The sequence below is a fragment of the Falco rusticolus genome, chromosome 1 (genome assembly GCF_015220075.1).
Source record: "Falco rusticolus isolate bFalRus1 chromosome 1, bFalRus1.pri, whole genome shotgun sequence".
In the NCBI taxonomy this organism is placed as follows: Eukaryota; Metazoa; Chordata; class Aves; order Falconiformes; family Falconidae; genus Falco; species Falco rusticolus.
The window spans coordinates 77,885,017-77,957,105 of record NC_051187.1 but is presented as its reverse complement, the minus strand read 5'-3'; positions in this window follow the sequence as shown (position 1 = coordinate 77,957,105).

Below are 72,089 nucleotides of genomic sequence, written 5' to 3'. Positions count from 1 at the left end.
CAATGACTGTGTACATTATGTGTGATGCAGCAACATGGTGAGGCTCTATTAACCAGTGCTTAACTAATGCTAAATAACAATGACATTCACAGGACTACATCATGAATTTATTATGATATGAGCTATTACAGAGAATACAAAATGAAACTGTAATGAAGGGACATATAAGCCTTTATTCTAATTTTTTTACATGCACAAATATTTTTTCTGGAGATCAGCTTCTGCATGGAAGAACAATGTGTTGGCTGGCTGAAACTCTGCTAAAAGAGTCCTTGAAAAACAGATGACAAACAATTGTCCTCTGAGCAGGGATCTGCAGCACACACACTTAGGCTTGAGTTTCAGAAACAAGCCGAGGGATTTTCTTAGTTTCTGCTCAGAAATGAAAGCTGCATGCTGAACAGCCCAGGCAGCGTGACGAGTTTACATAACATCCTGGAAACGCAAGGTCTCTATGATGGCATCATACAGGGAAATCTGGTTGTTTCCAGTTTACAGATTAAAAAAACCCACACCAGTTGAACGTAGACTGTGATCCAGATCTTACAAAAGTAATTGTGCACCCCTTCTTTACATACAAGGAACTTCAGATTAGGCCAGTTATACAGACATGAAAAGTGAGATCCAAGGGGCCAGCTTTGGGATTTCAATGCCTGGAAGTAGGTGTCCAGCTCTAGTTAGACTATTAGGCAAATAGGTCCCTTGCAGAGTGAGGCCTGGCCTGGGACCTTCTCACAGGCTGGGCTGCCATAGCACGTACCAGCTCGGTATAAGCAGAAGATGCGTGTTTTCTGTTGTGACTTACACTGGTATCAGAGGAGAGTAGCCATGGGTGAGAAGAGTAAGACAAGCAGTTATACTAAATTATGGGAGACTTCACAGCTTTGCTTCAGTAAGAATCCAGAGAGGTGGTCAGGTGATGTAGAAGTTCACATTACCTTGGAGTCCTCAGATCTAGGCATGTGTTCCATTGCCATCTCCTCACCAAGGAGAGACCTGACCTTAGATTGGCTGTTCTTGGTACTCTCACTACCATGTGAAGGAGACCAAGACATGCGGCCCAGACTGGAACAGCAATATGATCTGGGAATGGAAAGTCATGGTGTAAGAGACTGGGGCAATCCCCTCGCCACCAGCCAGGGTTGCAGGCTGAATCATCACAACCAATGAAAGAATTAGGGAGAAATTTCAGAATCCAGATGCACTGTGCTCCACTCTGGTCTGAGGAGTTCCCAAGGTGGTATGAGTCTCCCTGGGATTTCTTATGTAATCAATACTTTTTTACTAAAGACAGAAACAGTCTTTTATTAGTTTCAACTTATCAGTTGTTTAAAAGCCGAACAAAACTCCCAAACCAAAATCCAGGCAGTAGATTTGTCTTCTCAGATCATCAAGAGGACAAAGGTAGCAGAAACAGATAAGCTTAAAGACACAACGGGGTTTTCTTTGCTTTGCCCAAATGCAACTGTGTAACAGCAACTAACAGAAAGAGATGAAAGTCCCTGAAAGCAGAAGGAGCAAAATGCTCTCCAGGATAAAGCCACAGTTTGTAAACTGGAGAGGAGGAAATTATCAGTGCAACCAAACTTTAGATCTGCTGTAGGTGACACTTAAAAAGACAAAGGAAATCATTAAAATAAGAGACATATTTGATAACTAAAGAACAGATGTGGTCATGATCTTCAAAGACCATAAAATTACAGGAAAAAAGAAGAGGGAAGAATTTGAATTCAGAATTAATGTATAAAAGACGACAGGCATATTATGTGGGATGGATGAAGGAAGAATAGCAGTGAATGGAGGGATGGAAATAAAACCAATATGAATATCTATAAATATTTCGCTCTCAGTTCATCTATCACGTCTGTCAGTGATCACCCAGGCTTGACAGGGAACAGATTAGGCTCTACTACAGGAAGAAGAGGAGCAAATCCCTTAGTTAAATGATCTTGCCGCTGCTATAGCTACAGCCCCATTCATTTTAACTCAGAAATTAAGTCTTCTAGACAAGAATGAAAATATATTCCTGTGATCCAATTACTATGAATTTTCAGGTGATCAGCCCCCTAAGAATATAAGCTGAAGCAGACCATAAAGCTGTCAGGTGATCTTTGAATTAGGTGCTATGAAGCAAATGCACAACTGCCTCATTTGCTCTTTGAAGTTTGCTCTCCCAGTACAGTCCTCCATGGAGGAAAATGCACTAAATCTAGACTTGAAGTAGTAGTGACACACAGAGCTGTCACCAAGTAGTCTTTTGTAGGAGAACACAGCATCTTATGTCCAAGTAGCTGGGAGAAAGGGCTCCTCAAGCCTTTGTTCGCTGGAAGCCAGGTGCAGCTTCACTTCCTACAAGAGCCTCATGCTGGAAACGTGTGCAACAGATGAGAGAGGGACGCTTTGCAGTTGAGGAGCAGGTGCAGGTGCCTAGAGCTTTGTGGGTGCCCAGAACTTCTGAGTTAAGGCTCTGGGAAATGTCAGTCTTGATCAGCATGGGAAGACAGTATCCATTCATATCCTACCCAGTGATGTATGTGTTATTCTACTGAATAGACCTGTCTGGATGAGAAAACTACATTAAGCTGTTTTTCATCAATACACAGCACAAGCACAGAACCTATTTTTTCCAGCCCCTTAAAACAAAAGCTACAACATTAATTGGTGATTGCTTAGGTAAGTAATACAATGGCAGAAAGGGAAGGCTTGCAAAGTGCTATGACATTTCCTGACTGCTTTATTAATTCCAAGTTAAGCACATGCCCAAGTGCTTCACAGAAGTGGCGTCAATGGCACTGACAATTTGCAACACTAAACCTTGTAGGCACAAGAATCCTTTCCCCCCCTTAAGCTGTGAAGAGCTGCATGCTGGCAATGCTTTCCTCATGGCAGTCCTTCCTCCATCAGTGCTTCTGCTTGGCGGTAAGGATCACTGTTATGTAGGATGTGTTGCTTTTTGGATTACTTGCAAAACAGAGGTCATGACCATGTCTGGTCATTAAGAATCCCCAGGCACTCTTTGCTAGCAGAGTGACAACTTTAGTACCCTGGCTAGAGTCCAATAAAGGATATAAATTCTACCTAGTCTACCTTAAATCCCCTTAGTATTTCAGTTAGACGCTATTCTTTGCTTCTCAGCCTCAGAATGAGATTTAGGATCGCTGCTACAAAATGGCTACAACAGAAATGTCTCCTCTGTGACTCCAGCGTTTGCAGAGCCTCCTGCAAATGGCACTGTATGACTAGAAGGCATTGCTGAATTAATTGATTAATTGGCTTATCACTGCATATTCATATTCTTCACTCTTCACACTTTCTGGAGGATGTTGAGTAATTTTCCTTGTTCTTTTCCAAGGGATTTATTAAAGTACACTCAAGAATATGCCACCAAGGAGAGAGGGAGGGAAAAGATCCTCCCCAGCTATAAGCTATTCTGACTGGTACCAATGTAGCATATAATTGAATGTTATTTCCATACATTCCAGCCAAATGTAGCCATCTATAAGAAATAAGAGCATCTCTTAAGACTTTAGATTGTTATTGAATGTAAAATAATTTATTTCTCATAGATACTTTTCAAACTGGGAGGAATATTATTGCTAAATTATATTTTAATAGCTAGTTTGTTGTTTCTGTTTCTGAAGCCATCATAAAGCATCCATAAAGTGGTATTTCTCTTGCATTTTACATGACTCCAGGGCTTGCTGTTCTCGCCTGTCAGGTCTTTTCAAATCACTTAACGTTTACTGGAACAATTCTACACTGCAAGATTTGCTGCTCATCCAGCGTGGTGTTTGTATCACAGCTGCTACACCATTGCCATCTCAATAAGAGGAAGCATTTCTCACTACTTCGTTAGTATATAGCAGCATGAAAATAATAATTTCCTTTGAAAATATAATCCACAAACCTTTCATCTGGAAAAAATCAAGCAAAGAGTAATCTTGGTTTTATTTAGAAATGTTTGTGGTTGTTAAGGTAAACTTACAACCCGTAGTTAATTTAATAAAAATGTGACATAATTGTCCTGGGCTGTGGTATTGTTGTACTTTTTTTTTTTTTTTTTTTTTTTTTTTCTTCCCTTCAGGAGCAGATTAGAATATTCAGACATACTGAATAATGAAAGAGTTGAGTATTAAGGACATATAATGGAAAGCTTTCAGTGTCATGCTTGGCAGGGCATTATACAACCCATTATAAATAGTGAAGAAAAATATATATAGAGTTCTTTATTATCATTCAATCATAAAAGTAATTCTGACTTATTGACATATTTATTTGTTGTTCATAGTTCACGGACAATTTGCAGACACCAGAATATGCACAAACAAGAGGAAAGGACAATGTTTCACACACGTCTTATGAAAAAAATGTTTAAGGGCAGTCACGTTTCCAGGGTACTATAATGTGGTATTTTATTCACTAGCTTTTTCACTGGAGAATAATAATTTTACAACCTTCATAAACTGACCAGCTTTACTCATGAAGAGTAACATTTCACTCCCAGACCCATCCCCCTTAATTCAATGAAGCGGATGAAGATTCTTTCTTCTTCCCTTTGCTCTAGTAATAAATACCTTGCTTTAGTATTATGAATTAGGAAGAAGACATAGCAGCCATATCTTAAATGTTACACAATCTTCAAGTAGTGTTTTTATGGGATTTGCCAAATTCCTTTTACTTGCTTGGAGATCTATGCAGGGAAACTACTGAAAACCATAATCGTGGAAGCACTTGAAACCCATATTCCTCCCTGATACTTTTCAGTGCAGCTCCCAGGATGTAACGTAATAATGAAGGTGTTCAGTAAATTATGTGCTAATGTCACAGCTCAGAAAAATAAAATGAATGTAGGGGACCCCTGCCTGAGTTTTCCTTCTCAATCCAGTTATCTTCACCTCACCGTATATTTAAGTGCAGATCCAATTAAAAGTTAATACATCATTAAAATGATTTGTAATAAGTATATTCAACTCCATGTGAGCATGATATGCTCATGATCAAGTCCAGACTATAATGGGGATCCTTCACAATGAAGAAAATGATTATTCATAACAACCACCTTTCTGGTGATGTTCACTCTGTACATAAATGTGATCTAAATGTTTGATCTTTTAAAGAATTTTAACATTTACAGGGACTTGCTGCTGAATAATTTTTTTCTTGGATGATATCTGTCATTAAAAGGAGTATTCCTTTAAAAGAGTTCGACTGTGTTTTTTCAAGAGAAGAAAATAAGCCTTCTACAGAATTAATGAAGCTGGCTTTTTAGCCTAGGGTAAAAAGCTGGCTAATGAAGTAATTCATAGTGACAGCTCATGATCTGAATTATATGAATTATTGCTTATTAATGGGATTAATTGCTTCTCATGCTATAATACAAAATTTATGCACTTGTCTAAAATCTAGGTCTATAATCTGAAACAGAAAGAGGGAAGAAAAGCTGTATTAATTACATGTCATGCCCATATCTCTGAATGTACATACTACAATAGAGACTGAATGTAGGTAATTCTGTTAAGAAATGACATAAAATGAAAACTATAAAATGTGGATAAGAAAGTTCTTAATGGTAAGTTCTACTCAGCTGAGGCAGTATATCAGATTGCATTGCTTTGCTAAGGGCTTCCATTATCTTTATGCTCTCTTTCAATATGTAATGAAAAAATAATTTATTTCTTTATACATACCATAATTCTATACTAAGAATATAAAGTGCACCTGAGGAATAGCTAGAAAAACAAAAACATTCAAGATCACAGAAGAACAGGATCAAATTAAAATCATACACAACATAGACATTTTAATTTCTTAAACATGAGGTTCTCTTTGTGTTGTTGTTATAATTTGCATGGCACGTGTGCACCCAGGACTTTGCCTGGAACTAGAAGCCTGACTGCACTGTGCCTTAACCAGATATAGCAAGAAAATGGGCACTTATGCCCAGAATTTCTTATGGGATGAAATGGAGAGGAGGAGCGAGGAAAGTAAAAGATCTGAATTTTGATCATTCAGAAATGCCATGTCAGCTGATTCTGTTTTACTTGATTGTGTGTATCAAAGATATTTATATACATAATATATTTATATTCATATAGTCTTACTTGCCATGGCACCTGGGAGCCATGTTTAAAGATATTTGAGAACCTGATCCTAAACCAGATCAAATCCACGTCTCCCAGTTACTAGGAAAGTCACAACTAGCTAAAATTGCCCAGCCCTTAGGCAGAAAACTGGAAAAATCTCTTCAGACTGAAGAAGCAACCAACCCTAGCTCTCCCATGTCCTTCTTTGGTGCTCTTAGCACTTTGGTTTGTAGAGAAGATTCCTACAAACCAAGGCAGTGCTCCAAAACAGAGTATTTTTTCTTTTTCTAAAGGAAACTTTACAACAGTGGCTGTCTTGTGATCCTGATATGGGAATATCAGGAATATCTAGATCACTGAGACCTTTCTTCCACTTTCCCAGAGCTGCCAGGACTCTGGTAGTTTCTCTCTCTGTATTATGTAATTCTGCTCATGCCCTGCTGTTTGGAGACCACATCAGCAGTGCCAATGGCAACGATATTTTTCTATATATGATCCTGAGGCTTTCTTAATGAAAACAACCTTTGGGCTTGTACCACTACAATCCAGCTTCAAAATGAATCTCCTGGGGATCATAATTTTCTTATTTTCTTTTACTGCTTCTTCCAATCCCTGTGACTGTGAAGGCAATGGGTAGTCCTAGCCACAGACATCCCAGAGAGAGCAGCGGCAATTGCCTTATAGCTTCCCTGGCACACAGCTTAGGTGAGAATAGATCAGTTCTGTCATTAATATTTACGAGAGAGTTATTTTGGTTGGTTTTTTTTTTTCTTCATTTTTGGGTTTTTTTTGATTGCCAGTATTGAAGACTCATTTTGTTTAGCACTGTAGAAATAAACCAAATGAGATTTAAATTTCCAAAGTATTTTTTGTGTAATTACGAAAGACATGAAAAATCCAAGCACAAACTATAATGTACAAGAGCTACACTTGTGATTAAAGGGGGAAATTTTTTACTCTGCATTTTATATTTACTATGTACATTGCATGTCCCATAAGAAGGTGGCAAATGGGAAGAACAGATATGACTGTTTAACAGGATTAGCAAAAGTAAAGTGTTTGAAGGTAAAAGTGGTGGGAAGTTTGGAAAGAAATCGAGTGCATCTTGGTAAGATTGAAGAGCAGAAACAATGAACCTAGCTGCAAATAATGGCAAAGGAAAAAATATTTTATCTCCTTGGGTAGATAAATAAAACAACCCCCTTTTTTTTTTTTACTTATTCTTCTGTCTGATTCTTTAGGAATATTCTAATACCTGCTTGGAAATATTTCTACAGCATGTGCTGGGAGCCTCTCTGCAGAGCACCCTTTCTGTAGCCCAGGAGCCGCAGTCCTTCTTAAAAGCAGTGGACATGCTAGAGTATGACTTCACTACTTCATTTTTCAGATTTAAATATATCAGTAGAGTTTTGGAAGTATTTTATTTCTTCTTAAAATTTTGGAAATATTATTTATAGGTTAAAGAAATTATTTTTTGATGTTGAAGTTAGGGAGGAGTTTTGATTTTTTTTTCTGATGCATCAAAACACTATCTTTTTCTTCCTTTTTTATTCTTAAAATACTTGGGCAACTGAAAAGGTAATAAGAGCACAGAGCTATATTTATAGATATATTTAAAATATTATAGGTATCTGCTGTTTATTTTATATATATCTATTACATATTTTATATATCTACTAGAAATATATATCTATTAGATACATAAGTTGTTTCTAGATTTTCTGTTCAGGTTCTTGCGCCTGTTCCCGAATGCCCATTTGCCTGTGTAGCTGGTTGGCAAAGTCCATGAAAGGGCACTCTTTAACCCTTCATTTAGTTTCATCTCTGTCAGCTACTTGCCGCTTTTTCAGATCCTTACTGCTATTTCGGTTGTGTGTGGGACTAGGAGACACACCACCGGTGCCAACGCATTTCCTCAGCTGCCGGCAGCTGGCAGCGAGAAGGGATTGCGCTAACTGAGGTGCCTTACCAAGGCACAGAGCTTGGCTCCAGGGCTCCGCAGCTTTGCTCTATAGCTTACGGGTGAACAAATATTTCTTGGAAGTACCTTGTGAGCACAGTCAAGAAATCAGCGTGGGGGGTGGGTGGGTAGGAAAGTGTTATAGTCCTTGGTTGTAGTTAATAATATTAATTGACTCTTCATCAAAGACATTTAGTTCATATTTCACATTCTACTTTCAATTCTTATTTTTCTTGCTTCCCTGTTGCTGGGTCTTAAGCACTAGAAGAAAATATACTCTTGGGATTAGGTATATTTTATATAACTACCTGCTTTTAAAAATCATACCATCAGATATAATAACAGGCTTCATACAGTTAAACAAGTACATTTCAGAATAATAACTAACATTTTTTCAGTTTCATTAGTCAAAAATAATTATTTTCAAAGCTTAGGCCACTGTGAAAATCCTCAGTTGACTGCAGCTACTAGTATTTCCATGGAATAGTTCTATTGCTAACACAGTTTTCATTGTCTGGGCAGAGATGACTGCATGAAACACCACTGTGACACACTGCAGGCTGTGGACTGTTTGGGTATGAATGGAGTAAATACAGGTAAATTTAATAAACAGCCTTCTTCCAGCAAACTGGCTTAGATTCCTATGAATTCTTTTTTTTTTATGGACTAAAGCAATCTTGATCAACCTTCTTGGCCCTATAAACTGCCCCCCAAAAATCTTCACTGGGCAGTCATCCATCCAAATACAACGTATTGGCAAATTGTGCTGAAGGGAAATCTTGGGAATGGCTCACAGAGAAGAAAAGTGCTTCTGAGAGTGTCCAGTGTCCACTGAGAAACAACACTGAACTGGGCCTGAAACTTCCAGGACAAACCACTGGTGTTGCCACAGACTTGTGCATCCCATGGGAGGTCTTTGTTACCCATCATCTCAATGTCAATGCAGCCCCCCTTCCACATGTGACACAGGATCTGCCTTCATGCCTAATGTTTTCCAGCCACTTTGAACTTGAATTTAGAAATTAAGGACTTTTTCCTTAAAGAGCAATTGCAAAAATAAATTTGGAATAACCCCACATTCTCATCATTCTGACTTGGGTACACAAGAGACCTTTCAAAACAGTCTTCCAATTATCTTTCAGTTAATGGGTCAAATCCCTCAATCAGAAAAAGTGAGAGGAAATCCCAGCATAAGATAAAGACATGCACATTCCCACCAGCTGACTATCCAAGCACCTTCACGTGAACATCAGGTAGAGGTGGCAGACACCCAACTTCCACCTGCCCCTTTCACATATTCTAGTGGCTGCACATGGAAAAGTTTCCACTTTTTTTGGGAGAAGCTTCCAGAATGTTGTACTGAAAATTTGATTCACCTTGAAGAGAAACTAGAAAACATAACGTCAACACAGCTTCCTTTAAGTACAAGACATCAGGCTGAGTTACTTAGTTTGGTAGAACAATATGTAACAATGCCATTATTAAAGTTTCATAAAAATGTGTTCCTTTAAACACAGGCTTATATCTGGCTTCCAGAGAGCAATTATAATAACTATAATGTGACTCCTGTGGTAAAAAGTGACATGCACAATGCAGTGAGGCTTTTGAATTTTTAAATCAGTAAGAGCAGCAACTGAGAATATACTTCAAATTTCACCATCAAGGCATTCAGAGATGTATGCTGGGAGCAACTTAAACTCTAGTTCATGTTTCACTTGGAGGTTTGAATTTTCTACTGGTTCCTAAGCCTTAGTCCACTACTGCAAAGAAGCTGCTTCAGGCTTAAAATATGGCAATTGTTCACAGGCTGTGTAATTTTCCTTAGCTTGCTTTATGTTACTGTGGAAAAAGTTACCCCACGGTAAAATATAATCCTTCATTAAGCAGTAATCTAATATAATTTTCTTTTTAAGATGTTGATTACTGAGCAAGGAGAAAAAAAAAGCACCCCTCTATGAAGAAACTAAGTGAATTTTCTTTACCCCATACGTTTTCTGTGTTTTGTTAAAATGGATGCTAAACTCATATGGTAATGTGACTAAAAAATACTAAAGAATGAAGGTAGAAACCCCCCAAAAAATTCTCTTCTGTGGTATCAAAAAAAAAAAAAAGACTGAAATTTTTGTTCAGTCTAACAGGAAGCATAAAACCATGACTCTTGCCAACAATTCAGCAACACAGATGAAATTTCAGGTATGAGGTAAATGAAAATTGAAAAATAAAGCTGTGTGAACTAAGTCCAAGGACCAAAGGAACACACGGAAAAAGCCCCCTAGATATTCAACAAAATTATTCAAAGAGTAAAAGAAGCAATATTTGTCACATACCTTGATTATTATAAACTATTCAGCAGAATTTTTTTCAAAGGATTCTGGAAACAAATACATCGGCTTTGCAAACATATTTCTCTTGTTTGTAGGCCAGTGGATAGCTTCATAACTTTGGATTTGGCCAGTGTATTTACAATGGTCTCCAAGTTTTTAATTTGTTTTTTTGGGGCATGTGGTTGGGGATTCAAGGAAAACTACTGTATTCATGGAGAAAATCCAGTTATAAGGATAATATGGCAAAAACTACAAATGCAGCTTTAGGAAGTAGGGTATTGGTGCCTTAAGAGATCTGCGTTCAATTTCTTGTTATGTGGCAATTAACAGAATGGGAGTGGTTAAGGCATATAGGGTGACTTTTAAATAATATTTTAAACAAATAGGTTGTCCAAAGCTCGCTGACAGCCAACTTTTGGGCATGCAAAAGTTACAACTCATATCAGGTTTATGTGAGTTGGGAAAGTCAATGGCTAAGTCTCAAGTGTAAGTGATAGCTGGGAGTTAAATAATGAATGTGGTTGGGTTCTGAACGCTCTGGCTGGCTTTGCCTTCAGAGCTCTCCCCGGCACCTCCCCAGGGCTTGGTACCAGCACCTTGCTTTGGGACTTCGGGGCACCTGAAAGTGCACATGGTGAGTTTGTGACATCACAGTGTTGTGTTGGAAATCCAAACGTTCCAGGTGGATGTGTCAATTCTGCTACATCTTCTGATGGAAAGCAAGCTATTTCGTGATAGGAACCTGCCTGAGAACTTGCTTTTCCACTTTGGCTCCCCAGCCTGTAAAGCCATCCAGGAACAAAACCACTCCAGGCCAGCACCTTGAGTACTCTGGAGTAGCAAAGACTTTTGGAGGTCGTATTTTTTTTGTCCATTGCTTGGTTACCTGTTTCCCCAAAACACCTATAAATGTATGGGCTGATGGGCTTGTGTCATAGATCGTAGGAACCAGCAGCACCTCTTTCACCCCTGGCAAGCTTTTGGGAAGCCCCCTGATGAGCCAGCTCTGTGGCTTAATCTCTCTGAGGTCACCTGTCAGCCCAGAAAAACGCTTTGTAGTTTTCAATACACTGTAGAGTAGGAAACTCAAAAATGGAAACACTTTATTCACAAGAAAAGCTCCTCTCTAGTCATTGCTGAGCATAATAAGGTCTTTTAATAGCTTTTCTGCTTGTAGTGCAAAACAATTGAATTTTCTTAGAAAAACTCCATCTTCCATCAATTAAAAAATTTAAAATAATGAACCTTTGGAAAATGTTACTCTTCACTTCTATCTCATAACTTTATCCATAAGTATTTTACTTGCTTGCCTTTCCAGTGAGGCAAATTCTCTCTCTCTTCCCCACTCCACTCCACCCCACCCCCTGCCCCCCCAGATATATTAAAAAAAATAATTAAATAGTGGAGTCTTTGAAAGCAAAATAAATATCTTCTAGGCCTTAATGGGAACTATGTTTGCTTTAATTATTTTAAAATAAGAGCATTATTTTTGGCAAAATGATGGTTAACCAGCTCCTCATGGTGCAAAGAAAAAAATTAGCTGCTCTGACTAGCAATCAAGTAGGCTTTCAGCTTCCAGCGAGTAGGTATCAGCACAACACCTACCTCATGTGTTTTACCCATGCCTACACACAGCCTCCTGCTCTTCCAAGAGACACGCAACCATAGTGTAAATAGAATTTCAATGACTGGGACCTCCTGCTTCAGGCAACATTGTGATAACTTGTTTTTTTTTTCCCCAAAGCTCTATCAGGACTTTTAGAGTATTGACAGCAGAGTTGAAGTGGCCAAGTTTCTTATCTGCCATCTGCAGCATTTTTTCTATAGCATGATGAAATTTAACAAGTAATTTCATGTGGGGGATTATACCTGGCAGGTATATGCCGCAAGTGGCATTTTGTTTGTGTACCTATAGTGCAGGGTTTTGGGGAGATATTCACAAGAGGGTCTGGATAACCACAGTATTAGTGTCACAATCTTCCTTGGCAAAAATTCGAGCTCTGTCAATGATCTTCTACCCAAGTGTGCTAAAAATTCATGACCACGGGTTGTTCCACTGAAAGATACAAGAGATTAAGGAAGTTGGTTTTATGCTCAGAGGCAAATTTTGGTCAAAATTACCTGAATATTTCCAGCATCTTTTCCAGAAAGTTGAAACCTATAATCCACATCACAATCCGCATGCGCTTGGGATGGACTGCTACCCTCCCAGTGCCACACAACAGAATAATTCTTTTTCGTTGTGCAGGGAAGGAAAAGGCACAGAAAGCATGACATAAGTCTACAACCGGTGCTAAGTACAGGTTAAAGGCACAAAATCAATCTATTTCTCTGATCCTCAAAATACCTGGTTGGGAGTTTCAGCATTCAGTCTGTTGATATCTGAGTTCACAGTAATAGCTCCAGAGTGGTACCTGTGGCAAAGGAAATAGCTAAGAAAAATCATCCTTGCCCTGTCAGGGTCTCAGAAAAAAAGGACTACACAGGGAAAGCTGTTCAGGCTACAGTTCTGCTTATTTAAGAATTTGATTTCAACTAATCTGGTTGCAGGGCACCTGGCAGGTATTAGCTTGGTCCCATTCATTCCAGCTGCCCTGAGCCTTCCTTTCAGCAGGTGCCTTTTGAGGCTGCAAATTGGCCTGAATTAATTTGAGCAGGAAGTTCATGCTGAGGGAAGAGCTGCTTCTCTCCAAGTTCTTTAAAAAAAGCTGTCACTGTCCCCTAATAAAGTGGATTTTTTTTGAGCTGATAAAATGAATAATCACCAGCAGGATGTCATTCCTGTTCTTTCAGCCCCCGGCCAATACAGGGAATCAATACAAATGCAATTCATAAGGTAGCATTATGTGAGGTTTGTTTTTTTTTTTTTTTTTTTTTTCCCAAATAAATTAAATGTGTTTTAAAATCCATGATCTTCCATGAAAATTTTCGTATTTGTAACTTCCAACAACATAGGCCGGTAAAACCACATTTATTTTGATCAGAGAATGTATATTTGGTTTGAATTATTCAGTGCCCTACTTGTGCTGGGATGCTCTGTAGAATCTATGAAGCATGAGATGGTTTTTGCATCTAGGAATATCCTCTGTCTTATAGCGCTGTATATCATGCTCAAAGAGTTGGATATTTTTTTGTCATAATCAGTATTCTGTGCTGGTTTTGTAGATACCCTCTTATGGAGAAGCACCATTCTTTTCACACTTAAATTTTCATTCAACTATTAAAATGTCATGGACACTTGGGCTGGCGAACTGACAATTATTTTTAAATCTGGAGGGAAAATAGTCTGTTTCTATACAACTGAGGAATATATGCCAAATAGTTTTTCTGAGGTACAATAATTTCCCTGGCTTTGTTTTTCTGTCTGATGTATTTCTGGTTTTGCCAGCCCTCTGTTTGGATAAATTACTTCCAGAACATATGTGGTACCAGGGGTGCTTGTAGCTGGGCTGTGGATAAGGAAAAAGCACAACCCATCCGTCCCCTGTAGGTTACATGGTAAATCTGTCCCGCTATGCAATGAAGAAGTCATCTGACTGATTTTCCTTGGGAACTGTTTTGACCTCAGTTCTTTTGCCAAACCCTTCATTCCTGTGCAAAATGTGGATGTGGTTTTGCTCACACTGAGGGCAGTGAGGTGAGGGATAACATGGCAGAATTTTCCAAGAAGGTCCAAAACCTGGACCATCTTGAAACCCTCATGGGCCTGTTCTGAGTTTTATTGGGAAAAAACACAGCAGAAACACCAAATTTTAGAACAAATTTGTAAAGAACATGACATGGGGCAGCAGGAGAAACCTCACTGGAGAATGTCCTTCCCCAGCAACTCCTTTATTTGCTGATAACTCTGAGAAGCAAACCCAGCGCAGCCCCTGGAGCGGTGACCATGAGGATCATTACATCCTTCTTAAGTATCTTGACACCTCATCACTTGGTCCTGTTCTGCAGTCCTCTTGTGTTTAATATTTCTTATTACTCATCAGAAGAGGACAATGTTGTGGGAGGCCTGGGACTCCGCAGTGTATATAACCTTTGCTGAATAAGGAGGCACCTGCTGCCTGCATCAAATAAATTTGATTATCTGTGTCAGAACATCTTTCTGTACTGATGATGTGGTAAATTTATACCAATTATTAAATACTAGACCATTAATACTGATTGCTTTGTTAGTGAAATATTTTTACATTACATTTTTAGAAATGCATGGTTTTCAAATGCAGAATGATTTAGTATGCCTTAGGGCTATGATTTCTATTTAGCATAATTTGAGCAATTTTATAGTTCAAAAACATCAGATGCATGTGTCAATCTAAACATAATATGACTAATACACTTTAATATTTCTGTGGTGCATGGTTCTGTGTCACAGCACTCTCTGAACTATCAAGCTCTAACAAGGTCTTTTACCATCTCATATCAGCATACTCTTCATACAACCCCTCTGCTGCCTTCTCCTCATTTCACCTCATCCAGTAGCCCAGTCTCTCCTCCTCAGCTCCTCTCACTTCATTGGCTCTCAGCCCCTTAACAGAACCAGCCACAGCTGCACCTTATCTACATTGGCCAACCCACCACCCCTGAAGCCAGCCCACAGCTGTATATTATCGATGATAATTAACCCAGCTTCATTCCACTACAACTCTGTACAAATTTTGGCAGACTGAAAATTAAGTTTGCCTATTTGGTGCATCAGGCAAACTCAGTTTAGTATGCAGACATGTATCATTTTAGCTCCACTGAAATCAGACTTGCTAATTTATACTCACACAGGAGAAAGTTTCAGGAAATGTTGATGACAATGAAAGCCAGCTTATTTTCAGTATTTGCATAGTGTTTGGAAAGTTGTATGCTCACTAAATTCCTTTTAATGTGATTTCCTTTTAAAGACGTGAGAAATAAAATCAGTCTTGGAAAACTGCTGTCTTCTTATCCCTACGTGATCAAACATGCTGGTGACAATAGCCCCCATGTGTCCCCAGGATACAGAAGGGAGACAAGCAGTGCCCCATGTTAAAGAGTTGAGAAGATAAAACAGGAACACAGATATGTTTCACCCAGAATCACACAGAGGGTCAGCAGCAAAAATGGAGTCTGAAGTCAGTCTCTTAGCTGCCAGCTCAATACCTTAGGTCAAGGTCCTTCTGAGTCAGTAATGACTTAAAATATTGCCAAGCTGAAGAAATATCTCACAAATATTACAGGGGTGCTACCCCAAGAGGCTTTCTGAGGCCATGGTGGAAGACCTGTGCTGAAGCAGGATAGAGTTATAGAGTAAGACGGATGGATACACATACTGTGGTGCTCCAAAATGGCCGTCCCTTTCCTGCAGTAATGGTCAGCTCTAGGCTTTTCAGTTGTTCTGCTGTCCTGACACTGCACTTGAGAAAGTGTATAGATATACTCAGTATCGTCTAATGAGAACTATAGAGGGACCAAGTAGATTCACTTGGAACACTTGGGATGCCACTGATGGTTGTTGCAATGGAGTGTATCATTCACATTGTGGGCAGAGACTGAGGATCACAGGGGGAGACCTGTTCTGCTTCCTCCCATTTTCATAGGAACTGCATGTGTAAAACTGTAACCAGGGTGGAAGCCTCAGACGTTAAAGTTCTCTGATGTGCACACATTCTGAGACATTAAAAATAGCTCTTAATGATTAAACACATAGATAGCTTTCTATCACTTCAGTGTGTTTTTAGTCAACACACAGATTTAGATGGGTTGTTCACTTCTCAAATTTCTCCACTAATGTTATCCCCAAACACTTCGTTCTCACTCAGCCAACACTACCACTGACAGCAGTGCCAGGTAGGGCTGCAGGGCAAGGACCAATAGCTAAGATCTTAGTACAAGACAAATTCATTAGACAAACTAAATAATTTAGGCACATTTGAAAAACAAATGAATGTAGAGGTGTTCCCTTATGATTATTGCTCCCATAGATTTTTCTTTCAGAGGAAAAACATAAATTAATAAAGGCCAGAATATCTTTAATGGCAATATTAACAGTTGCCCTGTGGCTATTAAGCCATGCACTCATTGTAAACTATATTGATTTTTCCATTGGATAAAATTCTCTGGTTAAATTGCTATTTGCAGCTATAATCCAGACTGGCTATGTTGGTCATTATCATTATAAAATGTGGTCAGAAAGTTTTCCATTGAAGCTCCAACCACATGTTTTCAGAAAGACCCCTTAAAACATCAGGGAGAGCCAGATGCAATCTACAAGTGCAATTGTCACTGCTCTTGTGAAGGTGATGGTGCTATTGATTAATGGAATGGGTTACAGGCTTTTTATAAGATTATACACATACTGTGAATCATCCTACATGTATTCACAACAAAACTAATGGCCTAACTTTTCAAAGCTTATTGTGCCTCTGGATGCCACCATTACCACCGATTTCTGTAGAAAGACTCTAAAAGGTACTTTAGAGACTGTTTACTGAGAACATTTCAAACCTTCACAGTTTAGGATACCTTTATGATGGGCAGGGCAGATGAATTTAAGGGATTTTCAGAGCACTGAGAGACCATTTCAGAGGTTGGTAGCAGCTACCAAATTTCTATCAAAGATCAGTATGAACGAAACTTGTAGATATTTGTGGCCTTCAGTCAGTGGGTTTCCTCTATGTTTCATTAACAAGGAATAATCTTGCCCTAGCAAGACTTGACCAGAAATGATTTTTTGCCACATCACATGACCATGCTCACTTTCCAGCTAGATAAGTCTGGCTTGTTGTGCAGTGAATCTTATTTCAAAGCTCTCTGCACATCTGTTCAGCTAAGGGGTATAACCACAGCCTGGGAATCTCAGCATTTCCCTGGTCATCCTGAGGCTTCCGTCTCCTTTGCAAGATAAGGAACATGATTGTAGCATTCCTATAAAAGAGACTCTTCCCTGACCATCAGATGAAATATTCTATCTTGGAACTACTTTCTTTGCCTCATACACTGTGAGAATCTACTGCATTTGCAAATTAAATGCTTGACCCAGTGAACATTCACATGAGTAGTTTCACAGAGTTCAGCCAAAATCCTTTTACATGTTCATAAAGGGTTTGACCTTCTGTAAGAGGAGAGCTTCAGTCTTGGCAGTCTGTTGCTTTATTTAGGAGGAAATGGTCAGTTAAGACTGATGTTTGCTCTGCCTATCTATGGCCTTGATTTCTCTTGAAAGAGTTATATGAAGGAACATATATTTCTAGAAATCTAAAGGTCATGTATGTATGGCTAGAAAACTGTTCATAGGACATGAGAAAATGAAAGAGAAACAGAAAAATGTGGATGCAAAAAGTCCATATTTGTTCCATAACCAGCCAATACTTCCGATGTTGTACAGGAGCAAGTTTTCTTATGCTATTTTGAGTTAAAACATTATGATTTATAATGATTGCTCTGAAGTGAGCCTAAAATATTGGGTTGAACACCTTTGCATTTTATGTGTCACCATCTGCTACCAACCATCAAGAATCTGACACACAGTTTGCATTTCACTCATCCTGTTTCAAAAACAGACGAAGTCATGTCTAAAGCTTTCTCCCAGTTTGATATTCTCAGAGTGTGTGAGGCCTTCAGACCCTTTTCTTCATTGCTGAAGCAGGAAACAAATCAAAGTCCAGAGCCAGAAAGAATCTGGCCCTAACTGGACTCTGTGCATGTGCAATAAGCTGTTTCCTGAAACAGTATTTTTCCTGTGAGTATTTCACTGCATACCTAACGTTACAACACAGTGGAAGTACATGGTACCCTTTGGGCACAGGGTAGTGCCCTGTGGGACCCAAGACACATCTCACAAAGCAGTGATTTATTCTCTTGCACAGAAACACCAGAAGATGCTAAAGGTACCATTAATTGTATTACACTAAAGTAAAGCCTAGAGCTTTCAGCAGCCATGCAGTAACGGAGGTGGCATGTTCTGTTTGTAAGTTATGTTTTCATACAAATCACATGAAGGAAGGCAGAATGCATCATCAAGTCTTCAGAGAAATTCAGACCCTTCACTAGGAATATGGAGCTCATTTTCTGTTGATCTCTGAGACTCAGTACTGCTTTTCTTCCGCCTCTTTTTTGGTCTTTGCAGGGCTGAGAACCTTCAGGACAGGACTGAGCATTTCAGCTTTTCTGGGGGCAAGCTCCCAGCAGTTTCTATCTCAAGCCACTTCTCAGCTTTCAAGAATATAGCCTAGTATTGCCTAAATTCCAGTTATTCCTGCTTAGAAGCAAAGCAACGTTGGGTGGCTTGGCTTGGGGCCAGGGCACAGAATGAAACAGCAACTAGTGTCTCTACACAAGCTATTCTCTGAAACCATGCTCCAAAGACCCATGCACACAAGACAACCATGAAGACCAAGCATAGTGGCAGAAGAATCCTTCCTTGTGGCTCCAGTCCCTGCTTTCTTATTGCCTTCTTGGATCATTCAGTCATGCAATCAGATTTTTAATAGTATTTAAGTATCTCCCATTTGAGATACAGTCATAGAATGGTTTGGTTTGGAAGGGACCTTCAAGATCACCTAGTTCCAACCTCCCTGCCATGGGCAAGGACACCTTTCGCTAGACCAAGTTGCTCAAAGCTCTGTCCAACTTGGCCTTGAACACTTCCAGGGATGGGGCATCCACAGCTTCTCTGGGCAAACTCTTCCAGTGCCTCACCACTCCCACAGTGAAGAATGTCTTCCTTATAGCTAACCTAAGTCTACCTTTTTCAGTTTAAAGCCGTTCCCCCTTGTCCTATCACTACATGCCCTTGTAAACAGTCTTTCTCCAGCTTTCTTATAGGCCCCCTTTAGGTTCCTTAATCCAAGAGTTGTTGGGAAGGTATATACATGATATTTTGGGAGGCACGCAAATTCTACAGTAATTGAAGTCCTACATGTACTGAAGAGGAAGAGGTACAATGACTTTTAATGCTCTTACAGATCTTGCCTACCAGGACAATAAATAAGAATTAATATATAAAGGAAGTCAATAAGAGCTGTTTAAGAGTTTGCTGAACAGAGATGTCTTTTTCGATAAATTCTTCATGTCAAATGCTGACAAGCTTAAAAAAGGAGAGTCATGTAATTGTGATAACCTGTTCAGGTTACACTGCCCTCAGGGAAACTGCTACTAATGACTGAATTAATTAACAAGAAATTATTTTATGTGCTACAGAATTTAAACTAGCTCCCTTCCCCAATTTCCCTGTCTTCTTATTTTTACACCAGTGTGAACAAAGAAGCCTTTTGCCAATGCTTTTTTAACCTGTTACTCTTGCTAAGCATTTACATGTAACACCATGGAATGCAGGGTTGTGTGCATTACAGCTGGGAGCAATGTCTCCTTGTATCAGGGGCTCTGCAATCATTGTGTAGAAAAGTGTAAAACAAGTACCTTCAGAATCCATGATAGCAGTTTTAGGCATTATAACCACTTCTTTCTAAGCTTGTCTACAAGATTTGTGCTGTGGCACTGTGGAAACAGATAGGAGATAAATTCAGTAATGCAACTTCCCATTTAACTTCATACTTTTAGAACACTTTGGAAATGTGATCACTGGTGCATAATTTATATCAGGATTTTTTTTTGGTTTTTCCCTTAAGTATCTTCTGGGTACACCTCTTGAGCAGATGAATGTCATGGGGGGCAAGTTTTTCCTGTAATCCTTATTCCATTGGGATTATATGATTATCTTTTCATGCTAAAATTGTTTTATCTTCACAACTATTTATGGGTGTGTGCTGCTATTACCTAAACTATAAAAATGGACTGTGCAAAAGTACTAGCTCATTTATGTGTAAGATATTGCTGTTTTGTTGGAAAGGGCTTGAGTTGAATAAGCATCCCTGTTTTTAACCGGATTATGTGACAGATGAGGTAGATATAGATAAGGTCTCACAATGCATCTTCAGTCTTTCTTTAACAAACAGAAAGACAGCTCCTTTTCAGCTCACAATTGCAGGCATATTTTGTTCTATTTGAAAGAATGCAAGAAATATTTTCTTGATTTTTATCTGCTTTTAATTAAGCTTCTTCAACAAAGAAAGCATTTGTTACATTTTTCAAGCAAAACAATAAAAAAAAATGCTCTTCATTCAGATACAGACTTGCCTCCAGTGGGAACAGCTAAAATAATGTGCTTTTTAGTCATCTGCCTCTGATTATGGTAACACTAAGTGTGTTTGCAGTTACGAGATTTTGCATAAAAGAAATTATTAAGTTTTGTTTGCCAATTCTATAGTTCAGGTGATATATTTTAGCTTTCTTCCTCAAAGCTATGTCGTGACATCACAGTATTGCCTCTGTGTTTGTATACAGAGGGATATGTGTAGATATACACCTATGCAGTCACCATGGCTCTGAATTTATTATCTGGCCCACATATGAGGACAAATCCCTAACGTTAACCCTACTTGCTACCACCTCACCTGTCCGAAGGCTGATTTGGATCTGAGGAACATTAATTGCACATTTGCTTTTCAACCATCGCAGCTTTTTCTGCAGTTCCCGGCTCAGAGGTATGCATGCTCCTGTTGTGGACTCAGGGCTACCAATCTCATCAATCAATTCTATGTCTTTGTAACATAGGAAAATATCAACATCCCTCATAGGAAAATGCCAAAAATGCCACAATAGCTATTAGAAAGCAGAAAACAGAGAAAATCTTAAAGTAAAACCTTGCACACACCCCACCCCACCCTGAAATCAATAGTGAGCTAGAATTTCAGCCAAAGTTTCTATAGTTGCATTTCTTTTGGAAGCAGGACATTGGATTAAAGTATATTTACAGAATTTATACTTTAGTAAGATATTTTCCCCTTCCTGCCTATGAATGCAGGTGTTTCTATTACTAGAAGGTTAATGGTACAAGTTCATAAATTGCTACACAGGTGAATTCTGTGAGAACACTCAAAACCTGAGATCTACTATCTTGAGAGAATTTAGTGTTCTGGTATTGAAAGAATACTTCTGGGAAAGATAAAATCTCGTACATAAAATTCCTTCTTCAGTCTTTCAGATGGGTTGGATTGTGTTTTCAAATCCAGAATTTTTTGGGGTTTGGTAGGCTTGGGTGTTTATCTGCCTAGACTGAGTATATCACTTTCATGGAAAAAAATATATTTTGGTTGAAGAAGAAGCATTCCACTTCTGGATTAATGTGTAAAAACATGCTTTTTAAAGCTGCAGGAGTTTTGTAACTTTAACATTATTTGTGTATTGTTGTTTATATGTACAGTTTATACATATTATTCTAATGTAAAAAAAACCCGCTTTTAAAAGGTAGAGTATCTTAGGTCTTAATGTATTTAGTCTAGAATGAACGATGTGTTGTTACAATGCAAATCTGAATTTTAAATTGTGAATTTTAAACAGCTACAAAAATCTGGGTGGACTCTGAGGCACCAGCTTTGCAACCAAATGATGACACTGTGCATCAGCTGAACCCTTGTAAAAATGCGTGTACACACATTAAGCAAGTGCAAGACAAAGGACATTGTCATCTATCTGTTTTCAGTGGTTTAAAAAATTATTGCTCTCCACTGCTAATTTCTACCCTTCAGCTGGAAATTACTATCCCTTAACTGTGATCTGGTATTTCAATGCAAAGTAAAACTAGTTAGCTTATACCATAAAATTTGGTTTATTTGAATTTAAATATTCTACTAGAAGAAGACTGTTTTTTCTGGTATTGATTTAATGAGAGCAGTTTAAGGCCAAGGCTAAAAAGGAGACTAAATTATTGTAGAGTAATTCCCCCTAGGCTTTTGAACACACTGTGATCTGGACTAAAACTCACTTATTCTGGGCTAGAGCATTTATACATGCACACCAGAGAGCTTTCCTGGGACAATCTATTCCACTCGAGTTACTCCAGTTAATTACTTTGTACTGATGAGTCTTGAAAGTCAGTTCTGCCTTTAGCATTGAAACATTCTCAGAAACACTATGAATTTTCCTGAAACAACTTTACCATGAAACAGCACATTAGAAGAAACAGTCGGGATAGTGAAGAACTACTTTGTGTTTTGAAAACCTTCCTTCTCTTGGCTGTTGGCATAATATGTACAGTGCCAGACTGTCCCACAGCCAACCCCAGAAATATGCTGATTTGCAGCAGAGAAGGATTTGATCCCATGTTTGCCATTACAGATGTTTGTCCAAAAAAGGCCCCCATGCTGCTCACAGTGACGTACGTGCTTCTTACCCATAAGCAATGCTATTGAACTCATGGGATCTTGCCTGAGTAAAATGCATATGTAATTTTGCTGATCTGGGGCCAAAGCATGCAAATGCTAATTGAGCATTGCCCTGTACACAATTTACAGTTTGTAGATGCAAAGGGATGTATGTTCTGGTGTCTTACTGGACCATATGCTGCATCCCTCTCTGATGCTTCTCCCATATTGCTGGGGAGTCTCGTTAAATTAATTTTGGGCAGCAGCAATATTAGCAAAACAACAGCTTGATCCAATATGAGTGTGTTTCTTTGCTCATACGGCTTCTGGCTGTGAGCCTCAAGAGTTAATCTAAATTGGCAAAAACGAGTATGTCCCACTAAAGGCAGCTCATGGCATTAAACAATTATGCAAGAATTTTTCCTTGGGATGATGACATTGCTCTTAATATTTGACCTTCCCAGTTTCAACTGCTCAATACCTCTTACTGTATGCAGAAATTGCCAAAATCCCACCTAATGAGCTGAAAAATGATGCATGACAGGTCTGATGGCTAGCTGCAGCTAGAAGAGGAAAGACTGCTACAGAACAAAAATTCCCAATCTCGCTCTTATTTCTTTATTTTTTTTCCCAGTTATATGGAGTGTTTAAATACAATTTGAAGGCACAGATAATTAAACATTTCATTCAAAGCAAACTGAAGACAGGCAAAGTTTTGTTGTTTTTAATGTCTTTTTGGCTCAAATCTGCTGTATGTTCACAAAGTTATTGGGTACTCATAGGATTTCAGGTTTTTTCTTTCTGGGAAAGCTGTTTTGGTCTTATTCCAATGGGTACTGTTTCATTTCCCTTTATTCCCGGGAGATTTACACCCAGTTAACTCTTTTGACTTCAAGGAGAGTGAATGGTTCCTGAATCAAAACTGGAGTAAGACTATTCTTTAGAATAAAAGGCTCATGAGTGCAGCCCAGTGTGCCATTGAGTCAACGTATAAGAATCACAGTGTGTTTCTAAACAATGTCATTGGCTCTTTCATATCCTGCATTATTTACGTTTCAACTTAAAAAGGAATGACTAAAATGGCTATATTTACTCTAGAGGTGGAAAACAGTTTTCAGCGGCTCCAGTCCTGTTTCAGTCAGACAAAACTCATGCCCTACCTTTGATAGGAAAGAGTAGAGGTAAATAAGCGTAGCTTCAAATATTCATTGATTTTTCTATGCAGCCCCATAGCCTCATGTTGCAGAGACCTTGGCATCTCTCACTTCAAATAGCACCGTTCTGAAATAATATGTTGCCGAAGGAATGAAATTGAAGAGTCTTCTGAAGCTGTTTCTATAATGTACCCTCCTATTGTAACCAGTGATTTAGTGTAGGAACATGACTCTGCAAAGTTTCTGTGTCTGCTAAGGGACCTGGATAATCAGTGTCTGATTAGGTTTAGCAAATTAGCGGTATGCATGTAGACCTGGGAAAGAGACTTAGTTTCTCTATTCTTCATCATTTGTGTTCTAAAATGAGTTTAATATGACTTCCCCCCCACCCCCCCCACCCGCCCTCTCCTCCCACTTTCCTACTTACTTGATATATGATATTTTGAGAAGTTTTTTTGTACATTGTCATGTTCTTATGGACACACACACACACACACAGATACTATAACTTCTACTGTCACTGTATGGTAAATTTTTATTAGCTTAATGGGATTTTTATAAAGGAATGAAAGTACTGTGTGTGTCTTTGAGGCAAGGGTAGACATATGATGTTTTATCCTACAACATCTGAAGTCAAAGACTTGGCCGAACAGGACCACAGAGTATGTCATCTTCAGCAGTCCAAGTACAGTGTGCTATCAAAAGGATCTATCTGTCCCCTTTCCTGTCAGGTCAGCAATTTTGAAGGGACCTAATTAAATTTCTGCATTATCTCTTTCAAAAGGAATTTCAAAATCTCTTTTCAAAAGGAGATTCCAGATGAATCAGGAAGAGTTGGTCTTGATCCTGACTTTTGAAACAGAAATATTTTCAAGTATGCAGAACAAAAATGTCCAGACTTACAAGACTGATGTTTTTTTAGTACTGTTAAGCTGCATCCAAATAGGCTTTGGATTCCTACACAAGAAATAAAATGTTTTAAAATGATATACTGGTTGAGTCAAATTTAGAGATGAGATTAAATCTCTTCATGACTTCGTGATCTTTTAGGTTTTCTTACAGAATGTATGATTGAGATTTAAAATCTCTGAACTGGCATGACATATGTAGGGAGGGGCTGAGAAGGTTTCAAAGTATTTTGAATAATATCTTTGATAATTTGAATAAATACATCTGAATTTAAATAGGCTACTTCAAGTTGCTGAAGTTAAAGATGAGAAAGGCTTAAAGTTCAAGCTCTGATATCCAGCTAAAGGCAAAACATGTTTAAATCCACATGCAAACCAATATTTAGACGTCTTTAAAACCTTATAGCTCAGTACACGTAAGTAAAAAGTCTGAGTTATTTATGGGCCAGTTTATGCTAGATGAGCATAGGATATGAGCCTCACACAAATTTTTTGGTAGATCTTTCAGTTTCTATAACTCTACTTTCACTGTAGGTAAATCATAAAATAGAGCCATTTGGAAAAACACCTGGGTATTTCATGTGGAGTTTTCAGAATGGAGCTGATGGCTGTACTAGCAAACAGTACAGAGAGCACCATGAAGTGTTGTTCCAATGCAGATGAAAAGGGCTCTAAAATCAGAGATGTATGTTGTGCAGTGTTCACGCACACATACACACACATGCACACACAAGTGCACATGTACAAGCTTACACTAAATTTTTACTGGTTTGGGAGGGAAATCTGCTTTCAAATTGATGGAGAGGTCATGCCTAATGAGAAACATTTATCACATGTACAGTTACAATTGCTTTATTCTTTTTGCTTTTCATTTGAAATTGTGTAAATCACAGGAAAATAAGTATCTCATATCCAGAATGCCCATCTCTTTGTTCTTTTTTATTTGATTGCAGTCAGATGAAAAGCACTGCTTTGAAATAGAGGCAATGGCCAGAGGCCCATTGATTGCCTGTAAACAGAAACAAAAAAGGGGCACTGGTAACATTTAGAATGGTTTATCAGTGATCAAAGCACAGGAGGTGCTGTCTAGACAGCCTAGGTGTGGACTAGCAAATGGCTTTCATTAAGGGTCCTCTACTCTGGTGCCATTGTTTCAGCTCTGCTCTTCTTCAGGCCAATCTGTGATTGATTTCCAGAGAGGTGCCCAAGTGCCTGTGGCAATGGGATAAAGCTTACAGGACTTTGCTTGTTCTGACAAGGCAGAGTAGCTGCCTATCACATTAGCGCAAAATGACACTTCCATTTTCTTCCACAGTGCTTTGAAACAAATACTTTCAGCTATAACAATTGCTCTTTGCAGCTTGAGCTCTGGAGTCAACTTCTTGTGTTCCAGACAGTAAAAGCTTGGGAAACAATTTCTGAAGTATCCTGTAGCTAAAAAGGATCATATTCTGACCTCTCTGACAGCACTGTATTTTCCTCTTCTTACATAGTCACAGCTTTTGCTTTATGGACATATTTTAAAGTTGCTGAAGATGTTTTTTAGGATTGGGGAGAACAGCTTCTTTTTTTCCTATACAAATCCCTGTACGCATCCCACATGTGCTGTGTCTGTCTCTAAGGATACTTGGCACTCATGAACTGGTGTACTAAATCATGGGACTCAAATTATTCAAATGGTTTTGCTATAACCCCTGATGTGAAAATGCCGGACTAAGTTAACTTAAAAAAAAGCCCTCACGTTCAGCTGGTGCAAATTACCAAATTACTGTAAACTACCAAATTACTAATGCACAAGAGCTGCAGATGTGGTCCATATTGTCTCAGCCTCTCCACTTTGTGCTTGCTTTGTTTCATAGGTGACCCAATTCCACTGCTTACCTGCAGCTGTCCCTAGATAAACCCACAGGGCAGAGATATGAGGCAATCCTGTCTGTGTTGATGTCTTCTATCTTATTTCCTCAGGGTCGTTTCTTTATCTTGCAGATCCCACAAGTTCCATTGAGGTTGTGGACCTCTTGATAGTGACTATAAGGCAAGTCTCAGAAAGTTCTTGTTACTGCTAATAAAAGAAATATACAGACATCTAAGGCAGAAATCCCCAGTGCTCCGTCCCCAGTGCTGAGATGTCAGAAGACCTTGTGACCTCTAACCCAGAAATGGTGGTCCAGTGTGCTTGGCTAGGGAACCTGGAGCAGGATCACCCCCTCCAAGGCCTTCACAGGCTCCTTAGGTTACTTGGAAGAAGTCAGAAAATACTGAGCTTTGGAAAGCCAAAATGCAGAGGCAGGCAGTGAAATTACTTGGGCAGCTGCTGAATGAATTAAACATCTTGTTTTGTTTCCTGTTTTATTCTTTTTTGGTGTTATGGAGCTATTAATGTGACTATTGCCATACAACAAAAGTCTTTGTGAGGCTACATGTACTACTGCTATTAAGATCACTATTAACACCCTCCAGACTAGTGATAATAGAAGGCATTTACTTTACAGATAAAATTTTGACCAGTGCTTTGGCTTCAAGTGCAAAAGCCATTCTCTCAGACTTCTTGAGGGGGATCCTGAAAAACAGACTGGTGGCAGCAGGAGTCAGAGAGGACCGTGAAGAGAAATGGACTGTAGCTTGAGTAAGATGCAAAAGGGCTTCAACAGCTCCATATTCTGGCTCAGCCAAGCCAAGAACTGTTTTCAGGATGGTGATTTTCCTAAGGGCTCTCTGTCTATGCAGTATTAAGGGAAGAGCGGGGCAGTGTTAAAGGCATCTGCACAGTCTGTGTGCCATGTGTGTGCCTGTCATGTAGCTCCTGAAGAGCTAAGCTATAAACCAAAAGACTCATACCATCAGCCCTGGGAACAGGGGATTTTAAGTCCCAGGCTCATAGCTAACCCAGGCTAGGTGTAGAGCCAGTGTCCACATGTCACCTCTCAGGACAGCAGACTGACCACAAGCTCAGGTGAGGCTGCACTTTCCTTGGACTCCAGAGGCTTTGAGGACTCATTGGATTCAGTAGATAAAGTCATATTATGTCATTCAAATCAGTGCAGTTCAATTAAAGGAAATCAACCAATGATTTTTTTTCCCCCTAAAATTTGACGTTATTTTTTAATTTGCATTTTTTATTACAAAAGGCAGAGGCAAAGTTGAAGAGGAAAATCTTTTGCAAATATCTGAGTTCTGCTCATCATTTTCACGATGGCTTGTGTTTGCTCACACCAAATGTGTGGGTCATTTGCACTTGGGATATAAATGTATACACCCAAACCCAGTGTTTACAAACCTCAAACTGCTGGGAAGTTTTGCACAGACTTATGTTACTGAAATTTCTTGATATATTATTGCTACTGTCTCTCTGGTAAATGTTTAATATTATGACTAGCATTGTTGAAGGCTGAGGGTAAATAAAAGGTTAAACCAAAAGTTTTGCAATCCTAACAAAATGGCTGAACTGAGAAGACTGTTAAAGTTTCTAACAATGCATTCCTCTCCTCACTCCCACTCATTCTGTTTTAACCCATTTGATTTCCAGTCCACTGCAGATATGGATTCACTTCTGGTTGAGAACTAATCAAAGAAGACTCTTTAGATGATGGTTGAAAAAGCAAGGGTTGAAGACTGTGGGGCATAGAAAAATTAGTAAAATGTTTATACAAGTCTGAGTCTGGGTCAATGATGCAGAGGAAGGAAAACTCATGCTGAAGCAAGTCTACACATCCTTTTCCTTAAATTTAGTGATCAGAAATGGTCATTTCTTTGGTCTGATTTATTGGTTTCCTCAGCACTTTGGTGATGAAGTGAGTGTAAGCTGAACTGGGAAACTCTTCAAATAATTTTGAGTAATTATCTGCTGTTTACTGGAAGATCTTTCCCAAATAAATTCGTCAGAATTCACACATTCACCTATTAGTTTTGCGCATCATTTCCTCACCATCATAAAAGAAATGGTGGTGATACCACAGAAGCAGTCAGTGAATTAATTTGTAACAGACTTTCACTGGCCCAGTGGAAAAGTGTAAAGATAGCTTTCTTAGAAAAGATCTTTCTAGCTTTCTTAGAAAATGTTTCTAACTTTCTTAAAAGTTATCTTTACACTCCAGTTTTTGAAAAAAAAAATGTTGATGTAAATATCGCTTCTTACTGAGAGAAGACAAGTGCTTTTCCAAGGAATTATTCTTTTGAATCATAAAATTATGTGAATAGCAAAACTGTATGAATGCCCCCTAAAAAGGCACGTTTGTAACATTTTGGTTACAGTTACCGTTCCCTACCACCAGTGTTGTGCCTTCTCTAGATTTAGACTGAATGTTTCTAAGTGTTCCTGTGCTCAAGTCAACTTTGCCACAACTTAGACAGATCTCATGAAAGTCAAAGCTTCGTACTTACTACAATAGATTATGCCTGTCTATATGGACCTTTCCAAACATTTCAGATACAGCCTTTTAGCAAACACATCCTAATGAAATGCTGTAGCCCTTATCCAGTCAAATTCTCTGTGACAGCAGTTTGCCAGGCATTTGCTTGGAAATGTCCAACTATGTTTTGCAACAGCAGACTGCGTGCCTGCAACTGAGGTTTTGCCAGTGGTGTGAGTTCTGAGAGCAGAGCTCTTCATGCCATTGCCAAGAGCTGTCTTTCCATCATATCTGGTGCGGTTTTCCGCTGACTTTGGGCAGGTCTCTGACAGCATTCTATTAGCCTCTTCCTACTTCGATGAGCAGTGTGGTGGCTACCGCATTAACAGACCTGCCCTATTTCTGAGCTGTGTCTTATTTGGATCAATCTTTACCTCTTTCCTTCTCTCATTACCTCTTTTCCTTTGCTTCTTTTGACCAGAAAAAATATTGAGATACTCCATCACCCGCTCTGGATTACTCAAAATATACTCCCCCCCTTCCCTCTGTCTGACCTGTTCAGGCTGAACTGCCTCATATTGTGTGTAGCCCCTAAACAAATTTGAAACTTAAATAACCTTGATAAACCTCATACCTTGTTCTGGCATCTGGGTTTCTTGGGAGCCCTGTAATGAGATGTTCAGGGTCTCAGCTGCTGTGAGATTCTTTTTGCTGCCTGCATCTCTTGCATCTCTCCCAGTCAGCTGGGAAGGGATGATTTAATCGTTTAACAAATGCTAAGTGAACAGGTGTGTCATTTTCTCACTTCTGTGCTCACTTTTCAGTGCCACTATTCAAAGGGCAGTTCCTGGCCCCAAGATATTACTTACTTTTTAATACAAAGTAGCATTTCCAAATGTATGTTTTTCCTGGGTATGGCCTCTGCTTTCTGACTGTCTGGAATTTTTCTTTTAGAAAAACAATGTCACATTGAATCAGAAAGGTCTATTTGAAGTAATCTCCAGCCTCACCCAGTTCCTCTTTCTCTTGGCTTCTTTCTCAGAAAGTAAATCTTTCCTTCTTATATGAGATGTATTTCTTTATCTCTCTGTGGAGTGCAACTTTCCTTTATAGGTTTAACAAAACAATGTCAATCTCATTCTTTGCATTCCAGAACTTTGGATTAGTTGCTTTAACAGTGATTAATTGTGCTAAATTCTACCAAATATTGATCTTCATATAAAAAAGTCAAATGTTCTACAATGTGGACCAATGAAAAAGTTGTAATATCAGAAATCTTATTAAAAAACCCAACCTCAAATATAAATCTATGGCTATTAATGACAAAAATAATACACTATATATTTTAAAACACCAGTTATTCACTGCTTGTTGATATAATAAAGCTTTATTCCAACCACCTTTTCTGTAAAATAAGTGACAGCTATTGAGAAACAAAGTAGTCTTACTCTGATATAAGCCAGATCCTTCAGTGATGTAAATGGAGACAATTAACATTAGCTAGGGATCTGATTCTTTCTTATTAGTTAGGATTCATTTAAATTCACCTGGAAAATTCTTTAATAACCCTTTCTTCCTAACAAAGAAGCATGCAGTGGAATTCTAATGGCTACATTATGTTAACAAAACACAATGTGATTATAGTGATGATGGGAATTTGGCTGTACTGCTTGAATAACATCTGGTTTAAAATAAATATGCAAATTTCTTCATATATGTGTTAATCTGTCAAGTCCAAAGGATGCCAGAGTTTAGTGAGACCAAACACTAAGGAGTAATAATCAAATACAAGTGGTTGGCAGCAACTTAGGGTTACATCATATAGATTTAGTCATTCACATTCACCTTGTATGCTGTTGAAAAAGGCACTGTAGGCTATACGCTTTGCGCTGGCTGTATATACCAGCACATCACTAACAGAGACCTTGATGATCATTCTGATGTCATTTAAACCAGGTTAATCTTTGTGTAATGTAGTTGGTGAAAGTCAGTGCCATGTAATCAAAGCCAAGACAGCTATACTGATTAATCTTGTCTCGCATACAGAAGACTGATTGACTTCAATGATATTGATTCTATTAATCAAAGCAATGAGTCTGAAATCAACCTTCATATTATTAATTCCTTTGTTAGGGGAACCTTTATTATCATATGTCATTAGAGTCCCTTCCACTCTCAAAAAATTCCTGAAACATCAGTCATACTATTTTTATGTGGCTCTAAATCAGGGAAAAGTTCTTTTTTGCAAATTTGGAGGACTTATTCTACAGCTCCCCAAAATGCAGGCAAAAAAATTATGTTTTTTCTATTGATTTAACAAATCCATAGTGAAGTGTCTTCTCTCAAAATGCTGAGCTGCCAGTGGTGACTGCTATGACCATTGTTTGGCTTCTTTCTTGCCATTTATTTCATGATGGGCATATTACTTTATAGAGAGTTATACAGAGATTAGTTTACAGAGAGTGTTGGAAAATAACTTATTTTTAAAAAGCCCTTTCATGGGAAATCATAGAATCATAGAATGTTTTGGGTTGGAAGTGATCTTCAAGTTCCAACTCCCCTGCCATGGGCAGGGACACCTTCCATTAGACCAGGTTGCTCCAAGCCCCATCCACCTTGGCCTTAAACACTTCCAGGAAGGGCCATCCACAGCTTCTCGGGGTAGCCTGTTCCAGTGCCTCACCATGCTCAGATTGAAGAACATCTTCCCTGTATCTAATCTAAATCTACCCTCCTTTAGTGTAAAGCCATTCCCCCTTGTCCTGTCACTACATGCCCTTGTAAAAAGTCCCTCCTCAGCTTTTTGTAGGCCCCCTTTAGGTACTGGAAGGCTGCTGTGAGGTCTCCCTGGAGCCTTCTCTTCTCCAGAGAAGAAATTATGTTGGGGCTGCCAGAAAACAGTGTAGTATCCTTCTTGGCTTCCTCTCCACACTTGTAGTGGTCCAGCTGAATGTCCTGGGAAACTGATCACTGTTGCTGTGAATCGTGCTCAGTGAGATCTGCCAGGTGAACCTCTCTGACCTCTGACAGGGTTGGTACTGAAGTCCTGGTTCATCATGCTGACTAGATTCTGGGAAGGTAATCAGAGATCAGCAAGTCAGTGACCTTTGGGTGACAGATGTCCCACAATACAACAAAAAGTGGACAAGAGGCATGTATATAATGATGGGCCTTTGTCAGCCCTGAAGTAGGTGGGCCACTTCCCACTTTCATTCTGGAAACTCTTGCTTACTATGAACCTGCAGATGATATCCTTGGTTTGTGTCATTCCCAGTAACAGTCAAAACCCAAAACTATATCAAGAGATGGTCTGAGGTAGAGGAAGGCATTACATAATTTTCTGAGGTTATCCCTAGGAATTGAAAAACATCTCAGAACCCAGGTTTCTTCTTTGGTCACACATGTATTGACATTTTTAGTTTGATTGCCTCAAATTAGGTGTCTTCATGAGATGCCTGTTTTTCAGTAGGTTGAATATCTAGTTTTTCTCTAGGCTATATTAACAGAAAGATGCTGCTTGCCTTTAAAGAGCATGAGATAAGGCTGGTTCTTAAAAAAAAGAAAAAGACAAGTAGAAATATTAATTTCCACACTTAATTCAGGAAAATTTTATTGTGCTGGGCTTGAACTATACTTCAACTGGATCTCTCAGATCCCCAAAGAGAACTGAAAGAGGTCAGTTTCCTTAACACTGTCCATGCTAGCATGCAAGCATGTGGTTATGTTACATCCTATGAAGAGTCATTAGATCTATTCAGAAAACCCCATGAGTGAGTCAAAATATCTCCAGATGGGAAGTGCAGCTCTGTCTAGCCTACAGCACCATGCTGTGATTTAAAACCATGATGAAGCCCCTTGTGAGTGGGAGCCTATACACTCAGTTTAGCCTGTGTACTTAATTTTCAGGATGTTTGCAGTCCCAATGAAATTAAGTTTTCAAGGTCTGAGCTTGTCTTCATTTTTATGTAATGGTTATCAGCTGGCTTCTTTAGGTACTTGACATGATTTACATTATCAGTACTTAGTTCAATGAAGTATTTCTGAAGGTTTTCTGTAAACAGAGTTCATTAAAAGAACTAAAATTTGTTCTATTGACAGACACACATAAAGTTGAAAGGTTAGCATAAAGATACTTCACAAGTGTAAATTGACATAAAACCATTCATACTAGTGTATACATTATTTGTATGGTGGTCTACAATGTTTTTAGCAATTCGCTGTAGTGAGGTTGAACTGGCTTTTTCTTCAAAGGTGTAACGGTGCTGTCTTCGGTGGAATTATCCCGGGAAAGAGAAACAGTCATTGAATAATTACGTAATGTTAACAGTAAAGTTAATTTCAAATGTACATTTTCTGGTAAAAACCATGAATTGGTTGTCTTGAAAGGTAGACAAATGTTAAGTATTAAAGCACCTTCAGATATGGGAGAATGAGTATGTTATGATTTATGTTTCCTTCATTCCTATCATCTTAAATGGGAAAAATGTTATTTCTCAATTGCCAAATAGCTGTATCTGGTATTTGTTAGATTATGATTAACAATAACCATTGACAGCTAGCACCTCAGAGCAAGCCAGCTCTTCTCGTTTTACAACTGGTACTTCAGACAAGATTTAATCAAACAATGAAAATATACAATGTTTATCTTAGCTACTATGCAGGTCTTCACAGACTGAGGGTTGGTTGTGCAGATGGGCAACAAAACATAAGAAACTTTTCAGGTCACCCCCAGAAAACAGGTGCAAACCTAGCTTTAATGGGAACCCGTAATTTGGCTTGCAGTAGCCTCATAGAGGACCCCTTTGCCTGCTTGGGTTTGTTTGTTTGTTTTTTCTGCCAAGAGTGGGAATAATTTGTGCAGATGGAAAGGCTGATAAAAGTATTGTTTCTAGGGCCATGTTTCTAAGTGGGATCTCTTTCCAAGCCAATCGCAGAGCAACTTCTGCAAACCCCACCTAAAGCAGCCAGCCGGAGAGAAGGAATAACTTCACCCCCTTACTATTGTCCTTATCCTTTTGTATTTTGGCTGACACGTGCAATGTATTAATCAGTCAGAATCTGGCCTGCAACACAATGTGCGAGAAAGCGACTTACATTCTATTGAGTGGCCATAATGTCTCACTGCACTAAACATGCTCATCAAAAACAGGCAAACCCATTAAGTTTATATTAAGAACCGTTCCAAATACTTAAAACTGGAATTGCAGCCAAAATTCCCACAAAATTGGAAATGATTAAATTATAGTCTGTTTTTAGTACATACGAACACATGTGTGAATGCAAACACATTCACACACAAGGAAATGTACATGCAGTTTGGAAGCACAGCCTGTGCTTCCCAGTTGCAAAGGGCTAGGGAGCGTTGCTATCACAGGGAAAGCTGTTCTGTGATGTTTCTGGTCCTATGGAAGCCCTGACCTAAGAAATCAGTGTTTTTACGTTTTGGCTCCACTCTTCCCTGTTGTTCCTTGTACCACAGAAAACAATAAAAACCCAAGAATATGGAAAGGGGGTTTCTGTCTTCTAAGAAAGGAAAGTATAGTGTCCAGGATGAGTGACAGCAAAAGTAAGACCACTACTAATGAGTTAAAGGAATGAGTCTTTGAATTAGTCTTAGCAGTAAAAGACACTAAAAGACACAAATGCTTATGAAATGAGCAAGTGCCCTGAGCAAATATTCCACTGCCCACATTAGACTTACAATGATGGAAAACACTAAATGATAACCTCATTTTATGATCTCTGAGTGTAGATACATTTCTGCTGCATTTACTCCAAATTTCAGAGTGCTTCCGGTGGGTCATCCACTGAATGCAGAGGAAGAACCTCATCCGAAGCCTGATCAAAGCATCTAAGGGAGTCAGTTGGAAAAATTTTGACTTTAATAGTTAGTAGGAGGCAATAGCAACACTAACCTATAGAAGCATCACAGAAGATCTGTATTTAAATATAGAGCCACACCTCATAAATGCTAACAGCTTATATATTCACTTAATATAACCTTTCTGAATCACTCCTGAGGGAGACTCTTGTGACCCTTGTCCAGAGCCATAGTGCTCCCCAGATGAAGAGTTACAGAAATATGTTCCTGTGGACATTGGTAATTATAAATAGCCTGCAGAATAAACATTAAAGAGATTTAAGGACCAAGGCCATGAAGAAGTAAATCACCTGTGAATGTACTAAAGTATTAACGACATGCAAGTTGAAAATCCCCAAGCTGCTCTGAGTATCTTCAGGCAGTGTACAAAGGCTTGGCCGTGGTTATAGCTAGGCAACAAACCTCACTTGTGCATTGCAATTGTAAGTGGGGTGTCCCACAGGAACCTGTGCACCAAACTGGAAGGAATTATGCCAGTTAACCCTCTCAAAGCAATAGAAGTTCAAGATTTCAGGTTCTAGAAATGCTTAGGAGCCCCCAGGCTTACTCCCTCAGCAAGAGGAGTAAAGGGCTTGCCTGTCCTCCAGAATCAGTGCTTTCTTGGCCTTTCTTCAGCTGTATCATGGAGCTCAGCTCTGAGCAAGCTTTCTGCAGCTACATACTTTGCCACCAGCTCTGTACAACAAAACAACAGTGGGGATTTTAAAGGGATAATTAATACAAAAAAGTAATTCTGATTAAAGCAATATCAGTCTTTACAAGTTTTACAAAGAAACCAACAACTCAATTTTATTAGGAACATGAGTTAAAGCTATATTTTATCTTCCAGAAAAGAGCTACCTGCTGATGTTGGGCTGAGGAAAAAAAAGGCAAGAAGGCTAAATGGGAAACTGGAGTCTGTAGTATGACGAGGTCAGAACTTTTGCTGACTTGTAAATAACCCAGCCAAAGACTGGGATGAAGTGTGCTGGGGTCATACAAAGTATTCATGACAAATGCCAGAATTGCACAATCTCATAACTGTAATAATACTTGCTTTCACCCTTTCATTTATCAATTGCAGTATTGCTTGTGCCAAGTCTGTAGTTTAACTGCACATTCTCTGGGAAGCAAATGTGTTGTCTTTGTATTCAAGGAGGTGCCTGTAACACTTTTGGGAGCCACAATTATTGTAGTATAGTTCTATACATTGCTAGCATTCATCTACTGAAAAGCCTTTCTGATACAACAGTTCCACTCTACAGTATTCTCCTCCCCTCCCCTCCCCTCCCCTCCCCTCCCCTCCCCTCCCCTCCCCTCCCCTCCTCTTTTTTCCCCCTTTTCTTTCTTTTTCTTTTCCAAGCAAAAAGAGAAGAGCATAATGCCAGATGTATCAAACTGCTGGGTTTACAGTCTGCTTAGCAACACCAGCAGCCTTACTGACAATGATCCCAGTGACAGGAAACATTTCACAATAAAGCCGTTAGCCATGATGTGGTTTGCAGATCCAGATGCATGTCTCTAAGAGTTGACTTTTTTTTTTTCCTTACCTGATTTTATATTAAAATCCCTGGGAAGTCTGTGCTGCTAAATGCACATATACCATTTCTATTGGCCCATGTATATTGGGAATGATATGCCTATATCTGGTGCCTGTGAAAGTACTCCTGAACACTTTGAAAGGCATGTGGAGCTCATTTGCATTTCTCTCTTAAAGCTGGGAGAAAAATATCTATTTTGTGAAAACAGACATTTCCTTGTGAGAAGTATGTAATTTTTGGTTTCCCTCACAGTAATCTAGAGAGAAGAAAAACATACAGCCTTTCCCGCTTCCCAGTTCTCTTTATTAACTTTACATATCTGGCAGAAGAAACGTTCCTCAAAATGTCTTCCATATGATCCATTTCAGCTAATCTTATTCTGAATATCCAATTAATCTGAATCATATCTACTGAGATATTTAAAGGCCTGATTACATTAGAGATATCTACATCTGTCTAATATTACATCATTGATGAGATGATACCAAATGATGATCCATGTCAGTAAGTAGCTGTGAATTACAAGCACACATACAATCAAGTATTTAATTTACAGGCTATGTATTAATGTCCACACAGCTAACATACATGTACTCTTGAAGGTGCCATTATTTAAATATTGTGAATCCTGATTTGAGTTCTGTATTTCACAACAGTTCTTTGAGTCAGCGAGTATTGTAATACATGATTTTAGGGAAATAAAATTGAAAAAACCCTCTAAGTCACCGAAGCAGTTCAACAGATGCCTCATTTAGGAGGGTTGCAGCGTGTTTCCCTGGCTTCCAAACAAAACTGAGTTCTACAGTGGAAGACCTAATGCTGTAGTGATACTGTGATTGAGGAAGAGAGCATAAGAGATGAAGGACCATGTCTGTGTCTTGGGACCCAGCAACAGCAAGAACCTTTATTACTTAAGGATGCCACTGCGTGAGGGGAATTATTTGCAGAATAAGCTCTCCTCAGCATGAGTAAGTCAGGGTGAATTGTTCAATAGGCAACAGTTTTGTTAGAAAACAAAATCCTAGGAGGACTGCATCTCATTTTTTCCCAATTAGTCTAAGAAAAGATGACCTAAACTAAGACCAGACTACAACAGTTCTTTGAGATTTTATTGAGAGATAAAGAATGAAACTAATTTTAAATCTTTCAAAACTGATTACAAATATGAATCCATTTCAGGAATGAGATAGTTTTAATGGAATAGGTATTTTAGCAATATTTAGTATTTATGACAGACAGTTTTCTAAACAAAGCTGCCAAATAATAATAAAATTTTACTTGGCAATTTTAAGCTATGTTTTGTTTCAAAACATAAAGTGTAGAAATTTGAAAAACTTACTTCATGATGCTTGAATTCTCTCCTTAACTTGCCTTTACCATTGTGTCAGCTTGGAGGTACACAGCGTATTTCACCTGAATCTACCAGCTGTTTGCCACAATCCCAACTCTGCTACTTCTTCTCAGACCATTCTTGTCTCCTGGTGCCTTTATGAAGAATCTTTAGTAGATAAAAGCTACCATGAATTTTTCTCTTTACCTTCTTTTCTCTTCCATTTAGCTTCTTTAACTACTCTTCTCTCAGTATTATTTTGTGTCTATTTTTCCCTAACCTGCTGCAATTTACCAATATCCAACCTTTTCTGCCTCCCATCTTGGATTCCGCAAATGTAATTCCCCCAGCTGAGGAATTGTTAGAAAACTGACAGAAGAAATGCCATTACTTTCTTTACAGAAACTAGGCTGAATGTCAAAGTGGGATTACTTCAAACTCTAGTATAAGTACAGTTTTTCTTCATTTAGGGTGAAATACTTTCTTCTGGAAAAACCTTGAAGAAACCCCTACATGCTTCTATGTCATTCCTTGAAACCCAGCAGTGCACAGACCTACCAATATCATTGTGGAGCTCAGGGAATATTTTTTTAATGGGGAGGAAATTTACCTCCATTTTGTCTTCATCTCATATCCTTCAGTAATCAGGTGATGGTTGACAGCTGTTTACATTTTCTAACATCATTGCCTACTGTTAATACTAGTTTTTATTGCCATGCTTCAAACTGGCATATAGTCGAGCTCTTTGTGCTCTATATTGTTATATGCTGTAATTTAATTTTGCTATATTCTATGAATATCACTTTACAGAGGTCAGAAAAACTCAAGAGCTAGAAATGTCCTTGTTGCTTCCTTATGCAAGAGATTAGCTTGTTTGCCAAATCAACAGTGCATCATTTAATTCCTGTTTGTATTTATTTTATTCTATCATCTGTGAAACTATGTATAATATATGGGTTATCAGAAGCAATACATATTGAAATATGCTTTATAAATCTTAATCAATTCCTCAGGTTTTCTTATGTTCACAGTACATTAAAAAATCTGGAGTTAAAATTATTTTTTCCTGAGCAATAGATATTAGCTCTAGTCCTGGTATTAACCACATGGAATTTTTTAAATAAGTAAGCGTTTATTGTCGTTGTCTTTTACCTAATTCAGCAGAAGCTTGGTAACCGCTAGACTCCATCAGTGGTGGTATCCTGGTATGACTTGAAGCCTTCACATAAGGTCCTTTTGTGACCACTAAGTACCAGTGGCTAGTGATGAAGGGTGTCCAGGTAACTAGGTTATGTCTTGGGTGTAGCCATTTACTGTCCAGATATTTCTAGTTACCAGATGGTTTGTTGGGAATTTGTTTTGAGAAAGAGCACTGCTGCTTAACCATCTTTTATTTTTGCTACAATTTCTTATGAATAATGCCACAGCTTTATTTTTTCTCTCAAGTGATTAAACCTGGTTTTGCTCCCTTAGAAATTAACCAAAATGTCAACATCTTCTGGCCTCCAACAAATTATAATTTCTCTTTGTCCATTTAATATTGCAAGAGATAGTGTCGTGATTCAGTAATGCATTGTTGCATTTCCCTGCTGTTTGTCATGCCCAGGTGTTGGTTATCTCTTGTCTTTCACTTCCATTGCAAATTATTTTGGGCAAGGGCCAGGTGCTTATTATTTGCTCATTGCCCAGCACAGTGTAGTGGCAGAAGACTGGTAAAAACAATTCTGGTGTATATTTTTGTGCAAATATCAAATCTGGACAGTTTTTATTCCTGGTAAACATATTTCTGGAATTATTATTTATCCTCCTGTTTGTATATACTTTGCAGAGGTGGGACATGACACTGCTGACATGGGTAAGCATGCTACAGACATTAATCTACAATGTACAATGAGGAAAAGAATCTGTTTGGCCAAGATGAACATGTTTATTACAAATTTAATTGATTAAAAGGGTGTAAATCCATAAGCTATTCAGAGAAGGGAGATATGAGTAACATGTTCAGTCACTTTTAAAGAACAAAATCTGTATACTCATGAAATCCTTGTATCATACTGTATTTGGCTACAAAGCTCCCATTTTCAGTAATATTATGGTTTCACTATATGCTTTTGTCCTTACTGTAATGAAATAATTTATTTATTGTTAAGTAATGAAAGCAGAAAACAAAAGAAAATCAACTACATAATATGTTTCTGCAAAGAAAAGGAACCAAAGCTGTTTAGGCAAACTGGCCTTTATGTTATATTGGGAGAATAATGAAGTATGAAGTCAAGTTTGCCATTAGAAATATTTTTGTGTATGTGTGTGTGTGCATTTGCAGCCACATTCAGACACAAAGCCTCATCTGAATTCTGCAGAGGCTATGGGGATTTTTGCTATTTAAAGATGAAGTTCCCAGCAAAGAAAGCTTGAGGGTGGAAGCTGCACATTTAAGGTTCCTTGGTTTTGTATGGGGACGTACGTACCAGAGTGTAAATATAAATTATTCCTTTATGCTCCTGATTTAACATTTTCTATTTGTTTATTTTGTTTTTCTTTTGCTTAGCAAAATCCCCAGTTTTTCAAGTTCTGTCCAAGCGAGAAGCCAGGGAGCTTTTACATACCTAATGTTTATTAGTGAACTAATTGACTAGTTCCCCTCTTCAGTCCTTAAGTGTTCTCACATTTTAGGCAATCACTCTGTGTCTAATTTGTCCACTTTCCAAATCACTTTCCCAACTTTCACTGATGAAGTCAATAGGTTGTAAGACCACCATGACTGCCTCTGCCGAGAGCTCTGCATTAGGGGAGTGCTGTGTGTTTCAGCCCTGATAGCCTGGAGTAACTATTAGTTCTAATTGTTGAATGGTTGAACGCTTTGAAGGACAAACGTATGTCCTAAGGCTGTGGCCCTGATGAATGCAGGGGTTTCTTTCACTTGTCATTAGTAATTGAGGGTAAATTAATATTTACTAAGCAGAGTTTCACAGAAAATGGAATGCATGACAAATCTAAGGAAAAAATGCCACAGGAGAAAATGTTCGTTCCTTTAACACTTTGAACTCAGTTGACAGCAATTAAAAAACAGCTAGTGGAAACTTGGGATAAGTTAATAATTTTATTACTTTTCTCCCCTTATAATAACAATCATTTTCTCTCCCTTGGAATATAAATATTATAAACATTCTAGATGCATAATATATGTAATCAATGGGTGATACCCTCTAGCTAGAACTGAAGAACTGCTGATGTTTTATACAAAATGGATTTTATTCACAATATGTGGTAATCCATTGTGTCTGTATGTGTATTTACAGAGACGCTACATAGACACCCGCTCCTATGTAGCACTGTATTTATTTTATAAATCTGAAAATTTTACACAGATATAGCTTGTCGGACCAAACTGTGACCTTTAAACATGAGAGGTTTTTGTCATATGTGTATACATACACATTCACACTTTTGTTTGATGTTTCTTTAAAGCATCATTAAAGCCTTGAAGTGATACATATGTAGACTGAATACTTAACGCTGATAGAATTAAATATGGAGTAGGCACTACTCAGTGCAAGTCTTCCTAGTCAGCTCCATAAGAGGACTTTTTCCAGTGTTCAGCTATTTAGCAACACCAAATGGAAGCACAGAACTAAAACTGGCAGGTTGTCCACCCCAACAGAGCAATACACAGAAAACTGTGTGAAACAGTAAAGGGGCACCCTTGAATGGGATCAAATCCTAGAGTGTTCAGTTGACTCAAGGTCTTGACTCTACTACTGAGCCTCTGCCGCTCAGCTTTGCTGACTGAGCTGGGGCAGACACCACTTGTGTGACACACTGTGTAGGAGCAGTTTGCTGCCAGTGGAATGACCTCTCCTCCAGCCAGACACCACCTTGGACACTTTTTTTGCTAGGGCCCCATCACACCAGGAGCTGGGCTGAAGAGTGATAAAAGGGGATTTTCCATGCTCAGGCACAGCTGTTTTAGATGAGATTCAGAGCACAGACCTGGTGTAAAACAAGGTGGGCTGCAGTCTTGAGAAAAGAGGAAAGGAAACTTTCTGTAACCAGTATGTTCCCTCAGTCCTTGCAATGCGAGCAGCTAGTATGCCCCCGGCATCACAGATAAACCATAGGCTCCTCTGTCTTAACTGACGTGTCAAAGACATGGGGACATTCTGGCTCCTGCCAATCCATGCATTTAAATGTCTTTATGGTGACATCCTAATATCCCTTGACAAATGAACAGGAGTTAGGATTGCAACTTTATGCAAGTAAAAGATGTTTTCAGATGAAAGAAATCTAGCCCGGCCAGTTAAACCAGATTTAAGTCTGCTATTGCTAAGAAAGCCACATGAAACATCCTTACTGGAATTTAAAAGCTCCAAATTAAATGTCATTATACAGCACATACATTGGATTCGTCTGTCTAAAGTCCTTTGGAATAAAGCAAAAACATTTTTTTGGGTATATATAGTTGAGAAGAAAATTTTTTTACAAAGCTGGCTCTTTAATGTGGAAACAGCAAAAGTCACTGCTAAGACTGTGTGAAATCTCAGCTTAATCTTCATTAGTCATACAAATCTGTTCCTCATTTCTAGACATTTCTGCTTTTAAGTAAAATGCTTTCACAGGTAGCCCTGATAGAACTTCACTTCCAAACACGTGAAACTACAAAATACTCATCTCTTTCCTGGAATATATGACTCCTCGTGGAAGATACTCCCTAGGTTTCTGCAGATTAGAAAGAACAAAACAAAACCACTTTCTAAAGTCCCAGTGGAAACTCATTAGACACCAATGCATCCTGCTCTTTAAGAAAACAAATGTTATATGGGAAGCAGTGAAATTTACACCTGGGCAGCTGCCTGCTGCCGTGCTGCCCTGCCTGCAGCAGTCTGAGCTGGCTTCCTCACCCTGCAAAAAGCCACATTTGATTGCCAGTTTGGTGTAAGTCTTCCTGCTCAGAACAACTGATCTGCTTTTTTCTTTCTGAGATTGTAAATCTTTTTCTTTAAAAGGGGAAATATTTCCAAGAGCTTAATTAATTTAGTATAACAAGGAATTAGTCCAAAATGAGGGGAAAAAAAACCCCAACCAAAAACCCTTCTCACGTTAACTCCTGACACTGCGCTATACAATTTCAAAGAAAGCATGTCTTACTAGGGGCTTTAAGAGCTCAACTTCCCATTAACACCACTAATAAAAATGTAATTAGAAATGTAGTTTCATTTTCTCCCTCCAGCAGAGCATTACTGCATTCCTCCCCTACACAGGCTCAGCGTTTTGGAGGTTGTAGTTAGCAGCCAACAAGATGTGTCCTTTTGGCGGAACTTACCACTTTATGAAAGATGTGGTCAAGATCCCAAAGAACTGTATTGATACCAGATGTAGTCTTGTCACTAAGTCTTAAACCAAGGCTCTCATGAATCTTAAGTTTCCATTTTCTCTTTCTGCTCTGTTACAAGGAAAAGAGTCTAAGTGAATTACTGTCGATGTCGCTAGCAGAAGCAGTTTTTATTTGAAAATAGACGTCATCAAGGGAAAATGTTATACAAGAAACTATGTCGAAACACATTTTTACTAAATTAGGCAAGCTGAAGTTGTCATGTCTTAATTAAATGAATGCTTGCATAAATATGTTAGTATCTCTAGTCAGAATCGGTAGTCCTCAAAGTCAACGCTGCATTGCTGGTTTAGTTTCTAGAAAATAAAGGCACTGGCTTTTTAATGTTAGTACTGTATGTGTTGCAAAACAAAACAGAAACAATTCTCATTGGTGAAAGATTTCAATAAACTTTAATAATATCCACATGTACAATAAATATTTCTGGGCCCTCAAGCACTTGTATTTCCTTTTGAACTTGTGAACAAAAATTGATTCAAGGTGACAAATTTGTAATCCATTATGATGGATGGAGCTGCCTTTTAAAAAAAGATAATGGTATATCATTTATATTTTCTCCGTGAGTAGATCTGGGAAAAAAAAATATCTAAAAGGAAGCCCGCTGTAATGCAATAAAGTAAAAAGAGTCAACTGCAGTATTAGTTTTTATTGAAGCAAGTACTACTTAATTGGGAGTTCAAACAAAGGCAAATGATACAAATATTGCTTTTGGCTACCACAACTGTCCTTGCAGCCACCTGGATTAAACCAATATATTAATTACATATTTAACATTAATTAAGTAAACTATGATTTTTGAATTAAATTTTCAAGCTGGAAAAACAAGTGTCATAAGATTAAACAGAAACTTGTGTGAATATTTCTAAACATATTTGCAAAGTACAGCTTTGCCATTAAAAGCTCATATGCTACAGTTTTGCAGTACATAACAGAAAACAACTGTTGCACGTGCGGTATAATAGCAAAAGTTGATTTCTTAATGGTATTTAGTGTATTTACATATTTATTCCCCACTACCTTGTAGTTTTATTAAACCTGCTTCCATTTAAATTCAAAACATCATATTAAAGATTCTGAAGGCAAAGAAGATTGTACTCAGAGCTCATGGTCAGGGTGCACACAACACGGTGTTGAAAGCCTTGCAAGGAAAAAAGGACATACTAAAGATACCTGCAGAGTGACAGGGGAATAGTAACTCAGCCCACCTCTCCTTTTTACCCTGCAGTGACATCGAGTGTGTGCCGTGTTGGAGTAAAGAGAGACAGAGTTTGGCCACAGATGGGAGGGTAGGCAGGTTCTGCCCTGTGCTTATTTGTTTATAAGAGAATAATAATGAACCTGTGCTAAGGTGACTAAAATGGGTATCTGTCAACACAGCATATTTTTGCTTAAAAAAGAGAGGAGGCTTTATGGGAAAAGTCACATGAATTAAAGGGTGTTTGCCAGATAAATGCCACTGGCTTGCTGCACCGGCTGGCTCTATGTGTAGATCAGATACAAAATGGGCTTTTCCTTTATCTGCTTTCCATAAGGTAATATCAAAAATAAAAAAAGAGAAGATAATCGTAGACTGTGCTTTTAACTAAATTATGAGAGGTGCCACACAGTGGTGATCTGCAGGAAATGTATACTTCCCCATTCTGCAAAGCTTTTAGAGGCCTTACGTGAAATACAAGAGAAAGATGTAAAACCAACAATAATGTGTAGCTAGTAAGAGCTAAGAAAAGCATAGCAAAAGTATGCAATAAATAATCAGTGATATAAACCATTACAATGAGCCCTTCTTATATATCTGAAGCCAGATGCTGTTCCAAATTACATCACTGTAAATCCAGAATAGTTCCACTGGAACCAATGAATCTACTCCAGATGAGAGAAGAATTTTGTCTGTGATCTATTCACTTCAAATCAGTTCATATCCATATGTCCATCGTTTACTGTAGCATTTTTTTAAATGAAGAAAATACTTAAAATGATCCAGTGATCTCCAGCATAGTGGTTGTCTGAAAAAAGAATCTTTTCTAACAGGTGAGCTTCTGCCTACCACATTACTTTATTCAGTTTATTAACAGAAATCAACAGATTAAGTTCATGTTGAAGGAGAAAGAATACTAAGCCATCTCTTACTTCTAATTTCACATATATAGTGGCTTGAAACCAGATGGACTACTTAAAAGGCCTGCCTGTTACACATAGTTGTCAAAGCACAGCAGAAATTAGAGAAGTTTACAGCAAGTTGCAGCCCTCTGCCTTGCATGTGCAGTGTATTTAGATCTACAAAGCAAGTGCAATTGCAGCAGATCTGCTCTTCAAGTGCATGCACATGAATGATGGTAGATGCCAGGGCTCCCTGCCACATCACTTTTGTGACACAGCAGAAATTCATCATTACAGAAGGTTGTAGACTTTATTTCCTCTAGAGAAAATGGTAAGAAATAGGGTACAGATTACAGAAAATCCTCTGCTTTTCAAGTATACCTGCAGCATACCTGATGGTGAGTGATGGCACGTTATGTGTATGTTAACAAAATTATTTTCCTCTTGATTTGCTCATCATCATAGATGGACATTGTGTTACAGAAAGTAATTTGCTTTGCATTAACCAAGCAGATGAGACAGTATAGTAGGAGCAGAGATATAGTAGGGGGATTTAGAGTGCTTACATTAGGTACCTTTCTCTCCTGCATGATTGATTAATAGTCAGATGTCTCCAAAGGGCTAAAGGCTTGTCAACAGAAAGCAAAAATTGCAGGGGTGTTTCTCATCTCTTCCTTGAGGGAGTTCAGACTTCTGATTCAAGACTGTAAATGTGTAGCTTTTATCTACTGAAAACATCAGCTTATGTTGTGAATATAGCTGCCTCATTGAGCAAGAATCACCATTTCCAAGAGCCACTCAGATTAGTAACAAGTTGCTCTTTGCCTAAGAATGCATGTATTTGAATATAGGTGTTTGAATATGTTTCTGGGAAATGGAAAACATGGGTAAGATTCCTTACAGCTCCAGAGGTAATTTGAATTCACAAAGACGACTGGCCATGCCACCTCCTGTTCATCCTCCCACCCCTGTTTAACCATGAGGGTTGAAGGCCTCTGCCTCTTTCACAGACAGTGGTTTTCCTCCCCACCCTTGAAGGTACTCCTCACCAAACTGGGAGAAGAGTAAGTGGGAAGCAATCTGTTTCTACAATACAGCATCAGGGACCTAATGTGGAAGAGCAATGCCAGATCTTTTGTCCTGTTTGCCCTTCATCTTTGGTAATTTGGTGGGTTTTCAGCTGCTTTGAGATGCTGGCTACATTATAGAGCTGCATAATGGGAATGGGAATAGTTCTGGGAGCAGAGCCCTGCTCCATCTCTCCAGATGAGTACCAGAACCATGAGGCTGTGCAGCGCAACCCCCTTTATCTTGCCCTCCTGCTGATGCTTTGACTTTTGGACACCAGAGGAAACAATGGTTTGACGTCTGCAGGAGGGCTAACAGTCCCCGTCCCACTGCCCAGCCCAGCCTTTGGGTTTGCCTCTTTCTGTCAAAAAGTAGGCTTAGATTTCCTCAGGGTGAGAAGGTTATTGACCCTTAATTTGTTACTCCATGGATTAGAGCTGTTTGGCAAAGCTGAGTTTTTCTAGAGATGTTTCTGAAGGAATGTGTCCATAGCTGTTGCCTTTGGTGCTGATCTTAGTACTGGCCGTGCGTGAACTTGCTCAGGATATGCCAAACCTTGGACGCCTTCCAGGGCATAGGTTGTTATACAACAAGGTCCTATACCATAGGTTCTATACCATGAAATCCTAAGTGCCTCCTGTCTCGGATCTCCTGGCACCTGCCTACACAGACTGAAACATGTGTTTCCACACAAGCCTGAGCAGCTGAGGTACTTGCCAGTCTGAGCAAAGGTAAGCATTTCTGGGATTAAAGGTTGCTTCAGACTGTGGTTTCAGTTACTCTCTGAAGACCTGTGTGGCACAGAAATGGTGCTGTGGTTGTCCCCAGGGTGTGCATTCAGACGTGCTCCTGACTCACGAGTTGCAGGTGCAGATTCCAAGTACTTCTAGCTGACAGTCCACCTGAGCAAGCACTGACCGCTTCCTCTTCCTGGTTTCCATGGGGAGGAAACTGATAACTACAGCCTAGTGGGAGTTTTGGTGCACTTTGGTAGTTAAGTGTCAAGGAAGGAAGACTCCCGTTCCAGCTGACTTCTGAGCATTTAAACAGGAGTTAAAGAGTTACTCATTCCACTTTCCCAGTGGTATTAAGTAGAGGTTGTTCCTCTGATCTCTGAACTCCAAGATGATTGTCTAAGCTGAATTTTATACAAGAGATCCATCTTTATTATAGTATTATAATACAAGATGGAATTCACAGAGCTTTGGCACAGCTGCAGACACTATCTTAAGCATGGGTTATTGCTTTTCCTTTCCACTGTTTCATGGTTTGCAAGGCTCACAGCAAGCTTATCTCCCTGCAGAGCACAGAAAATTCCCTTTGATTTGAGGGGAGTTAGGGGAGTTACCTGTAACATATACAGGAGAATAGGACCTTCAATCTTCTTTTAAAAGTGCCCAAATAAATGCTGAACAGGGGTTTCAATTTTACATTGAAAATAACTGAGTCGTGGAGTTGTTCAGCAAAGAATGAGAGAACACTTCTGAATCTGTCATAAACCCTTTTGTAGTGGCTCTACTATTAGACTCAAAATTGCAGGATTCTTAAAAATTCACATACAAAACACAGCTTATGCACGTCTCTGCTTTGGTCTGCAAATTTGTGCTGTTGAGCGTCATATTTTTGGCAACACATGGCAACAACAACTTACAGTGGTAGAAAATAGTCTTGAATGCTGCTGTTGAAACAGAATCCATTCATGGTGTTGTCTCCGGCTGGAATTCTGCTGGAGCCCTACAACATTGCCACTGAGAATCACCTCTGTGCATTGATTTTCATCAGTTTTATATGCTCTAAAATTCAGCTTGCAACTGATCCACATCTCCGTCAGAACAGTGATTTTTTTTTTCTTACTATGCTATTAACTAGAGGGAGTAAAGGTAAAGGTAAGTGAAATTACCTCCTTAAAACTCTGTAAATGTCTTTTTAGAATAAATACAAAAAATGAACATAATGCATGAGTCTTAAATCACATACAGCCTGATGTAACTACTACTGGTAGCTGAAATGCGTATGCTGTATTATATGATGCTATTAAATAGAAGGAGAAAGTTCCAAATTTTTAAGAGTTATGAAAGTTAGAGAAGCCAGAAAGTCCTTCAGGGAAGAATTTCTAAAGGGTGTATTAGAAATAAGAATGGTGAAGGAGAAAGTAGACATAGGAGCGCAGAACATTTTTGCAGCACATTGAAAATTCTCTTTCTTCTAGAAGATATTTTTATCTTTCTTTTAAACAGCATTTTTTATTCTTAAGTAATGTAGGATTACCATTCCTTACGTATTACCTGCCTGATGAAAAAAACAACCATTGACCTTGTGCCTGGAGGCAAGGGTGAAAAAACGACTATATGTAGATTAAAAATATTTTTCTGACGTCCACTGAGGCCATGCATTGTAAGTAACTTATTTCACATTTCAGAGTAAAATCTGTTTTATTTTCTCCCAGAGTTTTGTGCAGAATATCTACATATTGGTAAACTCTAACCTAAATTACATTGGCTTGAAGTTAGCAGCTTGGCTATCCAACTAATGTGACCACAGTGCAGTAAAGTATTTGATGGTAACATAAGGTCTTTTACCTGATCCTTGGTGTCATGGTTTAACCCCGGCCAGCCACCAAGCCCCACGCAGCCGCTTGCTCACTCCCCACACACTGGGATGAAGGAGAGAATTAGGAGGGTAAAAGTAAGAAAACTTGTGGGTTGAGATAAAGACACTTTAATTAGTAAACCAAAAGCCACAAACACAAGCAAAGCAAGGAATTCATTTACCACTTCCCATGGGCAGGCAGGTGTTCGGCCGTCCCCAGGAGAGCAGGGCTCCATCACGCATAACAGGTACTTGGGAAGACAAAAGCTATAATGCCAAATGTCCCCCCCTTCCTTTCTCTTCTCCCAGCTTATATAGTCAGCATGACATTCCATGGTATGGAATACCCCTTGGGCTAGTTCAGGTCAGCTGTCCTGGTTGTGTCCCCTCCCAGTTTGTTGTGCCCCTCCAGCCCTTTCACTGACAGGGCCTGAGAAACTGAAAAGTCCTTGACTTAGTATAAGCATTACCCAGCAACAACCAAAAACATCCATGTGCTATCAGCATTGTTCTCACACCAAAACAAAACACAGCACTGCACCAGCTACGAAGAAGAAAATGAACTCTGTCCCACCTGAAATCAGGACATTTGGCCATTTTTACTTCTGTATGCTTTAACTTTTGTAGCTGAAAGATGTCTGTGATGCTTATGTTAACTTCAATTTAAAGTCAAACACACTCATTTGCTTCATTAAAGATCATAGAACTATCTTTTTTTTCCTGATGGAAATTTGTATAGATGAAGTCATCTGGATGACAATCTTGGCTTTAGGTCTGATTGATGAGGTGTATAACTCATGTGCACAGCTATGTGCATTCATTTCATGTTTTGAGTTTTAAATATCTTTGGAGAGCATTGTGCCTGTTGCCTGTGAGTGCTCATTCTCTCACTTTTTCTCAGCACATATGTGAATTATTAATAAATCTGCTGATAAATTGTGCTCAGCAATATGCAGAATATATCCATGCCTGGCAAGATCAGTCAAACTTTTGGAGGTGAACTGACAAATTTGAGGCGCCTTTATTTCAGGTGGGGTATGCGGGCTGCCCTCTAGAAGGACACATGTCCTAGATAACACAAAGCAACCACCAATGTTGTGGATGCATATGCTTGGTAAGTCCTACACTTAATCAGCATCACTATCACTACATCAGCCCTTACTTAGACTAAGACACTGTCATGAAAAGTGGGGGCAGATGGTGATACAGACCCCTTGTGTGGGATCCCTTGACTTGGGTCAACAGATACCTATGCAAAAGGTCCTTCCTTCTTTTCCATCCTTGTTGGAAAGTGACTGAGGAGCTGATTTTGTCTTCTTGTAAGTATCTATGGATACTGCATGAAGCATTCAACAGAATAGAATAGACTAGACTATTTTCATTGACAGTGATCTACAATGATCATCTAATCCAAATGTCTGACCAGTTCAGGGCTGACCAAAAGTTAAGCTTGTTGTTAAGGACATTATCCAAATGCCTTTTACACACTGACAGGCTTTTGGGGCACCAACCATTTCCCTGAGGAGCCTGTTCTCATGTTTGACCACCCTTTCAGTAAAGAAATGCTTCCCACTGCCTGGTCTAAACCTCACCTGGCCCAGCTTTGAACCACTCCCATGCGTCCTATTACTGATACCAGGGAGAAGAGCTCAGCACCTCCTTCTCTGCTTCCCCTTCTCGGGGAGCTGTAGAGAGCAATGAAGTAACCCTCGAGATGATCAGAGGTTCCCTGGTGTTTTACCTGGTGAAACATACCAGTGCAAAGAATCTGCCTCAGTCTTTTTCTTACTAAAGATCTCCAAAATGCATTGTATTGTATTTGGAATTTTTCAACAAAGGCATTTCAAGTAAGAGAATGTAAACAGAATTTATCATGTGATGATAACACCAAAGGGAATAGCTGTGAACAGACTGGAAGAGAATTTATGTATGTGACATTGTCTGCTCATATCTGACGCATATTGTAATCATCATTATTTGAATTATTCTTTTCCTTTCTACTCGACAGGCCTATCCATTATGAAAATTGTTATTGTTTCAATGAGAATACAAGTTGTTCTGAGTTTTGGGAAGCAGATTATAGCTATTGTTGTCAGTTCCTAAAATGCCTGTTGGGCATTACTATTTTATTCAGTAAATAAAGAGTTTAAAACAATAATTGTTATTTGTTAGAACGAACATATTTGAATCCCTTCTTCTTGCCCCTAAAGTGCAGGGCATTTCAGTCAGCATTTTCTATTTCTAGCTACTACCAGCATTTGCAAGCTGAAAGTGCTTTAGGATTCAGGAACTGAAAATAAGGGATGCCATAAGTTAGTGATGAAAAAATAGTTAATTTTGAACTACTATTATTTTTACCATCTGTAAGGAACAAATGTGGGATTTGTAAGAGCCAAAACCACCAGTACTGAATTTAAAGGCCAAACTCTTTAAAGTAGGAATGGGAGCAGCCATCTTTGCAGATCAAGCATACTGGATTGTTGGTAATGGATACTATTGAAGATGGTATTGGTAGCAGTATCACCTGTCTTAGCCTAGATTATAAATCCTGTGTGTACCCAGCTCTCCTTGATACTAGTGGGAACTAGGTACCATAATATCTGTGAGTATTCCTGTACTTAGAGATTTCCACTCAAGCCTGTAAGCCCTCTGGGCAGAGCTGTTGCCACAGTCTGAAGAAGTTCCTTACATAGGAAGTGTGACTTGCAAGACATTTGAAGACGTTTTTTTTTTAAACACAGCAAAACTTTTCTTCTTTGCAGTCATTCAAGGGATCTTCTCTCTTCTCTCTTCTCTTCTCTTCTCTTCTCTTCTCTTCTCTTCTCTTCTCTTCTCTTCTCTTCTCTTCTCTTCTCTTCTCTTCTCTTCTCTTCTCTTCTCTTCTCTTCTCTTCTTTTCTCTTCTCTTCTCTTTTCTCTTCTCTTCTCTTCTCTTCTCTTCTCTTCTCTTCTCTTCTCTTCTCTTCTCTTCTCTTCTCTTCTCTTCTCTTCTCTTCTCTTCTCTTCTCTTCTCTTCTCTTCTCTTCTCTTCTCTTCTCTTCTCTTCTCTTCTCTTCTCTTTTTTCTTCTCTTTTCTTCTCTCTTGTCTTTTCTCTTTTCTTCTTTCATGAATAAGTGAGCTGTTCAAACAGAATTAGAGGAAATTAATTGCACATGGTGTTAAACTGCAGGAGGCCAGCTCAAAGAATTTCCATTCTTAGTTTAAAAAAGCCAGACGCCCAGTCACTGTAGCTCACTGCACTTGAAGTCCAGTTTCATAACTATCTGATAACACTCAATCTGAAAAACTGCTGTCATATCTGTTGTATTGTGGGAGTAATTTATGAGTCTTTCCAAACACAAGGTTAATCTACAGAACCTTGCTGTCTTTAACTGTACTACAGTAAATAGTAATATGGCTTTAAAATTAAGTTGTTCATCAGGGCACCATTGACTGTGATGCTACTAACTACATAATACTGATTATTTGCTTTCATTGTTAGCAGAATAATTCAGAAAAATAGAATGATAAAAAGTAAGCAAAATAAACCCAGAACCAGTCTCTGACAAAATAAGTAAGTAAAGACTATCTTCCCTGGACCTGAAAGCTAGTTTCTGTTACATTACACCACTTCTATGTGTCTGAGCTCGTTAGTTGTGATTCACAGTGAGCCATTGTTCTCAGATGGGATTGTGAAAGGGAAGGTTGGAGATTCCTCTTGGCAGAGGGGAACCCCCATTACTTCCAGACTGTGTATAAACACTGTTTCATAGAGCTTCAGCTCCAAGCATCATGTGTGCCCTGGCATCTATGCGTCATCTCTACTCCCCTGAGATCTCCAGTCTTGCCCTTTGGCTCAGCATGTCTGGTTCCATGAAGGCTTCATCCAAAGAAACAGCACAGGATGACCATACTCTTAATTTCAGGATAGAGGCATAGATAACTGCAAAGTGGCCTGGGCATCTTCATTTATCTGGGTAGCTGAAGGAGAAAAGATTGACTTCCAAGGAGTGATTCCACTCTGGGAAATAACCCCACATGCCTGCACAGGCTGGGAGCCAACTGGATGCCAAGTGGCTTTGGAGAAGGCCCTGGAGACAAAGGTGGCCCACAGGCACCTGGGCTGCTAAGGCAGATCATTGCCAGAAGGTAAAGGAAGGTATTCCTTCCCCTCTGCTCAGCACTGGTGAGACACATCTGGAGTGCTGGGTCCAGTTTTGGGCTCCCCAGGACCAGAGAGACGGACATACGGGAGCAAATCTGGTGAAAGGCCACAAAGATGATCAAAGGGCTTGCACATCTGTCAATAAGGAGGGACTGAGAGAGCTGGGACTGTTTAGGCTGGGGAAGAGTCATGGGAGATCTTATCCATGCATGTAAATACCCAATGGAAAGACTTACAGAAGAGGAAAACAGACTTTTCTCAGAGGCAGCTAGTGAAGCGAAGGCCACAAATGGAAACACAGGAAAGGTCATTTAAACATAAGAAAAAAAATGGTCCAACACTGGCACAGGTTGCCCAGAGAGGTTGTGGAGTCACTCTCCTTGGAGATACTCAAAACCTGTCTTGACATGGCCCAGGGCAACATGCCCTAGTCAGCCTTGCTTTGAGGAGGGGGCTTGAACTAGAGGGGGCCTGCAAGAAAGCTGGAGAGGGACTGTTCACAAGGGCATGTAGTGACAAGGGGGAATGGTTTTAAACTGAAAGAGGGTAGATTTGGGTTAGATATAAGGAAGAAATTCTTTACTATGAGAGTGATGAGACACCGGTACAGGCTGCCCAAAGAAGTTGTCGATGTCTGTTGTGGTTTAATGCCAGTCAGAAACTACATACCATGAGGCAGCTTACTCACTGCCTCCCCCGAGCCCCACAGTGCGATGGGGAGAAGAATCAGGAAAAGGTAAAACTCATGGGTTAATATAAGAACAATTTAGTAATTGAAATAAAGAAAAACACAATTAAAATATAATTAGAATAGTAACAACAACAATAACTGCAACAATTAACAACAACAATTGTAATGAAGAGAGAGAGAGAGAGAGAGAGGAGAGAGGAATTAAACCCAAGGGAAAAAACCCTAGAAAACACCCCAAGCAGTGCACAATGCAGTTGCTCACCACCTGCTGACCGATGCCCAGCCGGTCCCCGAGCAGTGATCGGTGGCTCCTGGCCACCTCCCCCCAGTTTCTACACTGAGCGTGGCGCTCTATGGTATGGAATATCCCTTTGGCCAGTTTGGGTCACCTGTCCTGGCTCTGACCCCTCCTGGCTTCTTGTGCACCTGCTCACTGGCAGAGCACGGGGAACTGAAAAGTCCTTCATTTAGAGTAAGCACTACATGGCAACATCTAAAACATCGGTGTGTTATCATCATAATTCTCATACTAATCCAAAACACAGCACTGTACCAGCTAGTAAAAAGAAAATTAATGTTATCCCAGCTGAAACCAGGACAATGTCCCATCCCTGGAAGCGTTCAAGGCCAGGCTGAATGGAGCTTTAGTGGAAGGTGTCCCTGCCCATGGCAGCGGGGTTGGAACTAGATGATCTTTAGGGTCCCTTCCAACCCAAACCACTCTATGATTCTATGATCTCCAGAGGTCCCTGACAATCTCAGCCATTCTGTGATTCAGGATGCCATGGGACAGTTTTGAACTCCAGCCTGGGAAAAACTTAATCTTCTGTATGTATGATCCTATTTATCTCACTTTCCTTTATGCAAGTGGGACTAGCAAAATAGCTGTCCTTCGTGTCAACTGGGATGAATCTTTGGGATGCAAAATGGATTTCTGGTCTCATTGGAAATCTCCTAGGTGGAGGACAAAGCAAAGGCTGTTCTGCAGAAGAACACTACTTCTGATGTGGTGTGCCTATGCATGAAAAGAAATATTTTACTGTATTTGTAGCTCTCATGTTCACAGAAGCATTTTAAGGAATAAGAATACCATTTCTAAGAGACTTTTCTTTTAATACAGCGAACATCATCTCGAATATCTCTGTATGCATATGGACACAATTTTTCTACCCATTCACACTCAGTAGCCCTCTACTTCATAAATGCTCCTTCTATCTAATTAAAGAACAGTGAAATACTGTTTGTCAAGGGTAGGGTAATACCTTCCAACAGGTATAACCACTGCTCAGACCACAATATTTCCTTGTAAGTGTGTACTTGTATTCCATTTTTTGTTTCTTTTTTTGGGGGTGAGGGTGGGAGCTTGTTTGTCTTAGAAGTGCTTTTCATACACTGTATTTTCAATGCAAATGTTTTCCACAATCTAGTTTAAATATTTTGTCCTGTACTGAATATGTATGAAGTATCTTTTACCTCAAAATATTTTATTAGTTACCAGTTAAGTGTATTGACAACAAAAAGTAAATACAGGGCATGCCATTAAGCTACTTTGAAGCAGAAATTTGAAAATGAATGTATTTATCAATTTCTTTAAAGGAAGACTTTAACAGTGCTTCTACCTCAAGACAAGTTTACTTCCATTTACTTTGAAGTCACAAAACTGCAGCTGTTAAAAACTGAAGCATCAGAAAATTATATTAGGAAAAATCTTTTCCATACAAAAAAGGTTGCTTATATTTTTCAGATCAGCTGGGTGAAAGAAACCAAGCAGGGATTTATGAAGTCTGGTATCACCATTCTATTTGCTGTGTTTCTTCTACTGAAAAGATGACATACATACTTCATAAGTTGCATTTAATTCCAGTGTACAGTATCCCTCTTAAAGCTTCTCACAGATTGCAGTGAAGCAGGAACAGGGATAGAATATGTCAGGAAAATATCAGGGGAAATACATTTCTCTTTTTTTTTATCGGTATCAGCTGTTGGCAGCGTGAAATTCTCAGGGGATGATGTACCCTCAAGGTCTCATTCTGTGTTATTACACACAACATACAGGTACATTAGTTACACTGTCTTTCTTCAACACACACCGTGTGGTATTCGAATACCAATTAGCATTCTACATTAAGCAGAGAGCATCCTGGGGCTGCCTGTATGCAATTATTTCAGTGTGCCATTCTGTCTGATTATACATCTAGCTGTTCAATTTACCTTGTGACATATTCTGTATGAATTGGTTAGTGAAGGTGATCTTCAAATTAGACACCATCCCTGTGGGTAACAGTACCATCACGTGAATGACAGAAGCAGATACCATAATCTCCTACACCAATCTACTCTTTCAGCAGGAGTGAGAATACTCACTTTCCCTGCTCACATCTCCTCACTGGGTATTTGTTCATTTGGAGTCTTCTGGTTTTACTTTTCCTGCTTTCAAAACCCAAACTGCATGTAGTAACAGAGCCTTGTATGGGCACACGTTCTCCATTACCTCTCCCCAGACAGATACACAAGGATCAGTTCAGTACCTCCGAAGCTTTGTTACAGGCTTCAGCTTTAGCAGGATCAGGTTCATTACAGATGTACCAGGCTACAGTGACCTGTTTTTGCCCTTGTGCTGGGAGTGTAGTAACTGTGACACACTACCAGCTCATTTGAGCTACTGCTGCAAGTGGGCATATTGAGAAAATAATGCTGAGAAAGTAAATGAGGAAAGGTTTACAGAACAATACCACAGAGAGGATGACGAATTAGACTCCTCTTGCTTAGAAGAAAGAAATGCAATCCTTAATTAGAGATTGTCTCCACATTAACCTGGAAAATACCTTTCTCTAAAGGAATTTTCCATGTAGCTTGGAAAAATTCTCAACAGCTGGCAGGGGAAAATGCCAGTACTCAGTAGCACCTCTGAAAGATGGTCCTTAAGGGCATGTCTTCACTGATGTCAGTCTTACCGAGTCTGTGCCCAGAGCAAGCTGGACATGGTGCAGCTGCAGCTCAGATGCCAGCACCACCGATCCACGCTGCAGTAGGGGATGAAAGGCACCACAGAAGATGGGTCCATGTCCTCTGAGCCACCCAGCCTCGTCTCCACAGTCCCAGGGATGCTTTCCCATTGGAACTGTTCTCCAGTTCTTCCAGATTTGTTGGAACATTGTTATTCCAACAAAACTTGCCTTGGTTCCTTTCTGCCACCTTCCTCAGAACCAGCTATCCTCTCCCTTCCCTGGGAGGCTAGTTATAGAGCTTGGGGTCCCAGAGTTCCAAGTTTCTGGCACCAGGAGTGTCAGTAAATACATGCTATATTCCTCGAGGAATGCAACCAGAACTGTCACTGTGTAGATCACATATTCTTGGGGGAATTTCTGGAGCCTGGAGAATAACTTTTAGTTCAACACTGAAACACATTCCAAGGGAGAATATTTTGCTTTCTTTTTTTAATAGAATGATACAGAAAGTCACTTCCATAATAGAAATAAGGTTTTTATTCCCTTCACCTCTCCCTCACATACACACACACAAAGTTTGAAAAGAGAATTGTTTCAAATTCTTAAAGACATTTATAGTGGTAAAATTACCTTCCCTAACCTCAAAATGGAGAAACAAGTCTCAATACTGGGCCCCTGGGGCTGATTCGATGTTTATAATGATTCCATCACTGGAGGTGACATGAAAGCACCTCTTAATGAGGCAGAAGTGGGGCATGCAGCAATTTTACAGCGTTGAATACATGGCCTGAGAAAGAGTTCTGGAAGACTGAGAATCAGGTGTTGACTCAGGTCTGCTCTTTTCTTCTGGCAAAACCATTCCCTTACAACCAAAGCAGACAATGAACAAACCAATTACGCTATAGAGAATAATGCTTAGGTTGAATTTACTTCTGTTGTAAATCTAGAGTTCTTATCGTTAAAGAGAAGATACTAGTTACACCATTAGTCAGCACTATGAAAAAAGAATGAAGCACTGAAAAGTGTTCATGGACTAATCTCTCTAGGGTAATTTTTGGCTTCCATTTCTTACAGAAATAAACCCCTATTATTTAAAAATTGGCAATATCATCAAAACATCCCTTTTTCCCAAATTTTCCCAAGTTGTTTTATTCACTTTGAATTTTTAATGTTATTTCATAAAAGTGCATTTTTAGTGCTAATTAAAAGAAACCTAAAAGGTCTTTGAATGAAGGTTTTGGCTCAAAATGTTAGAAAAGGTAATGAAAAGATAAAATCACACAAAACAAACTGAATTCACTTTAATTTTTGCAAAACATTAATGCTTTAAAATCTTATTGCAAAATATTTTCCATACTTTGGCCTCTTTTAGTGATGATGGTAGTCAGCTCTGTATCAGCTCTTTATTTAACTCAGAGTAAACCATCCCTGTAGATTTCCTTGTACTGTCTCCTTTTTTGTACTCTGGTAGAAAAACAGTAATGCAGGAATGGAAACAGCTGTAGGAAATCCAGTATAGCTACAAACACTTGTTGGCAAACTGCTTGAGATAGCTCTGATCAGACACGTGAAAGCTGGTACAGGATGGCAGCCCTGTTCAGCTGGTAGCAGGTACTTGTCCTGCCAGGATTCATTTAGGGATCAGGTGATTCACCCTCAGCTTTGACAGCCTGAATTTTTTGGAAGTGTTTCTAGCTGAACTTGGAAGATTACTAAAAATTTAAGTTGCATTGTACAGTTTCTGTCTTTAATTTCTCATTAGCAGTTTTCTTTACTCCCATTCCTCTCCTTTGCTCACAGTCTGTCTACATTTGTTTCTACTTTTGAGCCATTTTCTGCATGTTCACCCCAGAAAAACAAGCTCAATATTATTTTAGCTGAACACAAAAAATGGCATAGTTTCAGGAGACTTGAAACTGGGACCCTGCTTCCCCAGCTACATGAGCTGTGCTAGAACCGAGAGCTGCAAGAGAAGAAATTCAGCAACAGAGCTTTGAGCAAGACACAATGTTCTTTTTCACCTTTTTGACTCTAAGCTTTTCTATCACCCTCAGTGCTTTCCCCAGCTTGCCAGGGCATTTATATTTTACAGGTTTTCCCACAGAGTTATTTACTGAGTAATGTCTTCACTAAGGACATTTTAACTTCAAGTCATAAATGGAGACTTGTTATTTTTATTATTCTGTAAAAGCCTTTTGTCCACTTTGTTTAGCATCACGAGCCTTTGCCTACAGTGAATTCTGCTCGCACTACAACCAAAGTATCACAGCCAACAACTCACATTATACATGAGCCTTGAATAAGGCTGTGGACTAAGCCATGCAAAGAATCAGCGAGTGGTGTTCTCCCCTCCGTTGCTTGCCAGCATTATTTAAAAGCAGTGCCAGAGCATTTTTCACTTAAATCCTATAAATATAGCTCTTTGAACATGTTCTGTTGTTGATTTGAAATTTAAACATTTCATTTAGCTTCCCATTAAAACAAAATCTCACAGGCTCCTCTGAAATGTAACATGCTCTGAGGCAGCTTTCCATTGTGAGGGAGAGTAACAACTAAAACAGAAGATTTTTTTTCTAAATTGAGATTTGGAAATTATTTTAAATGGCATTGTGTACTGTAGTGCATAAGTAAGAGCACTAAGAGAATGGTTCTGCATTCAATATATGCTGGCAATTTCTGCTTTAAGTTTTTTTCTTTTTTTCTGAATTACTGAAATGAAATACAGAATTGCTACTGATTGAAAAATGAGTGGTACCATGCGCTAAGAGCCTGTCTCAGAGCCTGCTGAGGCCGTTGGAAAGCTGTACACCAGCAGTGATGGCAAAAGAGACGTGTCTCCACTGCATTAATGTGGAAATACATCTGGAGAAGGGCACTGAAATCTGCTGGGAAGGTCCTTGAAGGGGATGAAGGTCTGCTCATCTCAAAATAGCACAGGAGGAGCCAGGACAGTAAGGAAATTTGGATTGAGGCCATGAGGCAGAACAAAGACCTCTGCCAGGTTTGCCTTCCTCCTATGGTGCTCTCTTGTTGCCTGTTCCAGAGCACTCACATTCTTCTTCATAAAATATAAACAAGCTGCATTGAATGTATTGAGTTGGTTTCGTACTGAAACAATTCCAAATCCTGCATTTCATCTTTTCCCCTTCAAAACAGAGCCATCACAATTTGAAAATCCTCAACCTTAAAGAGCAGACAAGAATTTCTTAGATATAGTAGCCTCCTTTTCAAAAAGGTTGTTTACTTATGACTGCTATTATTTGCCTAATTTCCATATTCCCAGAACAATTTATATATCCATCTCGTGTGCCAAGATACAGTGAATGAGCAACTGTTTATGCTTTAATGAGAACAAACAAAATTAAAAACCTACATGCTGCATCTTGTTTCAAATTATATCATGAGCAGAGACCGTGTCTTTCTGTATTGGAAGTCCCTGTGCCAATGCAAACCCAGCTTCTAGTGAATTTGAAGTTGCGGTGATAGGAACTCAAGCAAGAAATTGTGTAGCAAAATTACTATTTGAAATACAAGAATCTGAGACTGTACAACTCACTAAGTAAGACTGTTTTCCTTGGTAAGTAGCTCGCTAGCAAGTACTATGAGGCCATGTATCTATGTTTTATGTTGAAAAAAAATGAGGATATTTCTCTTGTATCTAGGGTCTGATTTTCAGAATTTCATTGCTTCCAGAATGGAACTTGTTAAGATGAATTCAACTAAATTTGAGACACCTAAAAGGCCTCTGTGGCAATCTCCATTTCTCACACAAACGCTTCTTCCGTCTGTCCTTCAGAAACTGGTCTTGGAATGACAGAAAAATCCTTATAGTTTTTTGCTAATATGTAGAACTGTGTGGCAGGTATTTTATACAGCCTTGTTATGTAGCTTGCCCCTGGAGAAATACTAGGAAGACTTTTGACAATATTTCCCACAAAAATGGGTCAGAAAAATGACCACAGTAACACTAGCTGATATGGAGAAAGAAAGTTCATCCACCCCAAAATGGATGGAAAGCATTCATTGCAAAGAAGGGGTTAACTTGCTTTGAAATTCAGCTGTAGGTTCAAGAAGGCCTACACCTAACTGCTCCTACACATAGCTGTAAAAATAAATAAAAATATTTTCTGTTTGTAATTGTTACAATGAGTTCAGGATCTCTTGGCAATTGCCAGGTCTTGCAGCTGCACCATTGGCATGAACATACCTGCTCAGGGTCCTGAGAAGCCCTGCTCAGCCCGCACAGTTAGACCCAGTGCTAGAAGTTTCTTGGCCCTGTTTAATTTAGAAGTCAAAGTATTTTCAACTCTGATTGTTGAGTTGAAGTTGAGCAGAAGAGGGAGGAGGGAGGGAGGGAGAAACATGAATGGGAATTGGTGGCAGATGCCTCTTGTGTTTTACAATTTTTTCTTCTAATACAGACCAGGTTAGTGGTTTCAGAAACATGAGTTCTTGAGAATTACTGCTTTGCATACATATTACTTAACAAATTGCTCAGATGGACTAAATGCATACAAACATTTTAAAATATGTATGTGCTTCTGGTGTGTAAGACCAAACATATTTAATCCCAAATATTTTGGAGCATGTGGCGGCTGTCATTAGCAGTGACATTTCTATTCATGCAAAATAATATGTAATTATCCAGTCAAATCTAACCTGCTCACCCTCATGTACAGTTTTCTTCCGCCAAAGAGCTAAAAACTAAATGATAGCTCCCCTATGCTGCAGAGCTGGAAACACACTGTGTTTTTAAACAGCCAGCCATGGCTGCCCTGGTGAATCCAACGGTTCAAATTAACAGAGCACATGACTCGCTGACTTGAATATAAGCAGCCGTCGGAGAAAGTCCTCATTTGAGAGCAAGTCATGGGCTGAGAAATCCCCTCGGTGCAGGGTCGCCTGCGTGACTCCCTGGCGGGGTCACATGTGGGAGGCGGCGGCGGCGTGGGGCGGTGGGCACACCTTTCTCTGCTCCCCCCGCAGCAGCTGTCATGGGAATGATCAGCTGCCTATTACATGCATGCATGCACTTCCCTGCCTCACAGCACACAGCCGTAATGTGCTCTGCTCACAGGGAAAAATTTATATCCCTAGCTTGGCGCAGAAGGGCAGTACCCCCTTGCCAGGCAGCCCCTGCAACCGCCAGGCAATTAATTGAGTAATTTTCCCTGCTTTGTTGAGGGCAATGGGGAGGGAAGGACAAAGTCTGCACCATCAGTAGCAAATTTATTGCAGGATGAATTAAGAAGCACAACCAGCCCTCGGGGATTACCATGTTCACATGAGCGTCAGCAAACCAGGGTCCACCAGGCTCCCTAGTCATCCCAAGCAGTGGTGAAAAGCATTTGCTCCACGAGCTACTTCCTCAGAGTAGCAAAAGGCCTCCTATCCCCCTTCTTTTTTTCCCCCTGTGACCTCCTTAGCAGTAATTCATGCCATATAAAAAAGAGGGGGCCTTTTAGGGGTAGCGTGTTTTTTGCAGTAACCTTATGAGACAGAGCTGTTAAGAGGATGCAGCGCCCGCGGAGGCCCCCGATAATGAATTACAACTGAGAAAAAATGGCTTGAGTGGGAACTTGTTTGGAAAGCAGTGAAAGGGGGATATTCCTTTCCTCCATGAACTGAGATGTCCTGGGGGCCTAAGAAACTTTGAAAAATAATCCCTTTTCATAAAGCAATGCTGCCTAACTCAAATCGAAAACAGATATAGGTGTACAGTAACACAGATCTGCCCTCCAAAGGACATGGCCTGAATGCAAAAAATGGAGATCAAAGAAATCAGCTGGGCATCTCCAGTGGCAGGCACACACCCTGCCAGGTAGCTGCTGTCATGAAGTGTACTGGATGGTGACCATACAGCATGGGTTAAGGCCCATAAACTATCTTTACTGTAGGAAATTGAGCAGAACATGTTTAAACTGCAAAACCAGATGACATTTATGCTACTACAAGCTCTGTTTGCATAGTCTAACTATTTTTTTTTTTAAAGCAGAATCATCTTGTTGGTCTTTTAGGTATTGGAAAAATATGGCTAGGTGTGTACCTTGCATTTACTGAATGGAAGGACTTTGACCATTCCAGGAATGGGTAATCATTTGATTTACCATCCTTTATTTACCATTTTATTTAAACACTAGCAGCCTCCATGATCCGCCTTCTCTTTCCATACATAGTTTTAAAATCAAACAAACCTTCCTGAGCCCTGTTCACATATTTCTATTGACTTCAGGGGAACAGTCATCATTTTCCTTACCAGAGAACTGGCTTTCATGTAATTCTGTAGCTTCAGAAAGCTGTGAGGCAAAGCCAAGGCAAAAAATCATACCAGTCCTACACTGTCCTCACAGTTCACTTCCACAAGAGTGCATGCAGCTTTATTACAACCTGCTTTTCCAGAGAAAATGAGGGTCACAGGTATGTGTGTTACATGACAGTGTGAAGTACAGCTGAAATTCCTAAGTTTAAAAAAGAACATGTTTGTGTTTTGGGGATGAAGTGCGTAAACTGAGTGCCTGGCAATTTCTGCATACACTTTTCTTGATGTTCAGAGTCCCAGCTCTGCAAGATTACAGTGATCTCCAAGAGCTCTGAGTTAGCAAAACAGCATACTGCCCCACTAGAAGGGCTAAACTCTGGTGAGAAAAGAAAATTTGTGATCTTGGCTTCCCTCAATTTTTTTTGCTGTTAGTCCAGAGCTGGAAGAACAAGCAGAGCAGCAATCTCAGCCCAGAGAAACATGTGGTTTCTGTCTACCACGATAAGTGACAGACCAGTCAGGGCCTGTTCTTATCACCTTTGAAATCTGAAGGTTTTGACTTTGCTTTAAATGAATCTCTGTTTTTTGTAGGAAGGTTTTTTCTTGTATTTTTTCCCCCACCAGTTGCTCAAAAGAAGTTGGCAAATCCTGCTGTTACAGCAAAGCAATATGGGACCACATGTTTTGGGGTCTGATCCTGGAGTCAGGGACTTAGCCAGGTGCTTGAAGTTATCATTTGTGTAATAGGCACTGCTTATGTGTATGGTTGATTTTGATAAAACCTCAGACCTGTTGAATTTTTTCTCAAGAATTAGGTAGAGCTTTTGCTTATGGGGCATCTGGAAACTCTGGCCAGGTGGAGGTTTCCTCTGGTCCCCCAGTTCTATGGAACAGTCCCAGAACCATGGCAGGACACTCTCAAACAGATCAGTGGCCACTGATAAATGACCAGCCCACTCCTGGCTGATTCCTGGTTCATACCTCTTTGGTCTGCAGAGTCTGGCAGCTGTGTGCAGTCTGGCAGGCCAGTCTGCTGCAACACCCTCCTGCCCAGCTAAGAACAGGTAGCACAGAAAACAGCAAGAGAGACGTTTCTGGGGATGAAGTTTCTCGGTGCTCCCAGAACTTTTCTGCTCCAGTTCAGGAAAGGCAAACCAAGCAAACCCCCAAACCCTTCCGGGGCATTTCAGGGAGGGACAGCACCTCAGCATCCGCAAGCTGCTTCATTGCACAGTGATCTTTAGGCAGAAAAATAAGAGATGTACCATAGCTGTTTCTTGCTGGGTTCCCAACTTTTGCCCTCTCATGCACTGTGGCACAGACATTAGTGCATCAGAACATTTCCACTGCTATTCCTGGTCTTGAAGAAATCATAGGTTCCCTTGAAGAAATAATTGCTTCCATGGAAAATCCCCACATGCAGACCAATTGCCCGATGTTATCAAGGCACAGAAAAACTTCAAATACGTACAACCTAAGCTCAGTCTTTATTCAGCAAACACACTGGAAAATACTGATACAAATATTAACGATTACTCTTTGAAGGCTGTTTGGCAGGGAAAAAACGTATCTTATATATATATTTTTTTCCAAAACCAGTTTTACTGAAGTGTGGAGAAAGATCTATGTCAGTTCTATTTTATCTAAAAAGATTCTTACCTAGCCCCAACACCAAACAACCTCACGTGGCTACATTTATCCAGAGAAGTATTTGCTACATTTATCCAGAGAGGTTTTGGCTAAATTTATGCATACTTTTCAATTCTGCTAATGTGTCTAAACAAGATATTTTTAGCGGTCCCTAGCCTCACATCCAGAGCTGCAGGTTTTAGGTCTTATGAATTGATCTCAGGCTGCAAAATTTAATTTGCGGCTTGGAGTCTGTGATATTAGAAAAGTAACTTACAGAATTTGCACCTGGACCTACAATCAGACTTTGAAAGTCACCTATCTCTCTATCATTTCTAAAATTTTGAAGAAAAGCGGGGTTTTAGCTTACAACGTAGTTTAGGAAGATTTGACCCCAGGTGACCTTTGCCAGATACTGTTAAAGAGCAAACGGGGCAGAAAGGCAGAAATGGTTTGTTGCACAAAAATGGTGAGTCTGTGCTAAGCTTCATAGGTTGGAAGCAGCGTTTTGGAAGTCCAGGCAAAAATGTGACAAGAAGCCAGTTTAAATATGAGCACATAGGTGTGATATGTTCTGAGGGCCAGGTGTGACTTGGGAGCCTGGCAGCTTTGTGCACATAGTTACTTTGACATCGCAGATGAAGAGAGACAGGCTAACAAAGATTACTGATAATAAAGTCATGAAAAGGTATGGCTCACAGTGTTATTGCTCCTATGAGACACAGCAAACAAATGCACGATGAAGGGTTACTTGTGTAAAAGGCAAGTGCATTATTTGTAGCATAGCCATGAGCAGTTTACAAATGCACTTATTTTGTCTTGGTACATCTTTATTTGCAAGCATTTATCTTGTAATAACCAGCTCTGAACAGTGCTCCATCCTCTTTTGTGTATAAGGAAGAGGTTAAAAGACAGAAAACAATAACCATCTTTCTCTTCCTCTTCTGCAGTTGGCTGCTGCTCTTACAATTTGCTTTAAAAAAGTCTCTAAGCACAAACACAACCTTAAGGATCATGAAGAAAAATACTCTTGTGTGAAGGTGTATGTGGGCAGGCATTAATTTTTAAAATCCAGATCTGTGGCTTATAACCAGACCAAGTAGTACTGACATCGGCAGGGCTCCCCAGGCAGAAAGCTCATGCAAATTCAGCTGTACAAATCCTCATTTTCTTTGCCAGTCATAGAAAAATTATGTACTATCCACCTTTGTTACTTCCCTAAAAAAAATCCCTGATGGGAGAAGGGCATGAAAAGTTGAAGGCATATCTGAGAGGAACATCTGTTTCTTATGGTTATATTTCCCATGAAAAGCATTATAAAAAAAAAAAAATTGCGGCATATACACGTGTGTGCAGTGTGTGCATTTTCACTTTCCCCCCTACTAGCCCTCCTCTGCTCTTGGCTGTGTTTAAATAGGTCCTTACAGCAAGGGATGGCTTTGTCTCGTGTAGCCAAAGATTTGGAAAAGTTAGGTGTCAAACCTAAGGTAGCTATTTAGGCTCTTTTCATAGTCAGTGGACCACAAATAAGTGCCTAGAAGACGCTGGAAGAATTGTCCTCTGCAGGTGATTTCACTGACTGCAGAGGGAGCTTAGATAACCTGTGAGAGGAGGAACGTATGTAGCAGTCAGCCAAAGACAGCAAAGTCTGTTCAGAGAGCCTTGGCTGGTGTTCTGGTTATACGTACAAATAACCAGGTACATACATACGACTAGAAGAGCTTTTTGCTGCAACAGTTGTCTGTGCATAGAGCTTAGATTTGAAAAAGAACTAAAAATTACGTGAATACATTAAAATCTTTGACCATACTGTATCTTAATTTTAATGTCTGCAGAAGAAAAACCCAAACCCTTCAAATTTAGAAGTGTCATTTAATGAAAAGCTATTTAAAATTGGACACACAAGAAAAGAGTCATTTTAATAAAAACTGCAGTGATTTTAATATAGTACATAGTCCAAAATCTAGAATGCTAGTGTTAAACTAAGAATATCCAGCTCTACCGCTGCATATAATTTCCAGTGCTTTTTAAGTATGCGTTAAACATTTGTAAATCAACAAAGCATTAAACATATACATTTACTGAATATGTAATATCCATTTATATGGATATATCCATATCCAACTGCAAACAGTAGATTGGTCAAGCAGTATGGCCAGCATGAGAAAATGAATTCCAGAAGATTAATATGTGGTGAATTTCTAAAAAGACTATGCTAAAGTAAAACCATGAGAGTTGCAAAATACCGAGACGTTCCTCCCTTGTCCCAGTCTGTGCACCCTGTGCAAGGCCACCAGGCACATGGCAGTGTGACTGCACACAGGTCAGGCAGCAGGATTATAAATGTGCAGCACTGGGTTGCTTGGGCTGGGTCACTCAGGCATCCCTGGGTAAGCAGCACCTGGGTGTGCAGAAGAGGGCTCTAAGGTCTGCTTTCAGTGCTATAGTTGGAGTGGTACTATTCATTGCAGTGTGCAAGGAACTGGAGTCCAGGATTTCACAGGGAAGGCAGGCTTTAATTTTTGACGTGAGTGTGTGCACCAAGAAGAAAAACCCCAGCAAGCCAGCATGCTCAATGTATCTGTGCATATTGAGCTCTTTTTTGCAGACTGCTTTTTCATGCTTCAGAAATTCCTGTTCTTTATAAATTCCATTCCATTTTACATGATCTTAAATTCCTCTTCGTCCATCTTCTAGTTTTTATAATGCAAAGCAATGTTGGGTGATTGTATGTTTCACATCACTAAGTATATTTCATTTGACACTTCTTTTTCTCTGCAGTTCCTTAGATGCCTTAACATGTTGCTTGCTCCCTCCTGGTGTTCTGTATCTGCTTAATTCTCTTTTCTGCTCCTTCCTGGAGCTTCCTTAATTGATGCATTTGGCTATTTGTTGTGTTAAAAAAAAAAAAAAAGGGAGCTTAGACTTACCAATTTACAGCACTTCCATTGCCTCATGTTGTAGGGCATTGTCCACTGCTTGCTTTCCTCAAAAATAAAGGGAGTGAAATTAAAATGTGTCTCTTTATCAGACGCTACTATGACTTCCTTAAGCGTGGCTATTCTGCATAAACTTTCTGAGGGGTCACCATGAGCTTCAAAGGATTTCTTAATAGGCACAGAAAAAAGTCTGTCTGGGTTCAGTTCCTGTCATGTTGGAAAAAGATGTGATCAGTGTCAGATTCATGAACAGTGTTTGCTTTTAGATTAAATATGTGTTTAGATTGGAAGAATTTCTTTTCAGTCCATGAATACTGGGCAACAAACAGAACTATTACTGTAAGTTATTTGGAATTTGGGTAATGGCTAGGAAAAAAGGACTCGATTCATGAGTGGACTCCTCCAATCCTACTAATAATCAGCATTATTCATTGAAAAATGTAATCCTTTAAAAAAAAGGCAGTGGTTTCCTCAAGCATCTGGAGCATGGGTCCCCCACAAAGACTGCAGTGGAGAGGCAGCAGCTGGAAAACCGGAGGCTGAGCCTGCTCTTAAGTTATGAGCCTGAGATGGAGCAAAGCAGTGGGAGTTTGCCCAGAGATGTGAATTAGCTCCTGGGCCAAAGCTCTGGCTGAAATTCCTAGATAGCATTGCCTGCATCTGGCGGGGACTCCCCAGGCACATGTCCCCAGCCCCAGCAAGGAGTGCTGTGGGGATGGGGAAAAGGAGGAGACTGGGGAACAAAGATAGTGCCACAGCACACAACCTTTTCATTTCTCTCAGCTAGGTTAAGGAAGCTAAAAATCCCACAAAACCCAAAGAAGCCCACCCTCTCCCCTGAGTGGGTGCACTGCTCAGTGGGCTGCTGTGGGTGGGTTGCCCTGGTGCAGATGGGATGGAGCAGACTTTCCCCTATCCCCAGTCAATTCTCCATCACAAGATGCAGCTTAAAACCAGCTTAATGGCCAGGATCCAGCCCTGCAGCATGTGGAGGCTGCTGCTGGCTGACTGCTGTGAGGCTGGGAGAAAGTGGGGTTTGGAGACCCTGGCAGCTGTATCCCAGGGTAAGGCTGCAAGGGTCACAGCCAGGAGGAGCTGGGGCAGAGCTGGGCACAGGCACTGCTCCTCACTCCCGGAGATGTTCAGACCTGCAACACCCACTTGAGTCAACACCAAGACCAGATCTCTCTCTTCATCTGGTCCCAGGGACCTGCAAAGCTGGACGGCCTGCCTGCCTGCACACGCTGTCCATGTGTGGGCAGACCTGGGCTTGGGGCTGTTTGCCTGTGTAGGGTGCTGAGGATGCCCCACGAAGCCCTGCAAGCAGAAGGGGCTGTGATTGCCGAGCAGAGGACAGCACTGTGATAGCATGAGTTTTTCCTGGATAGGTTTGGTAGCCTTGCTTTCTGTGTTTTTTCTCCTGTCCTATTGGTTACCGCTGTAGTTTCTTTGATGTAATCCTCACCTTTCGTGTTGCTGCAAAGCCATCAGGTCCAGGGCTGCTGCCAGTGAGTGTTCCCAGCCTGTCCAGAGGGACTGCACATGGGGAAAATTCCCAAATGCCTGCTCCAGCGGCTGCCCCAGGTGTTTGCAGAAATCCTCTGCAACGCCCAAGAGTGCCTTAAGAAAAACAGAAACAAATTTTAAAACACAAGTTTGACCCCTCAGTTCTAGGCTACCTGCTTTAATTGCACCCATGGATGCATATTCAATCTTTCTGGCCAAAAATCCTTTGTTGGTCAGTTTTCTTTGCTTGGTCCTTAAGGTACTCAATGATTTCTGTCTAAGTTATTAGATGGGATCCAGTACCACATTCTGTTGTTTTTAAAGTTATCTTACTGATTTTATATGTAGATTGCCATGGTGTAAGCAGCTTTTGGTAATGATACGTCAATACTAGATTATTTTTATTATAAGATGAAGTAGGAATACACTACCTTGTCCATATATATGATGTTGGGAGATCTTCAGTTAAATTTGCTTATGTGTTGGGACTGAACTCCCATTACTGTGATTTTGTGGTGTTTAAGGGAAAAATTAATTCCATTTGCACACTGAGTTTTAAGGGTAGGAAAAGGGAAGTTGTGCTCAGGTCTCAATAGTGGCTTTTCATCCAAATACTTTAGTTGCATAAAATGTGACTCTGGAATACGTTTGTATGAATTTATTGGGATTGTTTGAAAATATTAGTACCCTGTGTTTAAAAACATACAACTAAACTCATGAAATCCTCTTCTAGAAAAATATAAGACATTTGTTACATGTTTGGATTGGATTTTTAATCTCATTTCTAGGTTTCTCTAACATTAACGTCAAACACATGTCACTTGCATAGTCAATTTATATTTTAATTTAGTGTCTGCATATCAAACGTAGAATGTACAGCTGGACTCAGCACAATATTTGAAATGCATAGGCAGCTAATATCCAATAAGAAGTACATCTGGCTTTGGTGCAGCAGAGTTTTCCAAAGGCAGAGAAATTGCTGTGATAATTAAACCTGAGATCCAGAGAAGGACAGGATTCCTGCCAGAGTATTAGACCTTGCACGGAGACTGGGAACCCAGTGAGAGGTTTTTTATGGCTAATGATCTATCGTATATTACTAAAATACTTAAGAAAAGGTGCAGCCAATTATTTGCAGCTGTCACTTGGTGCCTCTGTCCAGGTATTAAACAACGTCTTACACACCAGCTTAAGGATCTGTCATATTTTTACTTACAGTCAACTGAGTCCTGAGCAGATGAATGTGCTAAGCTGTTTGCCCTAGCGCTTCCATACAAAAGGCTTTTAAATTAAAGTAAAAATTCATTTTAACAGCGAGGTTATGTTTTCCCTTGAGGTTTCTAACACGGTTCACTCTCATTGCTGAGGACGTTTCTGCCTTCATGATAAAAGCTTTTCTTTCTGCTATCCTTGCAGCCCTTGTTAGATTGAATAAGTCAAGGTGTTAGTGCCTTCATATTGCTGAAGAACCCAATCCCACAGTCCTTGCGACCAGCTGTGTAAGGCAGCAGAAGAGCTGGGTGTTAGAGGGGGCCACAGGTAAAATGAGAGAGAAATAAATAGGAAAGACGAGAGGTTTATTTGTCTGCAACTTGTTTGTTGTCACCTACAGCTTCCTTTTAGTAGGCTGATGGCTTTTTTTTTAAAGCAACAATGGCTTCTCTGGGAAGACTAAAATCCTTGCTCAATTTTGCTCGCTAATTTAGTATGCAAGAAATGTTAGTTTCTTCTCTCAAACACCAGCAGACAGATGGCAAAAAAAATATAGTAGACTCTGGACTCCCACTGAAAGCTGACCTAGACTCACCCCTGGCTTTATTGTTTTTCTTTCATAATTAGCTTTTGCTCAGCTTTGTCATTTTCATAAGCCTCGATATTCTTCAATTAACAAAACAGAACAAGAACAACAAGAGCTTAGGCAGCTCATGAGGTCACTTCTTGTAGGGGCTGGATTATGGCACCAAAAGAAGCCTGAAAAGCATGTATTGATCCAGTCTGACAGTTCCTGCCACATTAAGCCTCACCACAGCTGTGATATAAAGGCGCTTAGAGCTGTTATCATAAATACCATCCACTATCTTTAAAGATCATCAAAATTGCTTCACATTGTATAAGAGTTATTGTCATATAATTTGTTCAATGCATTTTAACAGCATAAATTGGTTTAGCATTTTAATACTAGCTTAAAGGTCAAATGCAGATAATTTAAGCTAACATTTATCCTATGAAACTTATCATATAAGCTCAATTTACTGAATGTGTGGAATGAAAAACAGTTATCTTTATTATTTCCTTCATTTACCCAAAAGCTAAATATATCCAACAAAAGTAGTTTTTAATTGTTAAGGCACTTTCATTTAAACTGTCAAAGAACATATTTGTGATTATTTTGTGAATGCCTATAATATTTAGGATTTGATTTTAAAAGTAAAATAAATTTCCTATATTTCTTTCTGTCGGAAGATGATCATAAGAGAGACATATTTACAATTGGGAATGGAAAAATACAGCCACAGCTTTTACAATGAACTGAAGATATTAGGAACAAACATGTCTATGGATCTTTTAACCCCGCCTACAGCTGGGCCTCTGCCCATCCATAGTCCTGCTGTGCACAGAAAACTCCCTTCCAACTCGTGGCTCATTGAACCAATAAAACATGAAAGGAAAATGCCTGTTTAAGAGACAGAAAAAAAATTGATGATGGTATGGGTGGAAGGCAATATAGTCAATAGCATCAGCAAAGACAAGTAGGCAAAGTCTTGTAAAATACCATTTCCCAAGGGGTCCTCCCAGAGTTTTTCTGCTGTAAGATAGATTTGCAAGACACTTTTATGGACTATAAAAAATGTTCACTCAGAAGAGGTCGAAGAGCTCTCAGGTCCAAAAGGAAACTTCTGGTTGCACCCAGAACATGGTTATGGAACAGACAGTGACCTGCTGGTCACACTGTTCTGGTGGGATTGTGTAGACTAAGACCACATCTGCTGAGACTGATCTGAAGAACAGTCAGACTTTACACTTGCACTGCCAGGGAGATGGTTTATTCTGAGGTCTTTTCCTATTCTTAGAGTTGTTCTGTTTGTGTAAACAAGTGTTTGGTGGAGCAGGAACTGGAGCAGAGATTTCCAGCATCATAATGGACTTCTCCAGTCAT